The sequence below is a fragment of the Mesoplodon mirus genome (genome assembly GCF_964341445.2).
Source record: "Mesoplodon mirus genome assembly, chromosome: 17".
Classification (NCBI taxonomy): Eukaryota; Metazoa; Chordata; class Mammalia; order Artiodactyla; family Ziphiidae; genus Mesoplodon; species Mesoplodon mirus.
Genome location: NC_138993.1, coordinates 15,186,405 through 15,251,982, shown reverse-complemented (window position 1 = coordinate 15,251,982; position 65,578 = coordinate 15,186,405). Strand labels below are relative to the sequence as shown.

At 40.8% G+C, this 65,578-nt stretch overlaps 1 protein-coding gene across 2 annotated transcripts; it reads left to right on the top strand.

The window, feature by feature from the left end:
- Positions 1–19,784: 19,784 nt before the first annotated feature.
- MRPS31 (mitochondrial ribosomal protein S31) lies at positions 19,785–49,415 on the top strand. Of its 2 annotated transcripts, none has more exons than XM_082601882.1 (7): positions 19,785–20,030; positions 24,030–24,314; positions 29,938–30,096; positions 31,073–31,213; positions 35,516–35,595; positions 38,674–38,817; positions 49,120–49,415. In XM_082601882.1, exons 1-7 carry the CDS (start codon positions 19,906–19,908, stop codon positions 49,347–49,349), a joined length of 1,164 nt encoding a protein of 387 aa, XP_082458008.1. In that variant the 5' UTR covers positions 19,785–19,905; the 3' UTR covers positions 49,350–49,415. The 2 variants fall into 2 exon arrangements, with proteins under 2 accessions (XP_082458008.1, XP_082458007.1); XM_082601881.1 differs by having other exon boundaries at positions 19,788–20,030; positions 29,941–30,096.
- The last annotated feature ends 16,163 nt before the right edge of the window (positions 49,416–65,578 follow it).

The window sequence follows — 65,578 nt, the reverse complement described above, 5'->3', positions numbered from 1 at the left end:
AGCTTAACATCTCACAGGAGCTCAGGGAATGGATTGGAAAACCACCTGGTTGGCATTAAATCATGAAAGTATGCATGCAAGCTTTGTCCTAAGGGTAATTCCCCAGCAACCCAATGGCCTCTTGAGAACAGAGTTTTAGAGTCATGCATCACTGCTCTCCATAGAGGTTAGTCAACCCAATGGTATTTCAGATCCAGGTTCAAAAGAGCAAATAAGTCAATGCACTGACCTCTTTGCTTGAGGCATCTGTTTGCTGAACTTGGGATTGCACAATCCAGGAACATCAGTGAGGCTGGCTCTGGGATGAGAGGGCAGGTATGACGCAGGTCAGAGGTGAGGGGACAGACAGAGTGGTTACATGGAAAAGGGACCTTTTGCTGTTTCAACAGAATTTCACAATGTACTGGTTAATGATACTAAAAGGAGAAATCATTTCACCACTTGAAGGCTTTGGGCCCTGATACCATGTAGTTGTGTTTTAACAAAGTGTTAATTGGAGTTGCAAATAATTCAAAAATATACATTATCTCTGATTCAAGGGTACTTTTAGTTAATGAGAAAGAAGAAAAAAAATGCTTTGATTACACTATTTCAACTCCCATTGAATATTCTTGGCTGCTGATGTAACTTATTGAAAACGCCCTCAAGGTTTTTTGGAATCAGGTAGAGTTTGTATTTGAAATAAACATGGGTTTGGATTTCTGTCTTTCAATGTGGAATAAGGGGGTAATTCGTGTCCCATGAAAGGTTGTTAGGGCCATGTTTTAAAGGGGGACAATTTCTTTTGTCTTTTCCTTGTCAGCTTTTTAATGGTACAAGCAAAAATAAGAAAAAGAAAGTCAGCAGAGGTGCATGTTTTATGAGCCTTAAGTTTGAATTTGTAAAATATATGTTAAAAATAAAAGATAATTTATAACACAAAGAATTAGGAGAAGTGCCCATAAATAGTTAAACTTTAATGGGTTATCAATAAGAGGAAATACTATGCCATAATTTAAAAAATCATATTCTCATATCATGTTTTAGTACATATTTGGCTGCAAGTAAGAGAATGTCCAACTGTCAGTATATTTATTTTGAATATAAAAATATATCTAGAAGTAGGAAGTTCCAGGGTTGATTAATTTAGTAGCTCAAAAGTGTCTGGGTTCCCTTCTCTGTGATTCTCTTCGCTTTTCCTCATGACCACAAAATGGCTGCCACAGCTCTACCGATCACATTCTCACATGCGACATCCAAAGGCAGGAAGCATTCTCCCATACTAACTTTTTATCAGAGAAAAATATTTTCCTAGAAGCCCTCTGTCAAATTTCTCCTTATATTTCATTGGCCCAGAACTGGGTCTCATGCTCCCCCAAACATAAACATTGGGAAGAGAATGAAGTTAACATGATTGGTTTAGAACAGGGGTCAGCAAACTTCTTCTGAAAAGGACCAGCTAGGAAATATTTTAGGTTTTGCAGGGCATACAATCTCTTGCCTCTATTCAACTCTGCTGTTGTAAAGCAACAGCCATAGATGCTGCCAACAGATAAGTGTGGTTGTGTTCTAATAAAACTTTATGAACACCAAAATTTGAATTTCATATACTTTTTACCTGTCACAAAATATTATTCTTCTTTTAACTTCTTTCAACCATTTAAAACTGTAAAAATCAAAAACAGAAACAAGCAATAAAAACCATTTTGTATGGTTCGTGGCCATACAAAAATAAGTGGCAGTCCAGATTTGGCTACCAGGCCATGATTTGTCAACCTCTGGTTTATCCTCTTGGGAAAAAGGAGAGACCCACCTTCCCAGAGACATCACCACTGCAGACCTTAAAAATAATAAAATAAAATAAAGCAGGGTTCTATTAGGCAATCAAGAAGGTCCTCTGCCATATATTTAGGATATGGAAGAATGCTCAGGATATAAATTTTAGAAAGCAGATTACATGTCAACATGGACTGGATGATCCCAACTAATTCTGCCTGTTGAAATCCCTGCTGTTCACCAAGACCTATATTAGACATGGCTCCTCAAATGCCTTTCCTGGTCCCTGGTCCTCCTAAACAAATTAGATCACTGCTTCCTATCAAACTTTCCTAACAAATTTTTATTTAGCACGGATCATGTGCTAGGCTCTTTGTCAACCCAAACTGAGTGCTGGAAATACAGAATGAAGCAGAGGAGGAAGAAACAAATAATTATAATTCAGGGAGAGCATGCAGCAAGAGGGGTATGGGTAGTGTAGCATCTCGGAGAAGGGCATGAATAAAAGATGGAAAAGAGGGTTTCAGGGGAGGCCCCTAGGAGACCCCTGTATCAAGGTGGGTTCTGAAAGACAGAAGTGGCCCTTTCTTAAGAGGATGAAAGTCTGTTGACGTACCACCCAGGGCTCTTAGCTGCAATCAACAGAAGCTAACTCTGGCTGATGGAGCACAAAAGCAGCTGGTTAAAAGGATGCTGGGTGACTCACCACCGCTGAGTAGGGAGATGGTACTTCCTGAAGAACTTGAAACAAGTCCTCAAACCCACTGCAGAGCTGGTCATCGGTGGAACCCATGCTGCAGCTCCTTCTGAGCTCCAGATGTTATAGTTTGTACCACTGTCCCATTTGTGCCAGGGCCTCAGCCTTGTAGCTACTGCTCTTCCAAAGCCGGGCACCTTCATTCCCAGCTCTGCCTAGTAAATCACTGCCATGCCATGTTCACTGCCTTGTGTTTCTCATTCCAAATTGATGTCTCCTGTAGATGCAGCTGATGGTTGGAGCCTGGGCCACGTGCCTGGACGCTGATCTGTAAAGGGGGGTGCTGGGAGTGTGGGGTTTCTGGCTTCTGTCTTGGAGAGGAAGGACTCGCTTGTTAGGAAGTTCCCTGAATGTAGGTAGGGTTTTCAGACAATTTTAAGCAGCCAGAAAACATGACACATGCCCACTCCAGATGGGCCAAGCATTCCTGTCTGGGGAAATGGCACATCTGAAGGCACAGAGGTATGAAGCAAGACAGCGTGTTTGGGGAGCTATAGCAGTTTGGCTCTGCTGGAGTATAAAGCAGGGAGTGCTGGCAGGTGGGGCTTGGAGGTGGAAGCAGCCACCTGCAGAGTTCTCAGGGCCGCTGTTCTCTAATCTACTCAGTGTCCCCAGCTAAGGCACAGAAGCTGTGATTTACACCTTGCCTGGCCCAGGGCTTTGGCCATGGTGGGTTTTAGTCACTATCTGTTGATATGAATCATTATAATAAATCTGTAGGATTGCATCATTGTTGTAAAATTTACCAGTATGAAAGTTGCCGGTGTATACAGTTCTTTCTCGTGTGTGTGTGTGCTTGTGTACACCTGTGTCTTTGCCCACAACTGGGTCTATCTCCAACGGATACTTTTCTAAAGGCTAATTTGCTTTCAGTACGAGAAGTATTCAATTACTGACTTTTAGAGCCGCATCGGTATTCTTTGATGATGCCTTCATTTGAATGTAAGATCAAAACCATTTTTTTTTTTTTTTTTTTTTGCGGTCCGCGGCCCTCTCACTGCTGTGGCCTCTCCCTCTGCGGAGCACAGGCTCCGGACGCACAGGCTCAGCGGCCATGGCTCACGGGCCCAGCCACTCCGCGGCACGTGGGATCTTCCCAGACCGGGGCACGAACCCGTGTCCCCTGCATCGGCAGGCGGACTCTCAACCACTGCGCCACCAGGGAAGCCCCAAAACCATTTTTAAAAAGTCATAAAATATGGCTTGAGAAATAGAATGAACAATAATCCATCTCATAGTAAAATAAATGGAAAACATTATCAAACTTGCAAATCGTTTACACTTACCAAATTAATAATCCAAAGTAAGCAGTGCAAGCATTTTATTTTTTTTAAACAAAATAACTGTAAAGGCCATTTCTTTTTGCCTTTATTTTTTCTATTTCGATTATTAAAATCTGCAAAATCTACTTATCATTGGTTCTATTATCTTCAAAATACAAACATATCAAAAGTATCTGATGAATAAATTTTCTCCTGTAGGTTCCCCTTGTCCTTCCTCATCTTCACATCTACAGCAATCAGGTATATGCCTTCAAGTTTTCCGAGGCAACAAGCATTAAATTCAGCTTGAACTATCAAAGAAGTGCCGCCATCAGCTCGGGGACTTAATATATAGTATCTTCACAGTCAGATCTGGGGGAACAGTTCCTAGTTTGGTCACTATTAACCAGAGCAGGCCAGGTGACACAAATGATGGCAGGACAGTTGCCTTGGTACCCATCATGCTACGCATCAAGCCCACAGTCCTTAAATCTTTCTTCTTCTCTCACGTATTGGGTGGGCCAAAAGTTTCCTTCGTTTTTTTCCATAAGATGACTCTAGTAGCACTTAGATGTCTTTAACTTCATTCAAAACAATTTTGTTAGATTGTATGTGACAGCTGTCATATCAGTGTGTATTTAAAAAAAGACATCTAGGGCTTCCCTGGTGGCGCAGTGGTTGAGTCTGCCTGCCGATGCAGGGGACACGGGTTCGTGCCCCGGTCCGGGAAGATCCCACATGCCGCGGAGCGGCTGGGCCCGTGAGCCGTGGCCGCTGAGCCTGCGTGTCCGGAACCTGTACTCTGTAACTGGAGAGACCACAACAGTGAGAGGCCCGCGTACCGCAAAAAACAAAACAAAACAAAAGCCTCAAAATTGGTGAATTTTTGTGTAGCCATTTTTTGTGTGTGTGTAGCCATTTTAATATTGGACATAGAAAGGAAAAAAGCCACATTTTCGGCATATTATGCTTTATTATTTCAAGAAAGGTGAAAACGCAACTGAAACCCACAAAAAGATTTGCGTAGTGTATGGAGAAGTTGCTGTGACTGATCGAACGTGTCAAAAGTGGTTTGCGAAGTTTTGTGCTGGAGATTTGTCGCTAGACGATGCTCCATGGTTGGGTAGACCAATTGCAGTTAATAGCGATCAAATTGAAACAATAATTGAGAACAATCAACGTTATACCACACAGGAGATAGCTGACATACTCAAAATATCCAAATCAAGCATTGAAAATCATTTGCACCAGCTTGGTTACGTGAATCACTTTGATGTTTGGGTTCCAATAAGTTCAGCGAAAAAAACCTTCTTAATCGTATTTCTGCATGCGATTCTCTTCTCAAACGTAAGGAAAATGTTCCATTTTTAAAACAAATTGTGACTGGCGATGAAAAGTGGAAACTGTACAACAATGTGGAATGGAAGAGATCGTGGGGCAAGTGAAATGAACCACCACCAACCACACCAAAGGCTGGTCTTCATCCAAAGAAGGTGATGCTGTGTACATGGTGGGATTGGAAGGGAGTCCTCTATTATGAGCTCCTTCCAGAAAACCAAACGATTAATTCCAACAAGTACTGCTCCCAGTTAGACCAATTGAGAGCAGCACTCGACGAAAAGCATCCGGAATTAGTCAACAGAAAACACGTAAATCTTCCATCAGGATAACGCAAGAACGCATGTTTCTTTGATGAGCAGGCAAAAACTGTTACAGCTTGGCTGGCTGGGAAGTTCTGATTCATTCTCTGTATTCACCAGCCGCTGCACCTTCAGATTTCCATTTATTTCAGCCTTTACAAAATTCTCTTAATGGAAAAAATTTCAATTCCCTGGAAGACTATAAAAGGCATCTGGAACAGTTCTTTGCTCAAAAAGGTAAAAAGTTTTCAGAAGATGGAATTATGAAGTTGCCTGAAGGATGGCAGAAGGTAGTGGAACAAAAGGGTGAATACGTTGTTCAATAATGTTCTTGGTGAAAACGAAAAATGTGTCTTTTTATGTAAAAAACCGAAGGCCCTTTTTGGCCCACCCAATATTTTGTTCACTGTCATCAGTGGGAGGTTTGAAGTTTGTCTCTATTCTCTTGCGGAGAATCCCCTTCTATGGGCCAAACAAGACAACCAAAGAAGGAAAGCTGTATATTGTATGCCCAGAAGGTTGTGTATATTGATTACTTGTTTATTTATTTTCATATATCCACTCTTTTTTATTTCTTTATTTTTTATTTTTTTAAAAAATATTTATTTATTTAGCTGTGCCGGGTCTTAGTTGCAGCACGCGGGATCTTCGTTGCCTCATGCGGGATCTTTAGTTGTGGCATGTGGGATCTAGTTCCCTGACCAGGAATCAAACCTGGGCCCCCTGCATTGGGAGTGCAGAGACTTAACCACTGACCACCAGGGAAGTCCCTATCTACTCTTTTTTAGATTTCCTTCCAATTTAGGTCACCAGAGATCGTTGAGTTCCCTGTGCTAAACAGCAGGTTCTCATTAGTTACCTATTTTATACATTGTGGTGTATATATGTCAATCCCAATCTCCCAATTCATCCCACCACCAACCCCCTTGATCATTTAATACAGGGTTAAAAATTACACGTGTAATTTAACACCAAAAATATGACAGAGTGCTGGGTAGGATTTTTCTTGTCCAAACTGATGCTAAGATTCAATGCTTAGGGGAAGGGCCTTCTAGAGAGAGCCACCACAAGGGGCTAATAACGCCTCCTTGTAGGGTTAACCGCGAGGTGTCAGACCTGCTGCTTCCTCATCCATCAGCCCGACCCTCCTTGCCCAAGCTCCGCCATCCCAGCCTCCTGCTCCATCACTGGGAGAGGAATTGATTAAGTGCGTGAGGGGAGAGGTTAGTCATGAATCATAGGCCACCTGGGGGAGAGGGGGCAGGAGGGGGCAGGGCTTGTGTCGAGAAGCCTATTCCTCCCCTGCACAAAATCATCTGGGTCACCAGGACATTGAAAGGAATCCACTTAGCTCTCTCCCAGCTGGCCACTAGTGCACTTACTGTCCAAGCAGAGCTGAGCATGATGAGGAGGTCTTGGAGGAGCTTGTCTTGGGACAGCTGGTGTACAGGGGTCTCATGAACATGAGGACTCGTGTCTCTTTCTCACAGACAGATTCTGAAGGTGGGGAGGCTTGGCCAGCTGGTTTGAAGGAACAATGGCCTGGGGAAGGGTAGCAGGGTTCTCAGTGGTTCCCACGATTCCCCGTGAAGGAGAATAGTACAGGAAGGGGAGACGGAGGGCTGCCCAGGGAGCCAAAGGAGGTGATACCCCACCAGAAGAGGGCATCTGGGGGAGAGTTAACGGCAGCAGAAGGAAGCGTGGCTGCCGTTCTCTGAGGAGGTGCTTCACCATGGAGAGGGCTGCCGTGACCCTGAACACCATCCATCCCTTAGGAAGCATCCCTTTGCTTCATATACTAACCATATGTCTAAATAGTTAAATTTAAATAAAATCACAAATGAATTAGAATTAAGAACACCAACAACAAAAAAGGCAAGACTGCCGTTTCTATCCCCTTGCTGCCCCGTCCTTGCGGAGCTTGAGAGGAAAGGGAGGAGGAGAGACATTGGGGTTGAAATTGGATTGGACTGAATTTTCATAACCAAAGGATCCAAAAGTTCTGACATTAACCTGACCACCCTATTTTATTTTTTATTTTTTTAAATTTTTATTTATTTATTATTTATTTTTGGCTGCGTTGGGTCTTCGTTGGTGCGCGCGGGCTTTCTCTAGTTGCCGCGAGCGGGGGCTACTCTTCGTTGGGGTGCGCGCGCTTCTCATCGCGGTGGCTTCTCTTGTTGCGGAGCACGGGCTCTAGGCACGCAGGCTTCCGTAGTTGTGGCCCACGGGCTCAGTAGTTATGGCTCATGGGCTCTAGAGTGCAGGCTCAGTAGTTGTGGCACGTGGGCTTGGTTGCTCCGCAGCCTGTGGGATCTTCCCGGACCAGGGCTCGAACCCGTGTACTCTGCATTGGCAGGCAGGTTCTTAACCACTGCGCCACCAGGGAAGCCCTGGCCGCCGCCCCCCCCGCCATTTTAAAATGCAACTTAGGCCCTCCTTCCTCTGCTGCACATTTCATTTTCTGTAGCACATCCTGTGCGATATATTTTACTTATTTATTATGTTTTATTTACTGTGTTTCTCTTCCTCTCTCACCTCTACCTTCATCCCCAAAATGTAAACTCCTCAAGAGCAAGGATCTTTGTTTCTAACTGATGTTTTCCTAGCATGTAGAATTATACTGTCCATTTTGGTAGCCCCTCGTTACATGTGACTACTTAATTTAACTTAATTACAATGAAGTAAAATTTAAAACTCAGTGCTTCAGTTGTACTAGCCACATGGAGGTGCTCAAGAGCCCCCTGTGGCTAGTGGCTACCATATTGGTCAGGACAGGTAGAGGCTATTTCATCACCAGCAAAATTTTATTGAACATTGCTGACCTAGAACAATAGCCGGCATGCTGTAGAGCTCAATACGTATTTGTAGGACAAATGATTGAATGGCTGAGTTGTTTTAAGACAAGATAGGCCAGTGGTTAAGGGAAGAGTATCTAGAGGCAGATGGCTCTACTATTAGTCATGTCAACTTGAGGTAATTAAGGCAGTGCACCCATCATTAGGCAATTAGCTATTTATGAACATTTTTAAAGTGCTTTTAGGGAACTCCCTGGCGCTCCAGTGGTTAGGACTTCGTGCTTCCACTGCAGGGGACACAGGTTCAATCCCTGTGGGAACTAATATCCCACCAGCTGTGTGGTGCAGCCAAAAAAAAAAAATGTGCTTTTAGAAAATTGATTATTCTTTGCAACACAGACAGATATAACCACTGAAAGGGTACACAAATAAAGGGATACATCCATTCTTTGGAAGGCCCAGTATATTTGAGGCAACGTGGCCTAGAGATTAGCACAGGCTCTGGAGTCAGAGGCCTGAGGGGGAAATCCCAGTATCTGTTCTTCCACTGGGGTGAGAATAAAGAGAAAGTTTCAGTTATACCAACTGTTGCGTTAAGTACCACGCCACCCATGCCTGTGCCTCTCAGCCCCCCATTTTTACCCTCCATGTGGTCTCATCAGTGAAGACTTCCACATGCCACATTCTAACCCTCTCTTTAGCATAGGATCCTTTCCTCACTGTGTGTAAAATACTAAAGCAGGCATTCAACTAATCCCCAAATAAAAATCCATTATTCAAAGCATTATTCAACACCTCTCTTCCAAGCTTTGTGCTAAGCGCTGGAAATCCGGAGATGAAAAGCAAAGCCTCATCTCCCAAGTAGCTTCTACTGCAGGGAGGGAAGACAGTTTACTGAGAATTATAGAGGCATGTCAAAGGTGCTGGGGGGCAACAGAGAAAGGGCACATAACCCAGCCCAGGAAACCAGGAAGGGCATCTGGAGAAAGTGATAGCTGAGTTTTGAAGTATTAGTAGGAGTTATGAGTAGGGGTTTCAAAGGAGGTAACAAACCATACAATTGCAAGGAGAGGAAAGCAGCACGGAAAAGTCTGGGAGCCTTGATGCTTCAGTGCAGAGAAGGAGGTGAGGGGAACAGGAGCAGGGCTGCTCTGTAAGGGTCCCACGTGCCCAGCTAAAGTGTTGAGTTTATTCAGAGGGTGGGAGAGGGAGCCATTGAGTAAAGTAGACATTCTTCGTGTGAATGTGGATGTGTGGAGAGGTAGCACACAGAGGAGGTTGAAAGCATGGACTCTGGAACTGGACTGTCCTGTCCTCCCATTTGATGGCTTTGTGATGGTGGGCAACTTCTTTAAGCCTCAAATTCCTCATCTTAAAGAGGGGAGAATGGGGCTTCCCTAGTGGCACAGTGGTTAAGAACCTGCCTGCCAATGCAGGGGATACGGGTTCGAGCCCTGGTCCAAGAAGATCCCACATGCTACAGAGCAACTAAGTCTGTGAGCCACAACTACTGCGTCTGCGCTCTAGAGCCAGCGAACCACAACTACTGAACCCCTCGCACCTAGAGCCTGTGCTCCGCAACAAGAGAAGCCACCACAATGAGAAGCCCACGCACCGCAACCAAGAGTAGCCCCCGCTCTCTACAACTAGAGAAAGCCCGCGCGCAGCAACGAAGACCCAACGCAGCCTAAATTAAAAAAAAAAAAAAAAAAAAAAAAAACGGGGAGAATGGCCCTACCTGTGTCATGGAATTTTGTGAAGATGAGATAATACAAATAAAGCACTTAGTACAGTGACTGACACATAGTAAGTGGTCCATAAATGCTAACTATTGTTATCAATCACTGGAATAATTGATAATTAGGTATCTTGTTTGCCTCATTTTTACAGTAAATGAATTAATTTTATCACAATGATAGGAATTTAACATGCTGTTTTGTGTACCCTAATAAAAAATAGAAACGTTTGCTTATTCATTCAACAAATAGTGGTTGGCCATAAACGGTGTTCCAGGCACTGTTCTAGGCTCTGGGGATAAAGCAGTGAACAAGGCTGACCAAGGTCCCTCCTTCCATATCCTAGTCAGGGAGGCTAATGTAAATAAGTAAAAAACCGGATTGACAAGATCTGTAAACTCTACGAGGCAGGGAGCTGGTCTGTTCGTACCCTGATGTATCTCGAGTGCATGAGATAGCGCCCCCTGCAGGCATTCAGTGAATGTGGTGAGTGAATGAAACATCATTTCAGGTAGTGTTGAGTGCTAGGGCCACGTGATGGAGCCGGCAGGTTGGCTTCACTAGATGTGAAAGTGACTGACAAAGGGACTGGCGAGCTAAGTCAAGAAGATGTGAAGGAGCCAATCATGGAACACTCTTTGAGAAGGATATTCCAGGCACAAGAATATTTCATGCCAAAGCTAACAGTCCTGAAGGAAGGCTCTACAGAGAACAGGAAGAGGGCCCAAGTTACTGGGGTGCAGTGAGCAAGGGGTACAGAGAGGTAGGGAAGGAGATCAGAGCAGTAGGCTAAGGCTGGTCATTTACCACATTTATGCCTATTTCCTTGTCCTGCACAGACCCCACCTGGTAAGATTTTCTCTTCCTTACTTCACAGTGTCTGTGGAATAGATTGCTTCTTATGTTGGTCGCTCTCACTCTTGTGTAATAGAAATATCTTTTGAGTGGCACTTTATCTGCTCAGTGTTTCTGGCTGTGTTGGGTTTATTTTGTGAGATTTGATGTAGTGATAAAGTGAAATCTTGCCCTCTGGGGGAAAAAATTCCAAGTGCAAGGGGGAGACTTCAAGATTTTAAATTGGTGAAAAAAATGGCCTAAATTAAGTTGTTAAGGATCACTTTGCTGGTTGGGTAGAGAAGAAATTGTAGGAGAGTGAGAATGAGGGGAAGGGGACCAGGCAGGTGACTAGTGAAGCAGTCAAGGCCCAAGACAATGAGGATGTGGACTTGGGGTCTAGATGGTGGGAAGAGGGATGATGGGACCCCCAGCACAGGCTCTGATCACTGTAGTCTTTTGGTGGAAGTGTGCGCATGTGCGTGCACACAGACACACAGACACAGACACAGACACACACACAGACACACACACACACACACGGTATACATGTTTTATGTAACATGAGATTATTCTCGCCGCCAGAGGGCACCTGAACGTTAACAAATGTCTCCAAGGGTCAGAGCACATTAACTCAGGCAGAGAAGCAGTTTCCCCGAGGGCATCAGTTGAGAGGGCCAGGAAAGCAAAGAGAAAACACTCTCAGCTGAAGCTACAGCCTTTGCTTATTGGAGCTTAAAACGTTTTCTTTTAAAAATTATATTTTCTTGCGATAGCTTGTATAATAAGTCAGTAATTTGGGCTTTCATATATTACTGTTAGTTAGTTAAATGATACAGCCGGTCCTCCCAGTGGATGGATGGGAGAGAGGGCGTCTGACAGACAGGAGCTGGGAAGGGAAGGCTCGTTTGCAGAGGAGCCTTTGGCCAGGGTGCCAGGCCTGGCTGAGGCCCAAAACAGGGCGCCTCGGAGAAGCCCGAGGGCAGCAGACAGGAGGGCGCCTGGAGAGGATGAGTATGAAAAGGCGTGGGGATGGGGCGACCGGGGAACTTTCAGATACTTCAGAACAGGGCCCGAGGACAGTTTTGCCTGGAAACATCTCTGTCATCTCCAGAGATCACTTGCTAAGCGCTGTTTCACCATAATTCTCTGTCTTCTGCTGGGCAATACACGTTAGCATATGATCCTGGTCTTTGATAAACTTAAAAGTCCAAAGCAATTTTATATATAAATATACTGAGAATGAGTCATTTTACACAGACAGGGAAAAGGCAAGCATCTAGACGTCTAATTTGAAGGGCACAAAACCACTTCCTTTTCCATCGCATCTTGCATAAAATAAATGCTGTCACGGCCTCTCTCAAAGTCCCCTCCCCCCTTACCTTGTCCTTGGCTTTGAGCACTGAAGACCTTGTGAAAAGACTCACGTCATCGGGGAGGCTCCTCCACCTGGGCCCCCCAGGAGCCTGTGCCTGTGTCACTTTGCACCGTTGCCTTCTGTGTCTTGTCACACTACCTGCTAACCAACCTGTGACCCCGCCCAGATCACCAGCCCCTTGAAGCAGGAATGAATTCTTACTCATTTTTGTATTCCAAGGGGACTAAAACCTTATTTTCACATAACAAGTACTACATGTTTATGCTGATCCCATATATTCTCTATTTATTTTATGTAGGTACACATATATATTCATCTATTTTAGGCTGTGTTTGATACTCTAGTTTGCCCTGGTTTATAAACTAGATTAGCTGGAAATATATGTATATACAGGGAGAAAGATAAAAATTTCCCACTGTGGACGGTGCGGAGACAAAACTGCTCTTACTCCACCTCTGAAGAAAGAAGACAAATTCTCCACCTAACGCTCTGCGCCACACAGCCACGCCCCACCCAGACCAGAAAACCTCGGGACAGGCTTCACCCCAAGGTGAGCCGTCCAGCCTCATTCTCTACCTCTTGCTGTGCTGGTACGTTGCCTTTGAAAGATGCCCGTAATAATTTAACACTTTTGCGAGTGGGGTCACAAATATATTGAAATGGTTAGCTAAAAGTGCTGGATAAATGGGTTTATTCTGCAGGCTTATTTCACAAAGAACAAACCTCAGTGTCTCTGGCGACCTGGCTAGTTGGATTTTCAAATATTTCAAATTCTTGGACTCCTTGTTACATGATGTCATCATCTGCTGTGACACACAATTACCCTGCATCGGGTCATCCTGATGTTATTCAGAAATTTGAGAGACATAGAGAACAGACTTGTGGTTTTCAAGGGGGAGGTAGGGATGAGGGAGGGATGGATTGAGAGTTTGGGATTAGTAGACGCAAACTGTATACAGGATGGATAAACAACAAGGTCCTACTGTATAGCTCAGGAAACTATATTCAGTATCCTGTGATAGGGGCTTCCCTGGTGGCACAGTGGTTGGGAGTCCACCTGCCGATGCAGGGGACGCGGGTTTGTGCCCCGGTCCGGGAAGATCCCACATGCCGCGGAGCGGCTGGGCCCGTGAGCCATGGCCGCTGAGCCTGCGCGTCCGGAGCCTGTGCTCCGCAACGGGAGAGGCCCCAACAGTGAGAGGCCCGCGTACCTCAAAACAAAAACAAAAACAAACAAACAAACAAACAAAATCCTGTGACAAACCATAATGGAAGAGAATATGAAAAAGAATGTATATAAACCTGTAACTGAATCACTTTGCTGTACAGCAGAAATTAACACAACGTTGTAAATCAACTATACTTCAATAAAATAAATTTTAAAAAAAAGAAAATTAAGTGAGATAACAGATATAAATTGTTTAGTGCTCAATACGGCAGTTAATGTTATTATCATTAATTACTACACTGCAGCTATATATTGCACCTCCCAATTTTGTTGGAAAAGTTTTACTTTTTTGTACTCTTACATAGAAGCATTGCAAATTGATTTCAAGTGGATTTTAGGGAAAAAGGATTATTTTGCACATCAAATAAAGTATACTGATTCTATGAAATGGAAATATTAAATCATAAATCCTGGATATTCAACAATGTCTACCTATATATAAAATAGGTAAACAACAAAGTCCTACTTTATAGCACAGGGAACTATATTCAATATCTTGTAATATACCATAACGGAAAAAAAACAATGTCTACCAACCCTGAAAATAAAATAGAAAATTGTATAGCTAAAAATAAATATATTGGTAGCAATGTAAACTAGTATATAATAGACAGCAAAGCAACATATTTATTGAAAAAATGAAGTCACATATACAGGCGATGCTAGTGATTGAAAAGCGATTCATAATATAGATTAAATCTGATTGCATATGAAGTATATGCAAACAGAGCAAGTCTAATGTAAAGTAGAATAAGACAAGCAGCAAACGTTTTGATGGGTGCATGAGCAAGGAGTCACAGTACCTGTAACACTCACCTGTGCTGTGACATTTGTGTTCCACTCTCCTGGCACTGGGGAGAAGTGGCCTCTCTATGTGTCCTATTGTGGTTCACTAGCATGAGCAGATTGGCAGCAAATGTCCGACTAGCAGGATATTTCTAACTTTTCCTGTATCTTTCTCGGTGTATTATTCATTTAGATATTTCCCAGATGTATTATTTACTCAGATGTAGAGTGTTTCATAGAATTAGCAGAGTAATTTTTGTTTAAAACTTTTTTTTTTTTTGGCCGTGCTTTGCGGCTTGTGGGATCTTATTTCCCCTACCAGGGATCGAACCCGGGCCCCCTGCAGTGGAAGTGCGGAGTCCACTGGACCACTGGACCACCAGGGAAGTCCCTAGCATAGTAATTAAATAATGTAGGAAACGAATCTGGGGTAGATTAGATAGTATGGGAAGGAAGTTCATAAAGATGGAGTGAAATTGCTTGTACCATTACGCTAAACTGCTATTTTAATATCTTTGTTGCTCTTTTTTTTTTTTTTTTTTTTTGCGGTACGCGGGCCTCTCACTGTTGTGGCCTCTCCCGTCGCGGAGCACAGGCTCCGGACGCGCAGGCTCAGCGGCCATGGCTCACGGGCCCAGCTGCTCCGCGGCATGTGGGATCTTCCCGGACTGGGGCACGAACCCGTGTCCCCTGCATCGGCAGGTGGACTCTCAACCACTGCGCCACCAGGGAAGCCCCTTTGTTGCTCTTTTGTACCATTGTATAACTTAGCCTGTTTTCAATATTTCTATATAATTATTAATACTATGCATAACAGTTTTACAGTTCAGTGAACCACCAGTTATTGAATCCCACGTCTAACCCATTAGCTAACAAATTTCAAATGATCATTTATTCATGGAGTGCTTTGGAATTAGAGTAGTATATATCATTTGAGTGGAGTGTGTGTGTGTGTGTGTGTTACATGGCAATAAATATAACTATCACACTGGACTCTAGGTGGCTATCAGCACAGGCTTCAGCCACTGTATTCTGGCAGCTGGCCCAACCCTTTCCCTTTGTATCCGGTGACACCCGAGGGCAGGTCTAATTCTCAGAGCTGGTCCTTCCTGTCTGCCCATCCTGCTGCACAGAGCCAAGAATGCCTGTCTATGTGTCAGGATATGACCCCTCCTAAACTCTCAGGCTCGCCTCACCCAAGGATGTACTATAATCAGAACATTTGAAAAACTCTTCTCAATATCGAATGCTATGTGCACATGTTGCTTTATAACACAATTGATGCAATATCAATATTCCTTTTACTTAGATTTCCGCCTTTGAATCATAGATTCTAGAGGTCTGCCGCACCATGAATTGACTGGAATCAATATTCACCTTATTTTAAAAATTCTTTCATTTCATTTTCTTTAGCACCTGCATGGAGAAATATGTTACAGTTCTTAAAAACAACAGCAATATATTCTCCCTGGACTATCTGATAAGGGTTGACTGATGAAAGTTCACTGTTTGGTCCAGAAGTAGTAATTGCTGAAAAAAATTGGCTTTGGTGCTCTCCAGGTGTGCCCCATTTGAAATCATAAGACATTCTTATAAAGGACAGTGTTTACTAGCCTTCTCGATAACTTAGCATCAACCAAAATTGTTTTCTGCAGGAGCTTTGGAGTTGGCGAATATATCTATGTGCGGGGAGGGTGCAAAATTTTATATAAATCAAAATATGAACTTCTTAAAAGACCATCAAGATGGTTGGAAATGGAAAAAAAGAACCCTGGCAGAATAGACTAATAAAGTGAACGGGTTTAATTAAAAGTTTGCCAAGTTGTGGTGGTAGCCCTCCTTCTCCTCTTTCACCTCCACCTCTACTTCCACCTCCTTCTTCTCCTTCTTCTTCCTTCTCTTCTTCCCTCTTCCTATTACTCCTTGTTCCTGTTCTTTTTAAATATTGTTTTCATTATGAAATATAACATGTGACCAGGAGAGTCCGTGAAGCTGAAATTATGGTTTAGATAATTACTATAAACACAAATCCATGCAGTCATCACCAGCTCAAGAAAAAGAACATTACCCACTCTCCTGTGTGTCCCACCCCACTTATAACCTCTCCAACTCCCCAATTCTTTTCCTTTTTCTTTAGAATGTTACCAGTACGTGTGCATATCTAAACAGTATTATTTGATCTTACCTGTTTTTGACTTTTATGTAAGTGTAATCATACTATAGGAATTTTAGTGTCTTGCTTTTTTTCATTTACTGTAATGATTTACGTTACTGTGTATAATTGCAGTTTACTTATTCTCATTGCTATATAATACTGTATTGTGTATACCACATTTTATTTATCCATTCTACTATTGGTGGACTTTTGGGTTGTTTCCAGTTTTGGCTATTAAGAACAATGCTGCTAAGAACATTAAAGAAAAAGATGTGATGGTAGCAAGTCTCCAAAGATGGTCCCAATGAGCCACTCCTCCTGGAATTTGGTTTTTTAAAAAAGATTTATTATTTATTTATTTATTTATGGCTGCATTGGGTCTTAGTTGCAGCATGTGCAATCTTCGTTGAGGCACGTGGGATCTTTGTTGCGGTGTGAGGGCTTCTCTCTAGTTGTGTTGTGCGGTTTTTCTCTTCTCTAGTTGTGGCGCACGGGGTCCAGAGCGCATGGGCTCTTTAGCTTGCGGCACGCGGGCTCTGGGTGAGGTGCACGAGCTCAGTACTTGTGGTCCCGTGGCATGTGGGATCTTAGTTCACTGACCAGAGATCGAACCCAAGTCCCCTGCATTGTAAGGCAGATTCTTTACCACTGGACCACCAGGGAAGTTCCTACTCCTGGAATCTGAAGGGAAATGTAGTTCCCTCCCTTAGAATCTGGGCTGGCCCTGTGACTCATTTTTTTACCAATAGAATGTCATAGAAGTGATGTTATGTGACTTCCAGTGCTAGGTCATAAAAAGCTGTGCAGCTTTAGCCTGCGTCTGTGGAACCCTCACGGCAAGGCAAGCCAGCTTCCATGTAAGAAATTCAAATACCCTAAGGTGCCATGCTGTGAGGAAGCCCAAGCTAGCCATGTAGAGAGGTGAAGGGAAGGAAAAGGATCTCTTTTCCATTTACCCATTGTAGGTTCATTGGCTGGGTCTCTGTAAATTAGACTGACAAATAGAAGTTTAACACATGCGTCATGCATACACATGGGATCACTCAGAGATGAGTACTCAAATGAGTGGTTATAACTCAGGGTTATAGAGCATCTTAACAAAAAAGCAGTACATTTTTAGAGACGGATGAAACCAAAGCGAAAGACTTTGAGTTTCTAGAGCAGCAGATTGTGAAAAGGCAAATATATGGGGGAACTAACAGAAGTTAGAGGTTAGTGAGTAAAGTTGGTTATGTGGATTCCTTTTGTGTCATATCTGGGCTGACAAGCATCTAGAGTTGTTTTCGGTGATTAATTTTTGTTCTTCCTGGTAGAGGAGGGTGGGGACATCTCTACAAATTTATGTCCTGCTTTTGGGCAAACAGAGGGAAGGCAGAGAGGTTTTTTCGTGTTTGCTTCTTCTCAAATGCTTACAGCTCAAAATAATCTTTATACCAAAGGGGCATATTTTGTGCTGGCATATTCTGCTATCTCTCAGAGGCCATGTGGAAAGAGAGAGAGAGAGAGAGAGAGAGAGAGTTGCTCAGCCAGCCCTTTTCTTCCAGCTATTCCAGCTAAGCCATCAAATATGTGAATGAAAAAGCCATGTTGCACATCCAGTCCAGACTAGCTGCTATCTGATGGCAACCACATGAGAGACCCCAAGCAGGAACCACCCAGCTGAGCCCAGTCAACCAGAGAGCCATGAGAGATAATAAATCGTTGTTTTAAGCCATTTAATTAAGTTTTGGGGTGGTCTGTTATGTAGCAATCGATAACTGGGATATAGAATGATTTTGTTTTTTCATTTTCATGGCAGGCTTATCGAGTCAGTTAGTGTAGAATTTCATGAGACATTTAGGACAAAGTCACTGATGTATGTCAGGACCTATTTCAGTTGATTTGCTGCCCCTTGCCCAAGGCACATTGCTCTAGAAAGTGCACTTCAAGGGGGCACTGGGAAGAAAATGACTAGTGAATCAAGGCCAGAAGAGAAGGAGGACGAAAAACATTTTCTTTGAGGCTACGTTTTTGTCACTTTCATAAATGATTGCTCTGGACAATTGCACAAGTTATGGTTTTTCAAAGGACAGATCTTTTCTTATTTTTCTCAAAATGTACTGAAGTGCTCTTGTGGTTGAATCTGTGGCCAGTTAGAACTACTCTATTAATTATCCTTATTGTGGTCATCATTTCATGATGTATGCAAGTCAAATCATTATGCTGCACACCTTAAACTTACATAGTGCTGGTTGTCAATTATATCTCAACAAAACTGGAGGAAAAACAAACACCCCTCTCACCCCCAAATAGAGTGCATTTCTTGTAGACAGAAAAAAAAAAAAAAAAAAAAGGAAAGCATCCTTGAGTGTACTGTGTTTAGCATTGTCACAAAAGTTCTGCTAGGGCTAGTGGATATTAGCAAGATCTGTTCAATGTAACCTGTGTTTTCAGCATCACAAAAAATTCCCCACCAGGGCTTCTCTGTGGCGCAGTGGTTAAGAATCTACCTGCCAAGGCAGGGGACACGGGTTTGAGCCCTGGTCTAGGAAGATCCCACATGCCGTGGAGCAACTAAGCCCGTGCGCCACAACTACTGAGCCTGCGCTGTAGAGCCCGCGAGCCACAACTACTGCGCCTGCGCTGTAGAGCCCGAGAGCCACAGTTACTGAAGCCCGTGTTCCGCAACAAGAGAAGCCACCTCAATGAGAAGCCCCAGCACAGCAACGCCCGACGCGCAGCAATGAAGACCCAACGCAGCCAAAAATATAAAATAAATAAATTTATTTTAAAAAATTCTCCACCAATCTTGATTCTTTTTTGAAGCGGCAGGGAAAATGTTGATGCTAATATTCAGCCGACAGTATGGAATTCTAAGCTAGAGGTTGGCATGTGACCTACTAGCCGGCATTTTTCGCCCGGGTGTGTACGCTCATGCCCTTCCAGATCTGAATCCCTCATCTCTTCTGGGCCACTGTTCACTGCCTTCATATGGGGCAGGAGAAAGTCAGGTCTTTCTCTTGCATTTTTTTTTTTTAATCTCTAAGGCCATTTTAGATCAATGAAACATATATGTCTCATGTTTTGACTCTCCGTCAGAAACAGAGACTGAAAAGAAATACTAATTTATCGGACAGCATGTCCCATGTTAATTTTGTTTTTTAACCTCCTTGGTGGCCATGGATCATTTTGAGAATATGATGAACGCTGTGGATCCTCTCCCCCTAACGCTGCACAGTAGGGTCTGTTCTGCGCCTCATCTTACTGGCCCCATCAGCAGTATTTTGCACAGTTGATCGCTCCCTCCACTCTCAGTCCTCGGGTCAGGGCCGCGTCCCCAGCGCCACCCCCTTGCTGACCTCAGTTGACTCCACCTCTGGGATGGGGCCAGAATCGCCGAGGGGGGGAGGAGTCGCCTGGAGACAGCGGGCTCGGCCGCGGGCGAGACCGGAACACAGTTAGCGGCCCCTGTTGTCCGCCGGCACACGAAGCGAGAGGAGCGCGTCGGGCTGGGGAACGGAAGCGGGAGCGGGGGGGCGTGTTTGTCGGAGGACGCGTCGTCGCCCCTGTGTGCCCAATTCTGTTTGTTTCTCCGCGATGTTTCCAAGGGTCTCGGCTCTCCTCCCTCTTCGCCCCCTTTCCCGCCTCCCTTTGTGCTCCGGAGGCCCAGAGGTATCGGCGGCCGCCGTCGTGCTACTCGCTTCTCCGCATGGAACTGTCAGGTACCGCGTTGCAGCGCTGTTGGCCCGGCAGGTCTTCAGGAAACCCCTGTCCGCGCTCCTGCACATTCAGTTCTTTTTCTCCGGCTTCTTGGAGTCCGTGTTATGATCCGCGGGATCTGAGAAGCCGTCGCTTTAAATCTGAGCAAAGGGAAATCCCAGAAAGATAAAATGGCTTGCCCAAGGTCATGGTGACAGGCCTGGTCCGCTGCCCTGTGCTTTTTCTGCTACATGCCGTGCCTCATCTCTCTTGGCACTTCTCCCCTCATTTTAAACAGGTTCCAGAAAGCGAAGTTGTTTTTATTTTTAATTTTTTTTTAATTTTTTGCCTCCCAAGTCTGTGATGGTTTCATTTTTACCTTCATTACTGAAAACGCTTACCGTGTGCCAGCCCTGGGGTTAAGCCCCGAGTAACACAGTCCTGCCATCGCCGAGCTTAGAGTTCCACCACATAGGCAATTCAAGTATAGTGGAGTAATCGCTGAGATAGTGTAGGTAGCGCAGAGTGCCACAGAATTCATTGAACTGGTAATTGCTGGGTGAGCAAATCGAGACGCCTGACCATTGCAGGAGAGGTTCAGAGTATCCTTTCGGGAAAAGAAGCCTGATAAAATCTAAAGTGGGGGGGGGGGGCTTCCCTGGTGGCGCAGTGGTTGAGAGTCCGCCTGCCAATGCAGGGGACACGGGTTCGTGCCCCGGTCCGGGAAGATCCCACATGCCGCAGAGCGGCTGGGCCCGTGAACCATGGCGCTGAGCCTGCGCGTCCGGAGCCTGTGCTCCGCAACGGGAGAGGCCACAACAGTGAGAGGCCCGTGTACCTCAAAAAAAAAAAAAAAAAAAAATCTAAAGGGGGCCCAAGGGTTGGAGTTAGCCAGGCAAGAAAAAGATTTGCAGCATACTTGGTGTTGGTATTTATTCTCTGAGAACTCTCGTGATTATGAAAACTTAATTCTCCTGCGTATATATTCCATGCATATCAGTTGGGGGCCCTTTTGGTTAAGTACAGCCCTGAAGCAGGTTAGGAGCAGTGGGGATGGGAAGAAGTAGCTGGATGGAAAAGAATTCAGAGGTGAAATTGCTAGGATGTGATATATGATGAGGTAAGGGTAGGGCAGTCAGAGCAAAGATTTCAGCTGGCTGCCTGGGAGGATTAGGGTACATTAATGTTAACAGAAGAATGAGGACCAGCTTTGAGAAGGCTTTTAAAATATGTCATAGTTTTTAGAATACAAAAATAGCTACTTATGGTAAGAGGCTCCTTCAGTACAGAAGAGTGAAAAATAGAAAGTCAGTCTGAGAGGCAAGCTCTTGAATGTGGTTTTGGATGTGCTGCATTTGAAGTGCTGATGAGATGCTGTCAGTGGAAACAAGCCCAGGTGGGAGGTTAGGGCTAGAGTTTTATTATTTTAGTGTTATGGAGTTACTTCCTTATACATGATTTTCCTGGTATAAATATAGGTTACTTTCTGTAGTACTAGAGCAGTCTTGGAAGGAAACATTGAAGTATGGGTTATATGTGAGATTCTTTCTCCTGATTGCCACCTTTCTGTTATAATGCCTTTAGTATTAATTTAACTTTCACATGTAAAATAATAGAGCATTTTCCTAAATTCAGTGGTACCACATATTGAATATTATAATGTGTCCGTGTACTGATTTGTTTTTAATAAATTTATTTATTTATTTATGGCTGCGTTATTTATGGCTTTGTTGCTACACGCAGGCTTTCTCTGGTTGCGGCGAGCGGGGGCTACTCTTCGTTGCAGTGCGCAGACTTCTCATTGCCGTGGCTTCTCTTGTTGTGGAGCACAGGCTCTAGGTGCACAGGCTTCAGTAGTTGTGGCTCACGGGCTCAGTAGTTGTGGCACACAGGCTCTAGAGCGCAGGTTCAGTAGTTGTGGTGCATGAGCTTAGTTGCTCTGCAGCATGTAGGATCTTCCCGGACCAGGGCTTGAACCTGTGTCCCCTGCATTGGCAGGCGGATTCTTAACCACTGTGCCACCAGGGAAGTTCCCTGTTTACTGATTATAAGGATATTGGTTAAGCAGTTGGTTTTCATTCTGATTTTTAAGTGTCTGATGTGTTAGCCTCTGACATTTTTATGAGCAGATCAAAGTTTGTTTCAGCGTTTTTGGAAATAGCCATTTCTCTTTTCATTAAAGGGTCCCTCATCTGGCACTACCACTTACTAGCTTTGAGAACTTGAGATACTATTTAACCCAGGGTCTGATGCAGGTTCTTGAGATCAGTTGCACCAGAATCACCTGAGGTCTTGATTAAATTCAGATCTTTGGTCCTGATTCCAAATTTACCAACTGTGAATCTCAGGAATCCATGTTTTAAATAAGCTCCCTAGGTGATTCATATAACCTCTAAAGATTAAGAACCACTAATTTAACCTTTTTGAGCAGCAGTTTCTTCTATAATATGGGAATAATAAAACCTGTTCTGTAAGAGTGTAAGGATTGAATGGAATGTGTAACGTAGCTACTCAGATGTGGGCCTCTGATGGGCAGCATCAGCATTACTTGGGAACTTGTTAGAAATGCAGACTCAGGCTTCCCAGGTGGCGCAGTGGTTGAGAGTCCGCCTGCCGAGGTAGGGGACACGGGTTCGTGCCCCGGTCCGGGAAGATCCCACATGCCGCGGAGCGGCTGGGCCCGTGAGCCATGACCGCTGAGCCTGCGCGTCCGGAGCCTGTGCTCCGCAACAGGGGAGGCCACAACAGTGAGAGGCCTGCGTACCGAGGGAAAAAAAAAAAAAAAAGAAATGCAGACTCTGAGTTCCTCCTCAAAGCTACTGAATCAGAATTCCTTGGTGGAACCAAAGAATCTGTGTTTCAGCAAGTCCTTTAGTTAGTTATTATGCATATTAAAGTTTGAGAAACAGTGCTCTAGCCGGTTAGCTTCATGAAACAGGCACCATGAAATTTTTATTTACTAAGGATCATCAATGCCTAGTATAGTGCTCAGCACAGAGTAGATATTCATTATATTTAATAAATGAGTTTTTGTAGTTTATACCCTCTTACTGAAACTAACACAGTCATTAGTTTTTAAAGTTCTCCAACATTAACTATCAAAAGGTTCTTAATGCCACAAAATAAAGTTAGATATTTGGGTTCCTTAGAATTGGGAAGTCTTTTTTTGCATGAGTTCGAAATAGATGTGATTGTTTGTGTTGTTCTTTTTCACAAATCTAAAGAAGAAAGCAGAATGACAACTCTAGCCACTGAATGTTCTTTTTTTCTGTTCCAGTTTAGCTTAGTTTACAGATAGTGATCAGTTAAATGACATGGAGCTCAATGAGAAAGTTGAATAGATTAGAATCACACCCAGGAATTTGTTTGAAGAAAGTAACCTTTTTTTTTACTGATAGGAATTTCTTTATTTTCATATTGTTTAATTGTGACTTTTTATAGAGATCTTATATCATGTTAAGAGCAAGGACTTGGCAGTCTGTCAGTTTGGGGTTTGAGAATAATACGTTGAAATTTATTAACCATGTCAGTGTTTCGCAACTTTTTTAATGGAACATAGACAATGATATTTGTACCAGACCTTGAGATAAATGGGAGGCGGCAACAGACAGGTGCACCAGCGGCCCTGCTCCTCGCCCAGCCACTTCAAGGACCAGGTGGTCAGTATCTCAGCACACCTGTAACTCATTTGTGCTCACCAGCGGGTCTTAGGCCTTAGTGAGCTCTGAGCTACATGACCTTGGCTAAGTTACTCCTCTGGTTTCCAGTTTCCTTATCTGCAAAATGGGGATAATACCTACCTTTTGGAGTTGATGTGGGTATGAGAAAATGTACATAAAATGTTGCACAAGACTAGGCACATAGTATACGTTCAATAAATGTTAAATTGCTGTCCTTACAGTTGCTGATAACAGTAATATGCAAAAGGGAAGGGTTTAAGTGAAAAAATTTTAAACACATAGAAGCAGCTGTATTATTTTGCAGTGTTTTTTTGTTTTCCTTTTCTTCTTTAATCTTTTCAGGACAAAAAATAATATCCAAAGATATTTTGGCACTAACAGCGTGATCTATTGCAAGAAAGATGAGCAGTCTGTTCCAACCCGTGAGATTTCCAAGGAGACAGAGAGCCAACACAGTGTAAAGGAGAATACGAAAAAAGACCTGGTAAATATTCTTAAGGGAATGAAAGTTGAATTAAGCACAGTAAATGTACAAACAACAAAGCCACCCAACAGAAGACAACTTAAAAGTTTGGAGGCTTCAACTGTCAGACTTCAGAATGCTCCAGAAGATGCCCCCCAAAAGAGGTAAGTTGAATTGCAATTTGAATGTTTTTCTTTGAAAGTAATTTTTGAAACTCCAGTCTTTTTCTTTTAGAAAAAAAATTTTTTTAATTAGAGTACATTGGAGATACAGAGTTAATGAAGACTAAATATTGGTTTGTAAACACAGAGACTAATAATTAAATGAGAAATACTGTTATTCTGTATTTAAATAAGTGGATATCTGTATGGAGTCTAGAGAGAGGGAAAGAGTAGTGATCTAATTGAGAATTCCACATTCTCTTACATATTCATCACTTATTAACTGCATTTAATTGCTTCTTTAAGCTGTTAATTAACAAATTATTTACATCCTGATTTGAAGGTTGCTTTGTGTCTCTGAAGGACTTCTTTATTTGAAATTTCATTTAAAAAAATTCCAGCTAGGATAGAATTTTGTCATGTTAATTACAGCTGTTTTATATTACTTCCTTTGACCAGTAATTATCAGGACTCTCAGCTTACGTGGTTTCCTCAAAGTATTGTAATTACTTGTGCTTGTCAAAAGAGTATAATATTTTACTGATTCTAAGTGCAATCGGTGATATTTTAGCATTGTGTTGTAGTTTAAATGGCAGTATTTTGTTTTAGTGATATATAAATAATGATTACACCAGTGACATGGTCAGTTCAAGTAATAAGAAATGTGGCTTTAAGATCCCCATCTCTGACTTCTCTTAGCAGAATAAACAGATAGTATAGGTTTCTATTCCCAGAATGACTTAACATTTTAACAACTGCTTGGTTTCTACATTGTATCATATTGTATCTAAACTACCACTGGAAAGCATAATTGGTGGTAGAGAGAAAGCTAATTCAAACAGGAAATGCCCATGTTAAGTACCTTCTCCTCCTCCTTTTTAGAAACAATATTAAACAAATAAAAAATATATACATACGTAATTAGGTAATACTCCGACACACATTTATAATTACTTATGAAGAGTAAGGTTTTTTCCCCAGCTTCCAGACCTGTTTATGATTCATTTTGCTTTTTATTATAATTATACAATTTAATTAACTATTAATGAAATGGTTAAAATGAGTTGATTGCTTTGCAAAGACTCAGTAAAGGTAATTTTAAAAGTTGCTTTTTAGGGCTTCCCTCATGGTGCAGTGGTTGAGAGTCCGCCTGACGATGCAGGGGACACGGGTTCGTGCCCCGGTCCGGGAAGATCCCACATGCCGCGGAGCGGCTGGGCCCGTGAGCCATGGCCGCTGAGCCTGCGCGTCTGGAGCCTGTGCTCCGCAACGGGAGAGGCTGCAACAGTGAGAGGCCCGCGTACCGCAAAAAAAAAAAAAAAAAAAAAGGTGCTTTCCAATTAGGTATGAATGAGACAAGCATAAAAGTCCAGGAAAATTCTGCCCTCAGACTGCTTTGTAAGCGTTTTAAGTTCTTGCGCCATGTTTCCACATTAAAGAAACCAAAATTGGCAATGTTGGAGGATGTACTGTGGGTGTAGTATACATATAAGAGATGTATCAATACCTTGGAACTTCTATCAGTGGTCCTGTGTTCAAAGAAGAGGCTTTGATCCTATATCAAAAGATTGGTGAATGAGATACATTTATTTTGAGTTTTTAAAAATGTATCTTTTAATGATTCCCAACCCCCTCCAGTCCGCTTTTTTTTTTTAAGGAATCCCAGATGCAGAGAATTTGGTTAGTCATCATCTTTGATTCGTGATGTACTGTCATCATTGCCCCGCGCATGGCCCGCTTTTAGCTCGTTTATTTGTATTATATGTTGAACACCTCCCCCATGTTGATACAGTTACCATGGATGCATAACAATTGCCCCCAAGTTCAGCAGCATAAAACAGCCTTTCTTCATGCTCGTGGATTCTGTGGGTCAGCAGTTTGGACGGAGTACAGTAGAGAAGGCTCACCTCTGCTCCGTGATGTCTGGGGCCTCAGCTGGAAGACTTGGAAGTTTGGGAGCTGGAATCATCTGTGGGTTTGCTCACTCAGGTCTGACAGTTGATGCTGGCTGTTAGCTGACACCTTAGCCAGGACTGTTACAGAACCACCTATATGCGGCCTGGGCTTCCTCATTGCATGGTGGCTGGGTTCCAAGGGTGAGTGTCCCAAGAGAAAACGAGCCCCTAGGAATTTGTATCGTTTTATGACCTAGCCTTGGAGTCAGACTGGACACCGCCACTCTCACTCCTGTTCCATATTGATTTTTGAAGGATTCTTGCTTTTTTTTTTTTTTGGTAGTACATGGGCCTCTCACTGCTACAACTGCTGGAGAACCATCTTCACAAAGATATGGTGGCATTGAAAGGAATGCAGTAGTCTAATGTTAAAACTGAACTACCTTGAGTTAGTAGTTCACACAGTCACTGACAGACGTGGCTGATATTTCCCTATGGTACTCCAGGGTGCCTTAGGGCACAGTTTGGGAACCAGGGTCCTGGTCTACATTGAGCTCCCCGTGAGAGGCCCTGGGACCACACCTTTAAGTTTCCTAGAATTCTTGTTGTCTGAAGGGCACCCTAAGGCACCATCTTAAATCTTTCTAAGATCTTAACAGAGGGTTTTACAGTCATGCCCATGGCTTTATCTTTAGACGGTTTTCCTGATGCTGCCCTGGATTTGATCTCTGTACAGAAGCCATTTCTAAATTTTAGCATCGTTTGCTATCTGCGGGCGCTAAGAATGAGAAATGTTTTATGTTTGATCCCAGCAGGTCTTGGCTCCTTTATGTGGGACAGTTCTTTCTTCTCTCTCCTCTCCCATTTTACCATTGGCCACTAAGAAGGTAGGAGGCACCTTCAGTATTCTGTCTGGAAGTCTCCTTGCTAGGTCGTCCAATTCACTGAGCATCTCTCTCATTTGCCCTATTACTTCAAGCAATAATGTTGCTAAACAAAGGCCCCCTTTCCTCCAGCTTCCAGTAACGTTGATTTTCCTATAGTCTTCACGTGGCCGCCAGGCTCTAACAGTCTCTTTGAGGCCCTAAGCTTTCTCTGACACTTGCCTCAGGATCTCTCCGGTTTCCCCCCTCTGCCAGTACCCTAAACTCTCCCATACATTTTAGGTTTTTTTGTTTTTGTTTTATAACAGCAGCACCCAAGCTCCAGGCTCCAAAATCTGTTCCAGTTATCTATCGCTGCATAACAAACCATCCCAAGGCTTACTGGCAGCATCTCTCTGCAGTTTGGGCAAAGAGCTGCAGACAGTTGTGTCTGCTCCACTCAGCGTCAGCAAGGGCGGCTTCAAAGCTGGCATCTGGAATTCTCTGAAAGCTTGCCCACATACAGTACATTCCAGTGCTTGATGCTGCCTATTGGCTGAGACCATCTTTGGGGCTCTTGGCCAGAACACTTGCCCAGGGCCTCTCCAAGTGGCCTGGGCTTCTTCACAACCTGAGAGCTGGGGTCCATGGACACACGTCTCAAGAGAGGTCCCAACAAAAGTCGTGTCCCATTATGTGGCCTAGCCTCACAAGTCACAGGGCATCATTTCTCTCTCATTCTGTCCATTGAGGCAGTCACGACGTCTTCCCTGGTTTCGGGGGAGGGGAAATTGCCTCTCTAGATGGGCAAGGTTTTGGAAGAGCTTGTGGGACCAGAAACACTGCTGTCTCTGTTTTATGAAAACATCTGCCACAGCCGTGAACCTGAGTACTGTAGTTGTCAGCTGTATCGAAGGCAACATTATCACGATAAAATTGACCCCCTGAATAACTGATTGCATCTGGATTGGGCGAACTCTAGGTACCTTATGGTTCAGTGTACTTAGGGCTTCCCTGAGTGCAGTTACTCTGGTAACTGCATGTCCTTTGTAGGGACCACAGATACTCTGCCTGTGGCCTTGTTACAAGAGATACTGGTTCCTGTGGGGCACTAAGCTCCCGCACCTGCGCGATGTGGGTCTCGTATCCTAACTCCTGTGTGGCTGTGTGACGTGTCACCCCCGAGTGCTGCAGGGACTCCCCGAGAAGGGCACCTGAGGCTGCCCTGCCAGCCTGCTGTGGTTCTGCCCTTTACCTTTCTGAGTAGTCCGGGCCGGACATGTCAGTGGTCGTCTTGTGAGTCTGCATGTATTGTGAAACCTTACAAGACCCCTGGTGGGTGCAGTGGTAACCATAGTTTCTAGCTCCTCCTTTAAGTAACATTCTCTTAACCAAGCAGCTACCTGCTCTGATTTCAGCTACCTACTCATTAAGGTCCCCTTTCCTCCAGCTTCCAGTAACATTGATTTTCCAACAGCCGTCACTCTCAGCTTCCTTGAGCGTTTCCAGGCTCTGACAGTCTCTTTGAGGCCCAGCTTCAGGGATGTGGGAACTTCGATTTGCATGTTAGACATCATTTCCTAAGATAGAAAGCCAGGTATAGTAAAACAGTAGTTTGGATCCCACTCATTGAGATGGCAATTTTCAGTGATGTAAAAACTGTAAATAACTTTTTATATCTGGCATATTTTTCTCCTAACTTACCCTAATTTACTGAAGAACACCTTTTTTTTTTTTTTTTAGCTTATGGAACGTTTCACACATAAAGTAAACAAAATCGTATGATGTTTTGATAATTATCAGATCTTGCCATTCTTGTCACCTATACCTTCACCCACTTTCCATCTCCCACGTGATGATTTTATGGTTTTTTTTTCCAGGTAAAATTTACATACATTAAAGTGTACAAATCTTAGCTGTAGGAGTTTGGCAAACTGATGTGCCCATGTAACCCACACACTTTCCAAGATGCAGGACATTTCCCATCTTCACCTTCCCCATCAGTAACCTTCTGTCGTGAGGCAGCCACTGTTCTGATTTTTTTCACCTTAATTTGGCCTCTTCTAGAACTTGATATAAGTGGAATCATACCATATATACTTTTTCTAATCCAGCTTCTTTCATTCAGTTTCATACATGTTGTGGAGTGAGCGGAGTACTGTTCCATTGCATGGATATATCACTGTTTATCTGTTCTGATGATAGACCTTTGGGTTGTTTCCAATTTGAGGATATTACCATTAAAGCTTGTATAAACAGGTTTAACCACTTTTATATTTGCTTGCAGTCTGTATTGTTTTTGAAATAAAATGGCATCTAACTTAAAAATCCACTAATTTATCACTTTCGGGGCTGATCCCTCATTCCTCCACCTTAATCTATTGCTCTGAGTTAGTACTGTGCCTCATGAAGGATCCATGAACTTTAACTTTCAATATTGTAACATTTATATAAAACCGATACCTAATATTTAAGAATTCTTCTTTTAAAAAAAATTTTAGTGTAGTGTAGTTGATTTACAATGCTGCGTTAAGAATTCTTGATTTTGTCAGAAATTGAATTGAATGATACTTTTTTTTGTTTTTGCGGTACGCGGGTCCCTCACTGTCGTGGCCTCTCCCATTGCAGAGCGCAGGCTCAGCGGCCATGGCTCACGGGCCCAGCCGCTCCGCGGCACAGGGGATCCTCCCGGACCGGGGCACGAATCCGTGTCCCCTGCATCGGCAAGCGGAGTCTCAACCACTGCGCCACCAGGGAAGCCCGAATGATACCTTTTGAAGGACAAAAAGTTTTCTCCCAAGAAATCATTTTACTTTCCACTGAAGTAATGCCTCTTTTCTCTCATTTGTCTTCCATGTTCTCTTCCAGAAGTGAGTCCCTGAGCCCGGAGTTGGTGGCGGCTGCCTCCGCGGTTGCAGACTCTCTCCCTTTTGACAAGCAGATGACCAAGTCGGAGCTGCTCAAGCAGCTCCAGCGGCACGAGGAAGACTCGAGGGCACAGAAGGATGGAGAGAGACGTAAAATTAGGTTGGTGAATCAAATAGCTGTGTCAGTGATGCTGATACGTCAACATAGGCTGGCTTCATGTGAGTGCTGAGTTATATTACATAATACATTCATTTATATATAAAATACGCCTCATAAGTATTAGGAGTTTGATTTCTTTTAAAACTCGTGTGTAAAGTAAGATTGCAGTTTTAAAAGACCAATTGAATGATTAAACTTCTCTTGAGAAGTTACATAATTCCTTGTCCCTGAAAAAGAAGTGGTAAATTCAGTAATGTTATTTAAAATAAAGAAATAAATGATAAAATAAGACAGTTTCTCTGAGAAGTTTTGTTTTTTAGTTAAATAATATGCTGGTTTTATGCACAATATGATCACGCATTTTATTTGTCTTTGAACAAATGCAAAGCAATAAATAAATATGGCTAAATCTCAACTTTAATATAGGTTTTTAATCTTGGTGCTAGGTATACAGATACTGACATCTGCTTGTCTGGATGTTTGACAGTTTTTCATGAGGGACACTTTTAATTATGTTTTTTTTTTTTTTTTTTTTTTTTTTTTGCGGTATGCGGGCCTCTCACTGTTGTGGCCTCTCCCGTTGCGGAGCACAGGCTCCGGACGCGCAGGCTCAGCGGCCATGGCTCACGGGCCCAGCCGCTCTGCGGCATGTGGGATCTTTCCGGACCGGGGCACGAACCCGTGTCCCCTGCATCGGCAGGCGGACTCTCAACCACTGCGCCACCAGGGAAGCCCTTAATTATGTTTTAAATGAACATTTCTGAAGAATATCTTTAAAAGAGAGAAAGCCACATCAATCTTAGTGGTCTGTGGTGTTAATAGGCAACATAATTTTTTATTTAAACATGACTTTTTGTTCAGTATTAGTGCATAGAAGTGAAGTAAGAATTAAGTGATATGAATCTCATGTTTAAGAAAGTTTATTACTCTTCTGTAGCTAAAATTTCTAACACACTTGACCTTTTTCTTATTTCAGTTTCACTGACATCATATCAGATATGAAAGTTGCCAGATCTGCCACAGCGAGAGTTAGCACAAGACCAGTGCATCAGATTCAGTTTGATGAAGGGACTGATGATTTTGTTGGCCAAGAGAAGCCTGCTGATCTGAGAAGAAGGTATTCAGGCTCTGCAGTCTGTTTGGTTTTGTTTGTTAAACTGTAGATTTACTTTGTTGCTGTTGGGCGTCTGAGCATCATGAATGCATTTGTATCTGTCTCCTTACTCTCCACGTCCCATTTCCTAGAGAGGGAGAGATGTACTGGGTTTCGCAGCCCTACATTTTTCTATGTTGTAAATCAGAATGGGCCCTACCTCACATTTACCCACGGTGAATAAAGGTCTCCTGATTTAGAGTACGTGGAGCTGACTGAATTGAACAAATGAACGTTTTGCGAGGAACACTTTTTCATTCTGATGTGTGCCTAACAGTGTATATTCATGTACTCTCTATATCTCTCTATATAATCATCTTTCTTCATACCTTAGAGAAATAATCCACCATCAGAAAAAGAAAGAAGATCCATTATAATACCTTAAAGTAGTAGATTATTTGTGGCAATCTGAATTTGGTCATTTGCAGTTCTTAAAGATGCTAAGCCATGCCTTACATAGTTTTTTGGTTGTTTTTTTATACATTTATTTATTTATTTATTTTTGTCTGTGTTGGGTCTTTGTTGCTGCATGCGGGCTTTCTCTAGTTGTGGTGAGCTGGGGCAACTCTTCGTTGCGGTGCACGGGCTTCTCATCGCAGCGGCTTCTCGTTGCAGAGCACAGGCTCTAGGCGCGCGGGCTTCAGTAATTGTGGCACACGGGCTCAGTAGTTGTGGCCTGCGGGCTCTAGAGTGCGGGCTCAGTAGTTGTGGCGCATGGGCTTAGTTGCTCCGCGGCATGTGGGATCTTCCCTGACCAGGGCTCGAACCCGTGTCCCCTGCATTGGCAGGCGGATTCTTAACCACCACGCCACCAGGGAAGTCCTAGGCAGCTTTTTAATGCAGTCATTTTATGCACATAAACCCCCTCCCTACTTTTTCAGCTTCTTCCTCACCACCTTCTAATTTTTTTTTTTTTTTTTTTTTTTTTTTTTTGCTGTACGCGTGCCTCTCACTGTTGTGGCCTCTCCCGTTGCGGAGCACAGGCTCCGGACGCACAGGCTCAGCGGCCATGGCTCACGGGCCCAGCCGCTCCGCGGCATATGGGATCCTCCCAGACCGGGGCACGAACCCGTATCCCCTGCATCGGCAGGCGGACTCTCAACCACTGCGCCACTAGGGAGGCCCGACCTTCTAATTTTTGATGACAGCTCGAATCATTAAAAATCAATCAATGATATAGCATTCTGATGTAGTTGCATGGCATCATTTCAAAGAAGACTGATTTAAAGAAGAGTAAAATTAAATATTTTGGGTCAATATTTTTTGGTTTGTTTTTTGTTTTTTTTTTTTAACAAATTTAATGCCTCTTCTATCTTATTTATTTATTTATTTTTGGCTGCATTGGGTCTTCATTGCTGCACATGGGCTTTCTCTAGTTGCGGCAAGCGGGGGCTACTCTTCGTTGCGGTGCGTGGGCTTCTCATTGCAGTGGCTTCTCTTGTTGCAGAGCCCGGGCTCTGGGCGCACAGGCTTCAGTAGTTGTGGCATGCGGGCTCAGTAGTTGTGGCTTGTGGGCTCTAGAGCGCAGGCTCAGTAGTTGTGGCTCAGGGGCTTAGCTGCTCCACAGCATGTGCGATCTTCCCAGACCAGGGATGGAACCTGTGTCCCCTGCATTGGCAGGCAGATTCTTAACCACTGTGCCACCAGGGAAGTCCCAGGGCAATATTTAATAAGTTAAACTCCAAGTACACATTCTACTTTATTCAATGTCATAGATATAAATATCACTTTAAATTAGTAATTCAAATAATCTTCCAAAGTCACTATAACCCCTGAACTTCCTTTGTTAACCGCTGACCATCTTTTCCAATCTTCCTATACACATTAATAATCTAATACCCAGAAGGAGCTAACTCAGGTTGCTGAGGTTATACATAGAACAAAACCCATGGAATACACAACACACAGAAGACATTCTGTAAGCACATCCTGCTATGAAGTTCAGTTAGTGTTTGTCAGACCACGCTAAATATTTGGTTCCCCTCCCCAACTATCACTTTATAGGCTTGAAGGAGAGAAAGAACAGAAACTTTATGTAAATAAAGACAGCATTCTATTATAAAATAACTGGGGGGCTTCCCTCATGGTGCAGTGGTTGAGAATCCACCTGCCAATGCAGGGGGCACGGGTTCGAGCCCTGGTCCGGGAAGATCCCACATGCCACGGAGCAACTAAGCCTGTGAATCACAACTACTGAGCCTGCGCTCTAGAGCCCGTGTGCCACAACTACTGAAGCCCGCACGCCTAGAGCCCGTGCTTGTCAACAAGAGAAGCCACCACAATGACAAGCCTGCACACCTCAACGAAGACTGGCCCCCGCTCACTGCAACTAGAGAAAGCCCACGTGCAGCAATGAAGACCCAATGCAGCCAAAAGTAAATAAATAAAATGAATAAATTTATTTAAAAAAAAAAGAATCCACCTGCCAATGCAGGGGACACGGGTTCGAGCCCTGGTCTGGGAAGATCCCACATGCTGTGGAGCAGCTAAGCCCGTGCGCCACAGCTGCTGAGCCTGTGTGTCACAACTACTGAAGCCCGTGCGCCTAGAGCCCATGCTCTGTAACAAAGAGAAACCACCGTAATGAGAAACCTGTGCACCGCAAGGAAGAGTAGCCCCCCCTCGCCACAGCTAGAGAAAGCCTGCATGCAGCAATGAAGACCCAAAGCAGCTAAAAATAAGTAAATAAGTAAATAATTTTTTTTTTAAAGCTGCCTAAAGGACTCTTGAATAAGGGGAAGCTATGGTGAGATACCAAGTTGTTCACCTGCTCTGACTTGGGAGAGCCTGAGACATTCCAGGCCTGGACTGATTCCGTCAGTTAGAGATGGAGAGGTGTGAGTCCAAAGCACTGGCTTTGGAGTCACGCTGGCCTGCACTGTGCATCTGACTAAACTTTCATAGCCCCATCAGTCTGCTTCCCTATTTGTGAAATGCTGGAAGTGAAGCCTGCTTAAATGGCTTTCTTGAGGGATAGAAATGTGTGAACAATATATAGTAGATGCACAGCGAATAATCTTTCCCTTCCCTTCCGTTCTCTTTAGTACATTCCTCTTATAAAATTCCATACTTTGGTGAATCATTCCCTCTTGACTGTACTTTAATCCATCATCCTGTTTACCTGACACGTCATTGAGGTTGAGGGAATGCGGGGTGGGGAGAAGAGGGCAAGGCACTGAGGGTAGTTCTGTAGCCTTTGTTTACAAGTACTTGGGGACCTGCTAGAGGAAAACTGTATGATTTGAGATCACCTTATCTAATTTTAATGCAGTATTTTCAGTTAGTTTAATTTAGTAGAAAAAAGTAATTTGATCCAGAAAAGAATTCAAAATTATTTTAAAAACAAACCTTCTAGTTTATAAACTAGTGTTTAGTATGCCAGTAAATTTATTCAAGTAAGAACGTGAATTGATACACATTCTTGTTGTATGTGCTTATGTTGCTGTGCTTCCCATAAAACAGTTGATTAAAACATACAAGGAAAAGTTACCTGTTAACTCTCTGACATTAATTTCAAGTTAATTAAATAGCTATGTAAAGAAAGTTAAACATTATTTTAAAATTACAGAATGATCGCTTTGTAAGTGGGAATGTTTTGATTTTTCTGTACAATCTTTTTTTTTTTTTTTTTTGTGGTACGCGGGCCTCTCACTATTGTGGCCTCTCCCATTGCGGAGCACAGGGTCCAGATGCGCAGGCTCAGCGGCCATGGCTCACGGGCCCAGCCGCTCCACGGCATGTGGGATCTTCCCGGACCGGGGCACGAACCCGTGTCCCCTACATCGGCAGGCAGACTCTCAACCACTGCGCCACCAGGGAAGCCCCTGTGCAATCTTTTATAATTATAATTTTAATTAAGCAGGCAGTGTTTTTTACCCGTAAACTAAGACAAATGTTGACTTTAACAACTTCTAACTTAGCATATTTTAATAGCTTTCCACAATGTCAGGTTTTCTAAAACCTTAATATGAAATGGATCAAATAAAAATTGTGGCAAATTAAGCTGATCTTTTCAATTAGGTATTTTGGTAGTTAAATTGTTGTAACTTCTTTGTTGTATTATGATGCAAAAATTCAGGTGAACTTGTTCCTGTTTTTAGTTATCAGTCCTAAAGATGTGGCAGTTTAGTTAAAATGTCTGGTGTGGGGCAACAGAATTATTTTTAATTTTTACATTGAACATTTCATATAAAATTTTCTTCTCATAAACAATTTTTTGTTGACTGTGTATAAAATATTCATTAAAATAATTTTTTTCTTTTTCAGTTTTAGGAAAAATATATTCAAGGGGAAGAGGCTTAATATTTTTGAGCTTAAGGCAGTTACTGAAGAAGCACCTGAAACAGGTTTGTTAAGAAAATAACACTATTTCTCAGGTGTAGAAACATTCCATCTTTGAAAAATGTCCTTCATGTTTTGATTGCATAATAATCAGGTATTTTAATATTCCATCCTGTCATTGACCTGGATCTTGCTTATTGATGTAGTTGTTGACATTGTTAGTGTTGGTCAGATTTCTCCCTTGAAATGCTGCAGCCCATGATGCAATGGGAGGTAAGTACCATCAACCACATGAATCCAGATCTATAGATTGGCTGCTAATTTGGGTTAGAACGTTAATGATCACCTACTATTTGCAACACACCTTTGTACTATTACGTAAAGATAAATTGTGATGTCTGCCCTTAGGCAGCTTACTATCTAGAAGAGGAGATAGCACTTATAGATGCTAATTTATTGAAGTGATTTAGAGATTATTTAGGAGATGGGAAGGAGAGCATTCAGGGAATATATTTAGCAGACTTGTAGTGTTTTTTTCTTAACACACAGTTAGTGTTTGTTCTCTGTTCTTCCCCCTTTCTCCTTTCGGCAAGAAGTCAGATCCTTCACAGTCACCATTTTAAGCCTAATTAAAAGAGAAATAAGTGTCCTCTTGCTTGACATTAAATTTGTTTTACTGATAACTTAAATGAAGAAACTATACAAATGGTCTTAGCTTATAAGTGACTTTCATTTCTAAGGATTATCAGTTAACTTTTTGGACCTTGGTAGAAATAATTTTATTTTTGATATTTAAGTTTCTAGGCCATCTTCCAGTGGCTCATTTAATCTTCCAGTTACTTATTAAAACATCTGATTTTCCCACTATTCAATAAACTCCTTGATATTAGGGGCTGGGTCTCATTGATTTTTGTACACCCAATAGCCCCTAGCCAAGTGGCTTACAAATAATAGGAATCCGTTATCTTAAATTTTAAATCCTTTTTTAAACAAATTGAGCTATAAAATAAATATCCATGGAGGAAAGGCATTAATTCAGTCACTGTTCATTTAAGCTGAAGATGAAGCTAAGAGAACAACCCACCCTTCTTGTACTGTGACAACTGCATTCTGTCCTCTATGATTGAGGAAAAGGAAATGCAAAATGCACAGGCGTGGAGAATGGATCACCTCTCCCCTGTTGAAGTGGCAACTCTTTTTTGGGGGGGCGGGGGCCGCACCACCCAGCTTGCGGGGATCTTAGTTCCCGGACCAGGGATTGAACCTTGGCCACTGCCGTGAATCTTAACCACTGGACCACCAGGGAATTCCTGAAGTGGCAACTCTTAAGCTTGCCCCAGAAAGGGAATTTTTTGTCAGGGCAGCTGCTATGGTCCACCTAATGAACAGCCAGAAGAAGTGCTTGGGTTCTTGAAGGAGCCAGCTTGCTTTTTAAAAAAAATAAATGTATTTATTTATTTTTGGCTGCTTTGGGTCTTTGTTTCTGCGCGTGGGTTTCTCTAGTTGCAGCAAGCGGTGGCTACTTTTCATTGTGGTGCACAGGCTTCTCACTGCAATGGCTTCTCTTGTTGCGGAGCACGGGTTCTAGGTGTGCGTGCTTAAGTAGTTGTGGCGTGTGGCCTCAGCAGTTGTGGCTCGCAAGCTCTAGACTGCAGGCTCAGTAGCTGTGGCACATGGGCTTAGTTGCTCCACGGCATGTGGGATCTTCCTGGACTAGGGCTTGAACCCATGTCCCCTGCATTGGCTGGCAGATTCTTAACTACTGTGCCACCAGGGAAGCCCCCACCTTGCTTTTTTTAAGCAGAAATCTTATTCCTAAAACTGAAATTAGCTGGCAAGGAGGTACTGAAGTTATATGTATTTTATAAAACAATATAAAATGATTATGTTCTAATAAGGAAAATAATGCACAGGTTTATATAAATTTACTCTATTGAAGGTACTATTTTAATAAGTATACTTGCATGAATCTGAAGACTGTCCTTTGTTTCCAAATACAAGAATAGAAACAATGTGCAAACTTAAATTTAGTGTTTTTTCACTGTTGTTTCCCTACTGTGTAAAATAATGCCTGACATGTAGCTGGCATTCAGTAATTATTTATTGACTGAATGAATGAGTTCTTCCATCTCATGAGTCCCACATTTCGCTCCCCCCTAAATTCTTACCACTGCTGCAAAGGGTATTGTCTTAGATCCGACTGCTTATCCTGGAGTAAACAACAGCGGAGAGGCAGTTTAGCTTAACGGAAAGAGTTTTGGTATTGTGTAGATCTTGATTATTCAAATTCAGATTCTGGTATACTAACCTGTCTGAGTCTCCCTTTTCCCACCTATACGTACATCTCAAGGATTAAATGAGGTAATATAATTAGTGTCAGGTACAGTGCCTGGAAAGAGTTGCAGCTCTTAATAAAAATGACGATGGTGATGATGATCATGGAAAAGACATAAGTTGATCATTGCCCACTGAATAAATTTAAAAGTTGTAACCATGATAATTAAGTTATTTTCTGTTATGATTACTTTAAATGTGGCTAATTAGCCTAACTGCTGGGATTTTTTCTCTGTATCAGATGTTCAAGACCAACATACTTCATAACCAGCAGTCAGTGTGTGGTCAGGCATGGTCATACATGAACTTCCATGTACAGGTCTTTGTTTGGACATGTTTTCTTTTGGGTAAATACCTAGGAGTAAAATGGTTGTATGATAACTATATTCTTTCTTTCCTTCTCTCTCTCTCTCCCCTTCTCTCTCTCTCCCCCTCCCTCCCTCCCTTTCTTTCTTTCTCTCTCTCTCTCTCTCTCTCTCTCTTTCGTCTTCGTTGCTGCGTGCAGGCTTTCTCTAGTTGTGGCGAGCAGAGGCCACTCTCGGTTGTGGTGCGTGGGCTTCTCACTGCAGTGGCTTCTCTTGTTGTGGAGCACAGACTCTAGGCATGCGGGCTTCAGTAGTTGTGGCACATGGGCTTAGTTGCTCCGTGGCATGTGGGATCTTCCCAGACCAGGGATCAAACCCGTGTCCCCTGCATTGGCAGCTGGATTCTTAACTACTGTGCCACCAGAGAAGCCCTGATGATAACATTTTAAAGAAGAAAGATATTTACATGGAATTGTGTGTAATTTGGATGTTTTTATTCTACAGAGGCAGTACCTTCTCTTTGGGATGTAGAATTTGCTAAGCAGTTAGTGGCAGTCAATGAACAACCCTTTCAGAATGGTTTTGAAGAGATGATCCAGTTGACAAAAGAGGGGAAATTGTGGGCGTTCCCAATTAACAATGAAGCAGGTAAGTCTTAATGCCATAGGTTTATAAAACTCAGTGATTGAGATTAAATGTGGCAGATGTTCAGTTGTAGGTTTTGGATATTTACCTGAATTTCAAAACTTTGTATAAACATCTTTGTGATGTCCTAAAAGAAATCTGACAGTGTTTTTTTTAAAAAGAATGCTACGATTTCACTGAATTCTAGTTGTTGGATAAGGAAAATAAAGAAGTAAAATTATATGGCAGAAATGCATCATGAATTTCTGTGACATAGAAGTGTTAAGAACTGCAAATGATGACAGTTTTCTACTTGCTAAAAGCAGGAGATTACCTGGTAAATCTTCTAATACATTAAATACTGGGTATGAGATCATCCTTCAGTTTTGGGGAACATTACAACCTTCAAGTTTTATGCTGGTATCTTTTATTTAAAACTGTTGCATTAATGAGGCACAAGTTTCTTGTATTCAAAGCCACCCAAAACAAATATGTTAGGAGGCTTTGAAATTCTTTGGCTGCATACCTAGATGCTTTGAGCCAGTAATAAAACATTATCTAGTTTCCTGGAGATTTTTCTAGAGGTGTTACATCTTCCTCATTCAAAAGGAAAACAATATTGCTATGCTGTTTATTTTTTATGGCGCCCATGATGTCATCAGCTAAACATTTCACTGAATTTTTATTGATGTATTTTCAGTTAGAAGGGATTCATTTACTTTTATGGTAAGATTAAATGGAAATTGCAAACACCTCAGGAAGTCTTAGGAAAATGTAGTCTGTATTTTAACCTTTGTAGTATTATGCTGCACTGTAATATTTTCATTTTTGATAACCTTTCGTTTGGATTAATAAGTGGAGTGGTAGCTTAAATAGTCCTATATTTTCATAAAGTAATCTTTTGTATAGGAAAACTTTAGGGACTTACAAATCCTTTAGCAAATTCTTAATATTTTGTATATTTGTATGATATATTCAGTAATAGAGAAATTTGCATTTCATCTATTAAATAATGTGTATTTTTTAAAGTATACTTTAAATATTTTTTAAAGTATTATGGCTTCTACATTCTAGAAGGTATCAGGATAAGGTAAAAAAAAAACAAACCAAAAAACCAAGGACATTTATTTGTGTAAGCCTGAGTTCAGATTCCAGCTATGTCAATTATTAGCCATTTGCCTTTGAGGAAATTATTTAACCTTCCGAGCCTTAGTTTTCTCATCTGTAAAATTAAAGATACCTCACTGGAAGAATGTAAGAATTAAATAAGATATTGAGTTGCTCAGCACAGTTCTTGGCATATAATACATAGGAATAAATGTTAGTTCTTTTCCCCTCCTGTATGATGATAGAATTTTAAAAGTAGCAAAAAAAAAAAAAACTAACAAAATACAATCTATGATATTAAGGAAGACTTTGTTCCATATTTGGTGAAAGTTGGGTGTTCCAGGTCCTCATGGTTCAAGATATGGTTTTAAAACCCAGTATTGAGGTAGAATATGTGACTTTACTTAGGAGAGACAGTGAGTGTGGTGGTTAGAGATCAAGTTCCTGAGTGAGTCTTCATCTCTCCAAGCCTCACTTCCTCCATCTTATAAAATGATGGGAATAATAATAGGATTATTTTATGGGATTCTTCTGAGAAACAACTCATTATACAAGTAAAGCATTGTCACCATCATCATCCCTGTTTCTACAACAACGATATTGTGAGGGGATTTGCTATTATAACTATTTTCTCTTTTATACTATAACATCTTTAAATCTTAAAATATTCATGAGGATACTGTGTATTTTCTAGGAACCACCAAACAGGATAATAGAAAAGCATGAATTGGCAGTACATTGTCATCAGCAGAAAAACATTTAAGTTCATCAGAATCTTGAGTGTCCAGACTCCAAAGGAATTTATCTTAGATTTGACCTCGTTTCTGAGAAAGTGTAATTTCTGAAAAAGGAAAAAAACATGTTTTCTGGTCAGGTTGGGGAGATAAATGTGACAAGTGTCCATATACACTGTACATATTATTGATGCTTTGGGGTCGGAAAGGGAGGTATCTCATTTCCAGCTCCTGAAGGCAATTGTTATCTGAACGAAAAACAGGAAGGGAACTGTGGAAACGTTCTCACTTTGATCACTCCCCTCAGTACACACTTAGGATCTTCTGAATACTTTAAGCGGACCGGCCTTAGAACCTGGAGCCTCAGCCGTTCAGTAACATTCTTTTATATTTCTTATACTTAAATTTTAAGAGTAGTAAAACATCATGCTCTCTCTCCTAATAATTAGCTTCATGAAGATTTACTTTGATGTTTTTGGGGAAAGATGTTTTGTTGTGTATTTAGGGACTCACCATGTCAGTTTCGGAACATAATACCAAAAATGATAAAATGCATGTCTTGTGTTTAACATTTACTTCCCAGTGTTGCGTTTTTCTGTTATATAAAAAATTGCAGTTGTTTGTTTTGCCACTTAAAATGTAAAAATTGTTTTTCCAATTTGAAGTAGCTTTTTGTCAGTTTTTAAAACCTGGTTTGTCCCTTCTATGTGCTTTGCGAGCCTAGAGATTTATAAAAGCTGTTAGATGGAATTACTCCCAGTTAGATTTTGTAGTATTTGTTATATATTGGATTGATAAGAAGATCACTTGTATTTTAGCTTTGGCTTTATCTAAATTTAATCTCATTTTTACCACTACCCAGTTAACAGAGTCTTGCTCTTGAACATCCATCAGCCATGTACATGCCACCAAATTACAGGTGTTTTTGAAATACCCTCCAAGAGTAATTCTCAGTTTAGAGGCTTCAGTGGGCAAAAAAGCTCAGTCATGGATGTCAGTCACACTTCTGTTTTTATTCTTCAGTTGGTTTAAACTTGTTCACTTGTAATGTGCCATCCTTTGCTAGGGTATCTGGAATGTGTGCTGCAATATGAGCTGACAAGAATAGTGAGAAAAGTTCAGAAAAGAGGGTTCTGTTGTCATGTGGGAGGGTATAGTGTGGAGAAAATTGGGGCAAATATAAAGATGATTAAGTATGTGTTGTCTGAAACAATCTGTTGGTTGTTTGAGATGGTGGCCTTTGAACAAGAGCCTCAGAATACTAACAGGAAAAGAAATAATAGTTTTGACAAAATAGAAGTAGAAGCAAGTCAAAGTGAAAGTGACTGAATTTGCTTCAGTGCTGTAATACACTCTTGTCAAAAATAATTGGTCAGGGCTTCCCTGGTGGCGCAGTGGTTGAGAGTCCGCCTGCTGATGCAGGGGACACGGGTTTGTGCCCCAGTCTGGGAGGATCCCACATGCCGCGGAGCGGCTGGGCCCGTGAGCCATGGCCGCTGAGCCTCCGCGTCCGGAGCCTGTGCTCCACAACGGGAGAGGCCACAACAGGGGGAGACCTGCATACCACCAAAAAAAAAAAAAAAAAAAAGATTTCTCTTGCAAAATTTTCTGTCTTAAGTCTTATATTTTAAGTACATCTAAGGATATTAATAACTAACAACAACAACAAGATCTCAATCCAGAAATCACCCTTGGATTTTTGAGAGCACTTATCACCTTGATTTATTAAGTTTCCAGTGCTACGACCTTATTTTTTAGCCCTAACATACTCTTTCAAATATATTGAACATGTAAACCTGCCTTGTTTTTCACATTAGCCATATTGGGTTTTGTTTTTTTTTTTTTTAAGAATAATTGTCACAGGAAACTGTTAGCAGTGTTTGACGATATGGAAAAGACCTTTAGCAAAGCAAGGCTTTTATTTTTCATTTTTTACCTCTCTGGATTGCATTTCTCCCATTCCTATCCCCAGGTGCATATGCCTTAAAAACAAAAGGAAAAAAAGTGAAGGAGTAACAACATGCTTGCTTGGTGGTATAAACTATTGAGAACCATAGAGAATTCTGAATGGGATTCAGAGAAAGATTTTTTTAAACAATAATTTGTCTTATTTTTTAAAAATACATATGCATTTAGGGAAAGGACTAGAAGGATATACACCTTAGAAGTGATTAGTCTTGGAAGTGATTAGCCCGGGAAAATGTGAGTAGAAACTTTGGGGGGTTATAGGATAGAGAAAACTTCCATTTCAAAAATTCCTGCACAGCTTTTTCCCTGTATTTCATTGAATATGACTACTTTTGTCTTTCACCGTTTTAAATATCTCTGAAATCGTGATGCATCTGGTTATGCTAGTCAGGCATCAGTGAAGGAGCAGTTGTCATTGCCTGTTGTGGATATGCATCCAGATTTGCATTAGGGGCGTCAGAGAGGCCATAGTGGAACACTCTTAAGAAACGCTGCATCGCAAATGTTCTTAATAGAAGTTGGAAAGCACGGCCACTGACAACTCCGAGTTGAAAAGCCAGTTCAGAAGAGTTGGATTCTGAATGTGAAGTTTTGGGAATACCTCAGCCGACCATGTCAATCAGTTTTTGCTACATAACAAACCACCCCAAACTTACTAAAACAACAGCTAAGTTGTAACTGCTCATGAGCTTATGGGTTTTCTGGTTGGTTTTGGCAGGTTGGCTGGGGGTGGGTTGTTCTAGAGCAGCTTCTCTCAAATGTCTAGTTGGTGCTGGATGGTTGGTGTCTAGTTGGTTGTCAGAGAAGGCGATAAGAGGGTTATATGTCATTCATCATCTCACAGGCTAGCCTGGGCTGTTCACCTGGCTATAGAAGAGTTCCTAACACAAGGAAGAGCAGCGATTGACGTGCCAGTGCTTTTCAGGCCTTTGTTTGCATTGTGTTTGGTAATGTCCCATTGACCAAAGCAGGTCACCTGGCCAACCTCAAATTTAAGGGTTGGAGAAACAGGCTGTATCTACCTCTTTATGGGAAGAATGGCAAAGGCACATTGCAAAGGGGCATGTATACAAGCATAGGAGTGGTATGTGGCCATTTGGCAGTCTAACGCCTTAATTTATTTCTTGTGTGTTTTAGTTTTTATAAAAATGATGAATAGATCTTTAAATGTCCAAATAAAATTTTAAAAATCTCTTCCAATAAGTGTAAGATAATTGTAAGTGATTAGAGAGCATTTTTAAACTTCTTATTTTGAGGTAATTGTGGGCTCACGTGCAGCTGTAAGAAATGATAAATATCTCACATACCCTTTACCCATCTTCCCTCAGTAGTTACCGCCCATGTAACCACAGCACAGCATCACAGGCAGGCAGCCGGCAGCCGTATCTTTCAGCCATGTTCAGATGTCACCAGTTCTACATGTACTCCTTTGTGTGAGTGTGTTTGTGTGCTTAGTTCTGTGCAGTTTTGTCACATATGTAGATTCCTGTAATCACGACCACAGTCAGGGTACAGAACAGTTCTGTCGCCTCAAGGATCTCTCTTACACTCTTTCATAACGACATCCACTCACCTCCCACCGCCGTCCTTTCTTAGTCCCTGATCCTTGGCAATCTTACTAAATCCACTTTCCATTTCTATAATTTTGTCATTTCAAGAAAGACGTACAAATGGAATCACACAGTACGTAACCTTTGGGGATTGGCTTTTTTCCTTCCCACTCAGCATGATTAATTCTCTGGAGATGTATCCAAGTTGCTATGTGTGTCAATGGGGGTTTTTGCGGCTGTTGTTTTTATTGCTGAGTAATATTCCATGGTTTGAATGTGCCTTATAGTTTGTTTAACCATTCCCCTGATAAAAGACATCTAGGCTGTTACCAGTTTTTGGCTATTACAAGAAAGGTGCTGTAAATATTCATGTACAGGTTTCTGTATGAATACAAATTTCCATTCCCCTGGGATAAATACTCAGGAGTGCAGTTGCTGGGTAGTATGGTCGTTACATGTTTAGTTTTTAAAGAAACTTCCAAGTTGTTTTCCAGAATGGCGATGCCATTTTATATTTCCACCAGCATTATATGAATGATCTAGTTTCTCCTTCTCACCAGCATTTGATGTTATTATTTTTTCTTTTAGATGTGTTCATATTCTGATTGGTGTTTATTAATATTTCCTTGTGTTTTTCATCTGCATTTCCCTAATGGCTAATGAGGTTGGACATCTTTTTCACGTGTGTGTTTGCTATCTGTATCTCTTCTTGAAATGTGAAATGTCTCTTGTTTCTTGCCCATTTTCTAGTTGGATTATGTTTTTTTCTGTTGAGTTTTGAGTTTTTAAGTATATTCCATATACTTCATTGAATATATGGTTTGCAGATATTTTCTTCCAGTCTATACCTTGTCTTTGTGTCCTTGTAACAGATTCTTTCACAGACCAAAGGTCTTCCGTTTTGATGGGGTCCAGTTTTTCCTTTTATGGATTGTGCTGTTGGCGTCAAGTTCTTTGCCAGCCCTAGAACCAGAAGATTTTCCTCTGTTTTTTTTTTTTTTTTTTCTGTTCGATATATAGTTTAGACCATGATCCATTCTTTGTTAATTTGTATGAGGTTGAGGTTCTTTTTCAGTTCTTCTGGCACCATGTGTTGAAAAGGCTGTCCTTTCTCCATTGAATTGTCTATGCCTCTTTGTAAAAAGTTGGGCATATTCATGTGGATCTGTGTTAGTCTGCTAAGACTTCTATAACAAAATATCACAGACTAGGTACCTTAAACAACAGACTTTACTTTCTCAAAGTCTGCAGGCTGGAAGTCCAAGATCCACGTGTTGGCAGAGTCCATAACAGGCTCTATTTCTGGGTCCTCGATTTTTGTTCCATCAACCTCTGAGTCTTACCACCTGCCAATACCATACTCTATTTTTTAAAAAAAATTTTTATTGGCATATAGTTGATTTACAATGTTGTGTTAGTTTCAGGTGTACAGCAAAGTGAGTCAGTTATACATATATCTACTATTTTTTAGATTTTTTTTTCCATGTAGGTCATTACATAGTATTGAGTTCCCTGTGAATACCATACTCTTTTGATTACAGGCATACCTCAGATATTGCAGGTGTGTTTCCAGACCATTGCAATAAAGCAAAGATTGTAATAAAGCAAGTCACATGCATCTTTTGGTCTCCCAGTGCATATAAAAATTATGTTTACACTACACTGTATTCTATTAAGTGTGCAATAACTTATGTCTTAAAAAAGTACAGTACATACCTTAATTAAAAAATACTTTATTGCTAAAAAATGCTTACCATCATCTGAGCCTTCAGCAAAGATCACCAATCACAGATCAGCATAACAAATATAATAATAATGAAAAAAGTTTGAAACATTGTGAGAATTACCAAAATGTAATAGAGACATGGAAGTAAGCAAATGCCATTGGAAAAAATGGTGTAGATATACTTGCTTGGCAAAGGGTTGCCACAAACCTTTAATTTGTACAAAAAAAAAAAAAAAGCAATATCTGTGAAGCACAATAAAGCAGAGCATGATGAAACGAGGCATGCCTGTACTGTAGCTGTATAGTCAGCCCTAGCATTATTCCTCCTACTCTTTTCTTCTCTTTCAAGATTGTTTTAACTCTTCTAGGACTTAAGCCTTTCCATATAAATTTTAGAATAAGCTTGTCTGTGGCAAAACTTTGCTGGAATTTTGGTAGAAAGTACATTAAACCTGTAGATCAGTTTGGAGAGAAATGACATCTTTACTATGTTGAGTCTTCCAATTTAAATAGTGATTTTTATTTTTATGATCTTATATCCTGTAACCTTACTGAACTCACTAATTAGTTCTAGGAGTTTTTTGTAGATTCCTTGGAATTTTCTATGTAGACAATCATGTCGTCTACAAATAGTTTTATGTCTTCCTTTCCCATCTACGTGACTTTTCTCTCTGCCTCCCTCATCAGTGGCTGGAACTTTCAGTACTACGTTGAGTAAGAGTAGTGAGAGCTGACCTCCTTGCCTTGTTCAGGAACTTCGGGGAGAAGCCTTCAGTCTTTCACTATGATATTAGCTGTAGGTTTACCATGTTGATGTAGTTCTTCTCTTTTCCTAATTTGCTGAGACTATTTATCAAAGTGAGTGTTGGGTCATACGATTTTTCTTCTTTAACCTGTTGATATGGTAGAGTACCTTGATTTTCAGATGTTGAACCAGCCTTGCAGTAAAATCCTACTTGAGTAAATCCCACTTGATCTTGGTATATAAATCTTTTTATACATTGTTGGATTTGTCTGCTAATTTGGTTTAAAGGTTTTTCCTCTAAGTTTATCAGAGATATTGTTTTGTAGTTCTCTCTCTCTCTTGCTCCTGTTTTTGGTTGTTGTTTTGTCTTTGTTTTTTTAACAAGGTAATGCTGGTCTCATAAAATGTGTTAGGAAGTATCCTGTCTTCTAGCTTCTGGAAGAGATTGTGTAAAATTGGTGGTAGTTTTTCTTTAAATGTTTGAGAGCTTTTAAATTACATATTTCTTTTCTTTAATAGTTATAAGATTATTCAGGTTATCTTTTATTTTGGTTGAGTTTTGGTAGTTCAATGGATTTTTTTTAAGTTGTCCATTTTTTCCAAGTTGTTGAATTTGTGAGTGTAAGGTTGTTTGGAGTATTCCTTTATTACCCCTTTAATGATTTCAGGATTTAAAATGATAACCCCCTTTTCATTGCTGACATTGTTGGTGTGTGCCTTCTCTTTTTTCTTTATCAGACTTGCTAGAAATGTATCAATTTTTGTTTTTTTGTTTTGTGTGTATGTGTGCGTGTGAAGAACCAGGTATTGGTTTCATTGATTTCTCTCTATTTTCTTGTTTTCAATTTTATTGATTTCTGATGTTATCTTTATTATTTCCTTCCTTTTGTTTGCTCTGGGGTTATTTTGCTCTTCTTTTACCAGGTTCTTAAAGTGGGAGCTTCGATTATTGATTTGAGACTTCTCCTCTTATGCGTGCATTCAGTGCTATATATTTCCCTCTCAGCACTGTTTTAGCTGTGTCCCATAAATTTTGATTTGTTGTATTTTCATTCAATTCTATGTGTTTTTTAAAAATTTCTTTTGAGGGACTTCCCTTGTGTTACAGTGGTTAAGACTCCACACTCCCAATGCAGGAGGCCCAGGTTCAATCCCTGGTCAGGGAACTAGATCCCACATGCATGCCACAACTAAGGAGCCAGCCTGCCGCAACTAAAGACCCACACATCCAAATAAATAAATATTATTTCTTTTGAGATTTCCTTTATGACCATGAATTACTTACATCAATTTCCAACTGTTTGAAGATTTTCCTATTGTCTTCCTGTTACCAGTTTCTGTTTTGATTCCTTTATGATCAGAGAACATACTGTATATTATTTCAGTTATTTTAAATATGTTGACATTTGTTTTGTGACCCAGGATATGGTTAAACTAGGTGAATGTTCCATGGATACTTGAAAAGAATTTGTATTCTGCAGTAGTCTGGTAGAGTGTTCTGTAGATGTCAGTGTGATCCTGTTGGTTGATGTTGTTCAGTTCTTCTATGTCTCTGCTAATTTTCTACTTGGTAGTTCTCGCAGTTGTTGGCAGTGGAGTATTGAAACCAACTGTAATTGTGGATTTTTAAATTTCTACTTTATTTCTATCAACTTTTCTTTCATGTATTTAAAAACTCTTTGGTGCATACATAATTAAGATTGCTTTGTCTTCTTGGTGGGTTAATCCTTTTATTATGTAATGTTCCTCTTTCTCTCTAGTAATTTTCTTTGCTCTGAAGTCTACTTTGATATTCCTATAGCCACTCATGCATTCTTTTTTTAAAAATCAATGTTAGCAAGATATGTCCACCTCCATCCTTTTACTTTCAACCTACCTATGTTATAGGTAAATATTTGAAGTGAGTTTCTTGTATATAGCATATAGTTGGATCGTGTTTTTCTTTTGATGGTATATTTAGACATTTACATTTAAAGTAATTATTGATTTGTTAGGATTTCAGTCTCATTTTGTTATTTGTTTTCTGTTCATTTTCTCTGTTTCTCACTCCTCTGTCTTTTCTTGGCTTCCTGTGAGCTGCTTGAATATATCTTAGGATTCCATCTTATTTTGCTTTATGTAGTTTTTTTAGTGTAGTTTTTATAGTTTTCTTAGTGGTAGCTTTAGATATTAAAATATCCATTAGTAGTAATTGCTGCTACATTTTGAATATTTGTAGTATGCTAAGCACTGTAAAGGAGCTTTATAAGATTTATGTCTATTTAACTTTATAAAACCCCATGAAGAAGGTGCTGTCTTAATACTCATTTTATGCCTGAGGAAACTGTTGCTCAGTGAAGTTAATTTGCCCAATCACATGGCTGTTAAATTGGTGAGCAAACCTGTTTTACTCCAATGTTCATGCCTTTACTGTAATACTATACTACCTCATTAATGTTAATTTTATAGTGTAGGTTTTACATTCAAAATTGTAACGTATTTTGTCTCATTTCCTAGGTTTTGATGATGATGGTTCAGAATTTCATGAACATATATTTCTGGATAAATACCTGGAGGATTTTCCAAAACAAGGACCAATTCGCCACTTCATGGAGTTGGTGACCTGTGGCCTTTCCAAAAACCCATATCTGAGTGTTAAACAGAAGGTTGAACATATAGAGTGGTTTAGGAATTATTTTAATGAAAAACGGGACATTCTAAAAGAAAGTGGCATACAGTTCAATTGAAGATCATGGAAATTTTCATTTCAAGCTGTTGGAGATTCATATTATCATTAAATAATTTTACTAGAAGTTTTCCTATATTGTGTTCATTATTGCATCTGATTTGAATGGTATAAATGTTAAATTGTTTAGAAGTATATACAGTGGTAACTGAAAAATATTCCTGCATGGAAAAAAGTTACCAGCTTTTATGGATTCAACTAGTAATTCTAAACAAAAAGAGTATCTTAGAATTACTAATAAGTTTAAGACAACTTCCTGTAACCTTTTTCTTTTCATTCAGTGACCATACTTCTTTAAAATATAAGTCGCCATACATGTGATGTCATCAGAGGACTATAACAGTTGAGAGGATTTACAGACAAATTTATATGCATAGACTATATTTACATATACACGTAGTTTCTATATTTGCATATATACATATTTATATTTTCACACTAAATTAACTACCCTTACCTAAGTCTGGGTCACTATAGTAAAGTAACCTTATAGAAATAAAGGGCTTATACTAATCACTTCTAGAATTTTAGGTCATCATGCCAAAATCAGAACTAATTTCCTTTTTTTTTTAATTTTAATTTTAATTAATTAATTTATTTTATTTGTTTGGTATTTTTGGCTGCATTGGGTCTTCGTTGCCGTGCCCGGGCTTTCTCTATTTGTGGCGAGCGGGGGCTACTCTTCGTTGTGATGCACAGGCTTCTCACTGCGGTGGCTTCTCTTGTTGCGGAGCACAGGCTCTAGGCGTGCAGGCTCAGTAGTTGTGGCACACGGGCTTAGTTGCTCTGCAGCATGTGGGATCTTCCTGGACCAGGGCTTGAACGCGTGCCCCCTGCATTGGCAGGTGGATTCTTAACCGCTGCGCCACCAGGGAAGCCCAGAACTAATTTCTGTTATGGTGTATAGCAACGTGATTCAGATTCATACAACTGAAAGGACTGAGGATTCTTTTAAAAAAAACAAAAACAACCTCAAATTAAGAATTTAGTTTACAGTGACCTCAGGCTAGTAGTGTTCAGGCTCTGGCACAAGCAAACAAAAATTGTATGTGAAGGAACTCACCATAAACCCAGTCTTCAAATTACAAAACACATAAGGAAAGAAAGCACCATGAATGTACACCAGCAGAAACAATAGACAACAGAATCAGACTCACAGAGCCTTTAAATATTGGGCTTATCATATTCAGAATCTAAAAATATGTGTAACTTAGAATGAAGTATAGAGCAGGAGACTATAAAAGTGACCTAACAGATCTGAAAAAAAAAAATTAGTGAAGGGGTTTATTTTTTTTATTTTTATTTATTTATTTTTAAATATTATTTATTGGGCTGTGCTGGGTCTTAATTGTGGCCTGTGGGATCTAGTTCTAGTTTAATTTAACAACAGATTAGACACTGGAAAATAGATCTAAAGAAATTCTCCACATGCAGCAGAGAGAATCAAAGAGAAAAGAAATATGAAAGAGAGGTAAAGATGAGTATAAGAAAGTAACATTTGTATAATCAGATTTCCAGAAGACAAAAGAAGAAATGGGCCAGAGGCTCTCTTTGGGTAGTTTAAAAGAAAAATGATAATTTAATAACTGTTAAAAAAAAATAGGATCTCTATTTTTAAAATCTTCCAGAAAGAAAACAATAAACTCAGACCATTTCTCAGGAGAGTTTAAAATATTCAGAAAGCAAATAATCCTACAAATTATTCCAAAGCATAGAAAAAGAAGGAAAAAAATCCAACTCAGTTTCAAGAGATTAGAATAACAAAGATTAATCTCAATCATTACACATTTGAAAGATCCAAAATAGCAAACACAATCCAGCAATAAACAGGAAAGAACAGTTGATAATCTAGTTTATCCCAGGAATGCAAGAGTGGTTTGACAATGGAGAAAAAATATATATGTCACCTCAATGGATATAGAAAAAATAGTTTGATAAAATTCAAGAGTCATTTATAATTTAAAGAAACTAGAAAACTTCAAGTAGAACTTCTTTAACCTGGTAAATGGCATTTACAAAAAACTTACAGCAGACATCTTTCTGGTGAATCATTAAACCATTTCCTTTCAGATGATAAGACCACAATTTATTGTCAGTATTATACTGGAGGCCTAGACTGTGCAGTGTAGCAAGAAGAAATATAAAGCTATTAGAATGGGAAATGCTAATTACCTTACCACCCAAAGATAATCTCCAGTGAATCACATCCTCTCTTTGAGTGTAGGCAGAACCTGAGACTTGCTTCTAGCAAGTATCCATAGAATATGGCAAAGATGATGGATGTAGGCATCCCCTTGATTGGATTATGTTCTGTGGCAAAAGTGACAGAATTAGTCACTCTTATGGTTACATTGTTCTGTAGGACTCTTAGTGACTAGATGAGTACGCTGCTGGCTTTGAAATAGTAAACTGCCATGTGAGGAGGCCTGTGCATCGGCCACATGTCAAGGGACTGTGGGAGTTACTCGAAGCTGAGAACAACCCCCAGTTGACAGCAACAAAATGGGGACCTCAGTTCTACAGCCTCAAATAACTGAATTCTGCCAGCAACCATGTGATCTTGGAAGAAGGTCCTAAGCTCTAAAAAGGACCACAGCCTGGCTGACACATTAATTGAAGCCTTGTGAGACCCCAAGCAGGGGACCCAGCTAAGTGACCCACAGAAACATGTGGATAATAAGTGTATGTTCTTCTAAGCCACTAAGTTTGATATAATTTATTACGCACAGATAGATACTTAATATAAAAAGGAAGAAACAAACCATGATTAGTAAGAGCCTGTGATTATGTAGAAAACAAAAGAATCTGTAAATTACAATTAATAGACTAGTTGAGCAAGTTTGCAGTTGCATGTCTATATACCAGCAACAAACAGATAATACAATTTATAAGATACCATTTATAGTATCATTGAAAATTATAAATGAATAAGATCTTTATGAAGAAAACATTTTAAAACTTTAATAAAACAGTAATAAATTTTTTTAAATAAGTAAGCAAATGGATAAGTTCATGGGTAAGCTATTTATCTATATAGATTTAATGCAGTTTCATTCAAAATCCCAACAAGGTTTTTCACAGAACTTCACACATTTAAGCTAAACTTATAGAGGGAAGCAAATAACTAAGAAGAGTCAAAATACTCTTGAAAAAGAAGACAAGGTCAGGTAAGAAACTTGCCTTAACTTTTAAGCTATCAAGACTTTCCCTGGTGGTCCAGTGGTTAAGAATCCTCCTTCCAATGCAGGGGATGCGGGTTCGATCCCTAGTCGGGGAACTAAGATTGCACACGCCATGGGGCAACTAAGCCCTTGCGCGGCAACTACTGAGCCTGCACTCTAGAGCCCACGCTCCACAACTACTGAGCCTGCACACTCTTGAGCCCGCGCACCACAACTAGAGAGAAGCCCGCACGCTGTAACAAAGGTACCCGCGTGCCGCAACTAAGACCCGACGTGGCCAAATAAGTATTTTAAAAAAAGACTTATTATAAAGTTGTGATAATTAGACAGCAGGATATTACACACAGAGATAGTTAAATAGACTGATGGAACAGAATAGAGAACACAGAAATAGGCCCATTAGTATATGGAAACTTGATACATGACAAAGTTGGCATTGCAGATCAATGGGAAGAGTGGATATTCAATGAATGGTGTTAGAACAATTGGTTATACACATGAAGGGAAAAAAGTGGATTCTCTACTCATATTAAAAAAAATCCAATTCAACTGAATTTGATACTTAAATGAGATAAAATTATAAACATTTAAAGTGAAAATACAAAAGAATATCTTTATGGCTCTGATGTAGGCAAGGATTTAAAATACCAAAGCACAATCTCTAAGAAAAAGATTAATAAATTTGGCTATGTTAAAATTTAGAAATTTTAATCAAAAAAGATACCACCAAGAGTGAAAAGACAAGTGTCCAACATGGAGAAGATAAATGCTTCAATACAATCACCAAATGAGTAGTATGTAGAGTATACAAAGAACTCCTAAAAATCAAGTAGAAGAAAAACAACACAAAAGAATATGGTCAAAATATATAAACAGGCATTTCATAGAAGAAATAATATAAGTGACTAATATATGAAAGAATGTGAGGAAAATGCAAATGAAAACCATATTGAGAAAAACACTAATTCGAAAAGATACATGCACCCCAATGTTCATAGCAGCATTATTTACGATGGCCAAGATATGGAAGCAACCCAAGTGTCCATCAACAGATGAGTGGATAAAGATGTGGTATATATACACAATGGAATACTACTCAGCCATAAAAAAGAATGAAATTTTGCCATTTGCAGCAACATGGATGGACTTAGAGGGTATTATGCTAAGTGAAATAAGTTAGAGAAAGAAAAATGCTGTAGGATGTCACTTGTATGTGGAATCTAAAAAATACAACAAACTAATGAATAAAACAAAAAAGCAGCAGACTCACAGAGAACAAACTAGTGGTTACCAGTGGGGAGAGGGAAGGGGGAGGGGCAACATAGGGGTGGGGGGAAAGGCTATTATGGGATTACATGAAACCGTGTGTGAAACTTTTGAAAATTTTAAAGCACTATAGAATTTAAAGAACCTTTCAATTAAAAATTTTTTTTAAAAACCCATATTGAGGGCTTCTCTGGTGGCACAGTGGTTGAGAGTCCACCTGCCAATGCAGGGGACACGGGTTCATGCCCCAGTCTGGAAAGATCCCATATGCCATGGAGCGGCTGGGCCTGTGAGCCATGGCCACTGAGCCTGTGCGTCCGGAGCCTGTGCTCTGCAACGGGAGAGGCCACAACAGTGAGAGGCCTGCGTACCACAAAAAAAAACAACAACAAAAAACAAACAAAAACAAACCCATATTGAGATAACATTTGTGTATGCTTTAGAGGGGTGAAAAATCAAAAGATAGGCAATATCACTCATATGTTGAGGTTGATGGGGGTATAAATGGGTAAACACTCGGAATTACATAATTATATATAATATATATTACATACCTATATAATATGTAAATATTAATATATAACATACATGAAACATTTAGTTTCTCTTATTATATGTAAATACATAGTATAAACATCTATCGTGTGTGTGTGTGTATATATATATATTTATATAAACTGTGAACAACGCTTCTGGAGTATATACCTAAAGAAACCCTTGCAGATAAGTGCTGGGAGGCATTTACAAAAATGTTCAAAGTAGTAAAAATTGGGGAGGAAGTGCCCAGTGCCTGGAGAACTAATAAATAAACTGTGGTTTATTCAGGCAATGGAACTCTAAACAGAAGCAAAAATGATTAAAATAGAGCTGTACACATCAATACAGACGAATTTCAGACGTTGAGTGAAAAATAAGTTGCAGAAGAATACATGCAATAGACTCCCATTTACAATTCTGAATATACTGCAGAGCAACAAATGTGATTATAACAAAGATCACAGGAATGATAAACACAATACTGTAACTCAGGGAGCCAAGGGAGACGGGCTGTGGCGTTGAGGAGGGACACCCAGGGAGCCTAAACGGCACTAACATTCTATTTCCCAAGTTGGATGGTAGGTTCACAGGTGATCATTTTATTATCATGCTTTAAAAATTATATTACAGGGACTTCCCTGGTGGCGCAGTGGTTGAGAATCCGCCTGCCAATGCAGGGGACATGAGTTCAATCCCTGGTCTGGGAAGACCCCACATGCCACAGAGCAACTAAGCCCGTGCGCCACAACTACTGAGCCGGCTCTCTAGAGCTCGCAAGCCACAACTACTGAGCCCGCGAGCCACTACTGAAGCCCGTGCGCCACGGGCCCGTGCTCCACAACAGGAGAAGCCACCACAGTGAGAAGCCTGCTCACCGCAACAGAGTAGCCCCCGCTCGCCGCAACTAGAGAAAGCCTGTGCGCAGCAACAAAGATCCAATGCAGCCATAAATAAATAAATAAATAGATAGATAGATAAATAAATAATATATTACAGATATCCCTTTGTATGTAACAACATTTCATGATATTTTAAGGAATGAATGGAAGTGGGTGTATAACTGGAAAATATGCAGAATCTGGCCATAGTTTTGAAGGATTATCATACCTTCACAGTTGAGACCATGACATTAAAAACATCCTTTCTTTGTCCATATACACACTTAATTCTAAAGAATCTACTATCCTTAGATTCTAGGTCCTATGGTCTATGTGTATAATGAAGATACTCCAACCATTTGAAAAAAATGTTCTGTTCTCAAGCCAAATAGAGGACCACCTACCATTTCAGGAAGAAGCATGTGTTAGCCAAGGTGCAGGAAAGCTGGAAGGGTGTAGCTCGGTGGCTGAGGGCAGTAGAGGTGGTTGCGCCACGCGTGCCAGTCTAGAGTAATTACTGTCATCAGCATCGTGGCTGAGATGGTCACAGGCACCACTGAGGTGGTGGGTTCCTCTCAGCTGACTGGCCTGGTGCTGTGTGCTTCACACATATTACATCACTGAATTTTGGAATATTCTCTAAGGTATGTATTATTCCCATTTACAGGAATTTAATAAATTTCCCAAGGTTGCAAATAAGTGGTACAGCCAGGATTTAAACCCTGGATCAACAACTCCAAAAACCAAGTATTTTTTTTTCCAGTACCCCTCAAGAAGAGATTTGAGGGCAATTATATGGATACTCTGGAGTAAAGGGAAAAGGAATTTCTTCATTTGGGTTCAGTAAAATAGTCTAATGGGATCATCGCAAACATAGGAACTTTGAAGTGGTAGTTAATGTTTAGATGAAAAATCATTAAAGAGTGGAATAACAATGTAATAACTCAGAGTTTTGGGGGCCTAATTCAATAGGGCTATTTGGGAAAAAATTAAAGGCAGAAAGCTCAGTGGGGTAAATGTCAAAGTGGCCACAATGAAAAAAGAATTTTTAATGGGATGGTAAGTGAGAAACAGCACTGAGAAGTCATTTTTCCAGTGTCATTATGGGCAAAAAGAAAATTGTTCTTTTATCTAGCAATCCCACTCCTGGACATATATCTGGAGAAAACCATAATTCAAAAAGATACATGGGGACTTCCCTGGTGGCATAGTGGTTAAGAATCCACCTGCCAATGCAGGGAACATGGGTTCGAGCCTTGGTCTGGGAAGATCCCACATGCCGCGGAGCAACTAAGCCAGTGCACCACAACTACTGAGCCTGCACTCTAGAGCCCGCAAGCCACAACTGCTGAGCCCACGTGCCACAACTACTGAAGCCCGCATACCTAGAGCCTGTGCTCCACAACAAGACAAGCCACTGCAATGAGAAGCCTGTGTACTGCAATGAAGAGTAGCCCCTGCTTGCCACAACTAGAGAAAGCCTGCACGCAGCAACGAAGACCCAACGCAGCCAAATAAATACATAAATAAATTTATTAAAAAACAAAGATACATGCATCCCAGTGTTCATGGCAGCACTATGAACAATAGCCAAGACATGGAAGCAACCTAAATGTCCATTGACAGATGAATGGATAAAGAAGATGTGGAATATATATATATATCTCTATAAATATATACATAGATAGATAGATAGAGATATAATGGAATATTACTCAGCCATTAAAAAGAATGAAATAATGCCATTTGCAGCAACATGGATGGACCTAGACATTATCATTCTAAGCAAGGTAAGTCAGAAAGAGAAAGACAAATACCATATGATATCACTTATATGTGGAATCTAAAATACGAAACAAATGAACATATCTACAAAATAGAAACTGACTCACAGACACAGAGAACAGACTTGTGGTTGCCAAAGGGAAGGGGGGTGGGGGAGGGAAGGATTGGGAGTTTGAGATTAGCAGATGCAAACTAGTACATATAGGATGGATAAACAACAAGGTCCTACTGTATAGTACAGGGAACTATATTCAATATCCTGTGATAACTGAGTCACTTTGCCATACAGCAGAAATTAATACAACACTGTAAATCAACTATACTTCAATAAAATTAAGAAAAGAAAAGTATTCTTTTAGGCTCTAGGTCAGCTTGTAATAATCCAGAGATTGGTGGTTTAGGCCACCAATGTCTGACTTTGAGTCAAACTCTATTCCCTATACCATCAGCAAGAGGGCTCAGGAAAAGAAAGGGGAGGAAAGAGTCAGGTGTGCCATACTTGTGGCTGCCAAACGATACTTCCGTGGGAAAGGAATTTGAAATATGGTCCTAAAATGAAGGTTTCTGATTTAGATGGATTGAATTTCACCATGTGAAAATAACTCACTGCTATTATTAGTGTGTAAAATCAAGAGATTTAAATGAGATTAAGATCTTTGTTAAACTTTCTGAGATATTAAAAATTAAGAACTCAATTACCTCTGCCACATACATTAACTTTGGTTAATGCCTTGACGCATTGAGCTACAAACTGGCATTTACAGTCTTTGGTCACTTCCACACCAAAACTTTTAGCCTAACTTGGAGGTGGAGGTCAAGCTAGTAGGAGTCAGGAATTATGACTATGAAGCACAGAATTCCCCAACTGAGAAAGACAAATATCTTTTACTAATTCACTCATTTCATAGGTGTGGAAAATGGAGGCCCAGAGGGAGTAAATTGCCAGTGATTTCATAGTTCATTTATGACAGAGCTGAGAGCCCCAGATTCAGATCAGGGACCCTTCCTTCTTTTACATTAATTGGTAGCTTAAGCTGGTAAGAATTATTTTCTGAATGAACAACAGGGAGCTCCATAAACTCAAAGATGAAAGAAGAGAAAGAGAATGCAAATTGTTTTTAAAACATTTCAGCATTCTGTCAAACCACATGGTTTCAGTGAAGAGCAGTTCAGTATTAGGGGAAATTCTGAATAATATTCAAATCCTCAGCATAGCTATGACCAGGAGGATGTGGTTTTTAATGTGTGTTAGGAAAATCACACTTCAGATGAAGCTTATTTTATTTTTAATTAACGTTTTTATTTTTGAAATAATTTTAGACGTACAGAAAAGTTACAAAAATAATAAATCTATGTATACCCTTCACCCAGCACCCCCTAATGTTAACTTACACAACCATAGTTCAACGATCAAAATTCGTAAATTGACATTAATACAATCCTACCAATTAAATTACTGCTGAGGGCCCAGGTTCGATCCCTGGTCAGGGAACTGAGATCCCACAAGCCACGTGCTATGGCCAAAAAAAAAAAAAAAAAAAAATGAAATGAAACAAAAAACATAGAAACCAAGATGCGCACACAAACGGGAAGCTTATTATTTGATGATTATAAAGCTTATGTATCAGAAAATTTACCAGTATAGGACCACGCAGCATCTCCAGTACTAATTCTGAAGCAGAGCAGCCAACTATATATGGGTTAACTTTAAACATGGTTTAAAATGCTCCGTTTGCAGCAAGATGTGCGTTAGGCATTAATGGCATTTATATCAAAGCTGAGAAAGTGCTTTTCCTTCCTAAGATGTTCCTTTATTCTTTAGCAGAAATTTTAATTTTCTTTTTTTTCAGTCTCTATCCTTCTATCTATAATGTCAAACTAATTACATCTTATCTTAAATAACAGAATGATAAAATGTTCAATCTCATTAATAATCAAAGATATGCAAAGTTAGCAATGAGACTGGCCATCTTATGAAAATATTAACAAATATTGAAAAGCTTAGTAAGATCCAATATTGTTAAGAGTGTGAGAAAGCAGGTTCTCTAGGGCACCTTTTGGGGAGCTATTGGTAGTATTGATTGAAACATTAAATGTGCATTTGTCTTAGCAATTTCACTTCTAGAAATGGATCTATCAGAGATGTAGGTACAAGTATAAAAAGGTGTGTGTGTGCATATGTGTGTGTGAGACTACATTGCTGGTCATTATGAAAAACTAGAGACAACTTAAATGTCCATCAGAGATGGCTGGTTAGGTGCTCGACATTGCTAATTATTAGAGAAATGCAAACCAAAACTACAATGAGGTATCACCTCACACTGGTCAGAATGGCCATCATCAAAAAGTCTACAAATAAATGCTGGAGAGGGTGTAGAGAAAAGGGAACCCTCCTACACTGTTGGTGGGAATGTAAATTGGTACAACCACTATGGAGAACAGTATGGAGGTTCCTTAAAAGAGTAAAAATAGAACTACCATATGATCCAGCAACCCCACTCCTGGGCATACATATATCCAGAGAAAACCATAATTCAAAAAGATACATGCACCCCAATATTCATTGCAGCAGTATTTACAATAGCCAAGACATGGAAGCAACCTAAATGTCCATCGACAGATGAATGGATAAAGAAGATGTGTTGTATATATCTATCTATATATATATATATATATCAATAAATAAACACACATACACACACACAATGCAATATTACTCAGCCATAAAAAAGAATGAAATAATGCCTTTTGCAGCAAAATGGTTGGACCTAGAGATTATCATATTAAGTGAGGTAAGCCAGACAAAGACAAATATCATATGCTATCGCTTACATGTGGAATCTAAAACTATAAAAATGATACAAATAAACTTACATGTAAAACAGAAATAAACCCACAGACATAGAAAACAAACTAATGGTTACCAAAGGGGAAAGAGGGGAAAGGATAAATTAGGAGTTTGGGATTAACATATATACACTACTATATATAAAATAGACAACTAATAAGGACCTACTGTATAGCACAGGGAACTCTACTCAACATTTTGTCATAACCTACTGGGGCAAAGAATCTGAAAAAGGATATATACATATATGTATAACTGAATCACTTTGCTGAAACTAACACAACGTTGTAAATCAGCTATACTTCAATTCAAAAAATCTAAAAGAAAGAGAGAGGGCTGGTTAAATACTGTATTGTGCACATAGGGGAGAGTCACAAAGAAGTGATGTTTAAGTTGTGAACTAAAGGATGAATAGGCATAAGCTGTGTGTGTGTGTGTGTGTGTGTGGTGTTGGGAGTGAGGAGAAGAAGCTGTAGCACATAGGGTGGCCTTGAGGCAGGAAAGAAAATGGTGTGTTTAAGACTTGGAGGCTAAGAGAGAGTGATCGGGAGAGTGCCTCAAGAAGGGGCTGGAGAAGGAGGTGGGCATGGCTGGTACAGAGGCTTGACAGGCATGTTGGGCTCCGTGTGGTGGATACAGCTTATCCTGAGGTTTTTCACAGCTCAGCCTACAGATCCGCCATCGTGGAGCACAGGCTCAGATCCAAGTTCACTTTGACCTCAAGTCACTCACTTATTTCGTGCATAACTGCCTCCAGAGGCCTCCTCTGCCCCTCCTTATACACCAGGCTTTCCTCTATCATTGCACCTGCCATACTGAATAGCCATCATCTATTTGTGTGTCAGTCTTCCCATCTTCACTGTGAGCTCCCTGAAGCTTAGTTATCCTTGTATCTCCATGTCTAGCACAGATTGACATGCAATAAATAGCTGTTGAATTAATAAAGTACTTCAACTGACCACCCACCACGGGGTCTTAACCTGGAGTCTAGGGTCTCACTGTGGGAGGAGGTATATATGTAGATAGAATTCAGGGTTGGGGAGTGTCTGTGAACTTAGGGGAAAAAACATTACTTCCTTATTCCCATTCGCCTCTAACTGAAAATTAGCATTTCCTTCAATTATGAATGTACACAACAACACACAGGAGTAATAGTAGTATTAAGACTCTGTCACCCATAGAAGTCACAGCTATTTTCATATCACATTAGAGTTGTTGCAGATATCTCAAAATATAATTTACGCTCATTACCACTTCAAAGTTACAGTAATTATTAGACCTGCCACTAGATCTTGTTATTTAATGTGTCGAAAAAGAGTAACTCATTATATCACATTAAAAATATTTTGATAACTGTATTTCAACATAACCGTCTTCCTTCATAGTCCTATATATTTTATTTTATGCATTTAAAAACATTACTCGGAGAGGAAGTCCACAGGTTTCCTTTTTTTTGGGGGGGGGCCACCCTAAGAGGCTTGTTGGGGATCTTAGTTCCCCGACTGGGGATCGAACCCGGGGCCCTGACAGTGAGAGCACCGAGTCCTAACCACTGGACCTCCAGGGAATTCCCCACAGGTTTCTTCAAGAGTTCACAACCAGGGAATTCCCTGCCAGTCCAGTGGTTAGGACTCTACTCTCACTGCTGAGGGCCCAAATTCAATCCCTGATTAGGGAACTAAAATCCCACAAGCTGTGTGGTGAAGCCAAAAAAGAAGAGTTCACAACCAGGTGGTTAAGAGCCCTGCCCCTAGAGTACAGCACATACAAACGTGTATACCACACTCTCTGTGATGAAGTATTGTAAATTGAAAGTGTCACCACCCAACTCCCTTTCTGTCAAACAGGTTATCACCTTTTCCTCTCCCATCCCCAACTCAGGCCATTCTGGTCTCTTTCTGCCCTCTCATTTGAACAAACCACTTGTGCTCCTGCTCTCAATTCTCATTTCTGTAAGAACAACTATTAAACATGAATACCTAGCCTGACCTCTCTCTGGGCCCTAATCATATGTAAACAATGCCTCTATTTATTTTTCTTTCTTTTTTTTTTTTTTTTTTTGCGGTACGCGGGCCTCTCACTGCTGTGGCCTCTCCTGTTGCGGAGCACAGGCTCCGGACGCGCAAGCTCAGCAGCCATGGCTCACGGGCCCAGCCGCTCCGCGGCATGTGGGATCTTCCCGGACCGGGGCACGAACTCGGGTCCCCTGCATCGGCAGGTGGACTCTCAGCCACTGCGCCACCAGGGAAGCCCCAGTGTCTCTATTTCTTGTTGTGTGTCCAACATTATCTCAAGTTCTCCATCCTTCTCCACGAATAACCTCTATTTTCTAATATTGTATCTCCCCTCTGGTCAGATAACAAAACCCATGAATTGAGTTCCACAGCGTTAGCTTGTCTGTAGGGTGATTTACTTTAAAATACTTTAGTATTAACAGTGTGATGTAGTATAACTGAGACAAACACAACATTGTAAATCAACTAAACTCCAATAAAAATTTAAAACAAAACAAGTGTGATGTATGTGTGTATAAATTAACTTTAATCCATATCCCAGAGGCTGTTCACATTTGAAGTACACTAATTAGGAACCCACACTCCAGAGGGGATTAGTTAACATTTGAAGCACCCTCATCAGAAATTCATTCTCTAGAGGCAGTTACTCAAGCACTTCAAATCCATTATTGATTTACAAACGAAATGATAGGATGTCAGGGATTTGCTTCCAAAGAATCCAGGAGGAGGGGCAAATAGGAAGGGATATGGATGAAACAATGTTGACCACAAATTGCTAACTGTTGAAACTGGGTGATGAGTAATATGAGGGGTTTATTAACATCCTCTGTATTTTGTATACATTCGAAGCTTTCCATAATAAAAAGTTTTGACACTTGTCATAATTGCAATCTACACCAGAGTTTCTGTCTAAAGATAACAGATTGAACGCTTGCCATCTACCTTCCCTCCTGAAACCTCACTAAAGTGACAGGAAAGGGATTTCTTTTTTTAAGTCATAAGCATGTAACATTGGAAAGAATAGAGAAAAGGTGAAAAGATTTTGGAGGCTGGAAAGACAATGGGTGAGTGATAAGGGATTAGCAGACCAAGAAAATGGGAACAACCTGTTTTACTCTATAGAACTCCCCCACCCCCGCAAGATCAGTAATTGATTACACCACATTCCTCTGCAAGTGTAGGCAGAAGGTGGTAGGTATAACAAAAAAGACTGATTGAAAATCTATTAGGAAGCAGCTAGGTACAATGTATGAAATAAATAAGCAACAAGATATATTATACAGCACAGAGAAATATTCCCATTGTTCTGTAATAACTTTAAATGGAGCACAATGTATAAGATTGACTCACTATGCTACACACCTGAAACTAATATAATATTGCTAATCAACTATACTTCAATTAAAAAAAAGCAGCAGCTAGGTGCCTATATCACTTGCCCCTACTCTGGCAAAAGACTGGAGATTTGTTCCACAGAAGGTAAAACAGAAGTTTTGAACTGAAGATAAGATGTACTGGTAAGAGGTATGGAATATTACTCAGCCATAAAAAGAAAAGAAATTGAGTTATTTGTAGTGAGGTGGATGGACCTAGAGTCTGTCATACAGAGTGAAGTCAGAAAGGGAAAAACAAATACCCTATGCTAACACATATATATGGAATCTAAAAAAAAAAAAAAAAAAAAAAAAAACAGTCATGAAGAACCTAGGGGCAAAACAGGAATAAAGACGCAGACCTACTAGAGAATGGACTTGAGGACACGGGGAGGGGGAAGGGTAAGCTGGGGTGAAGTGAGAGAGTGGCACTGACATATATACACTACCAAATGTAAAACAGATAGCTAGTGGGAAGCAGCCGCATAGCTGCTTAGGGAGATCAGCTTGGTGATTTGTGACCACCTAGAGGGGTGGGATAGGGAGGGTGGGAGGGAGGGAGACGCAAGAGGGAAGAGCTATGGGAACATATGTATATGTATAGCTGATTCACTGTTATAAAGCAGAAACTAACACACCATTGTAAAGCAATTATACTCCAATAAAGATGTTAAAAAAAAAGAGGTACTGTACTTCCAATAGAAGGGTTAAATAAAAACCTTCTAAATATCTAAATCCCTTTTTTTTAAACATCTTTATTGGAGTATAATTGCTTTACAATGGTGTGTTCGTTTCTGCTGTACAACAAAGTGAATCAGCTATACGTAAACATACATCCCCTTATCTCCTCCCTCCTGCGTCTCCCTCCCACCCTCCCAGCTGATCTCCCTGTGCTGTGCGGCTGCTTCCTCTCCACTCAAGATACTGACGTGCATCGGCGCCATCAATTTCACCTTCTTTTTTTTTTTTTTTTTGCGGTATGCGGGCCTCCCACTGCTGTGGCCTCTCCCATTGTGGAGCACAGGCTCCGGACGCGCAGGCTCAGTGGCCATGTGTCACGGGCCCAGCTGCTCTGCGGCATGTGGGATCCTCCCAGACCGGGGCACGAAACCGTGTCCCCTGCATCGGCAGGCGGACTCTCAACCACTGCGCCACCAGGGAAGCCCTATTTCACCTTCTTGAAGAAGTCTTACCTGGGAGCTTTTTGCCTGCTCTGGACTGGTTGCCCTCTGCACATAGTGAACAGCTATCATCCTGGGGTCTCTTGTTACGTCTTCTTAAGGATAACTCTCTCCTAGGTTGGTTATATTACTTCTTGTAGGCCAAGTCTTCCTCTTTCTTAGTTTACTTAACCTTTTGGTAAGCACATCCTCCAACAGCTCCTGCTATAATATGCTGCATAGCAACCAACCACAAAACCTCAAGTGGGCATCTAGCCTTCAGCCTGGGTTCTAGGTTCAGCGGGCCTTCCTTTAACTAGTAATGCTGATTGGTTATAAGAATCACCTGGGATGCTTATTAAACACACACACTCCTGGGACCCACCCCAGACTTTCTGATCAGGGTCTCCAAGGCAGGGACCTGGACATTTGTATAACAAATTCTGTCATCTTGCAAGTATGAGAAACACTGCTGTAGATGTTGGTTCTGTAAACCCAGGTCTTCAAAATTGGCCCCAGGCAGGCATATTGGAGCCAGCTGGGGAGACTGATAAAAATACAAATGCTGCTAATTCAGTCCTAAGATTCTGATTTCAGAGACTCTGGGGTGGGTCTTGGGAATCTGAGGTTTTAACAATCCTCCCTCCCCAAGTTGATTCTGAAAGACAGCCAGGAGCCAGGAGACCAACGCTTCAGTAGATAGTGTGTCCACTTATACCTTTCATCATATTCCACTGATTTTGACCTTTACTATGTTCAAGATATTCCCTGCTATTTACCAAACCACTGCAGGAGAGAAAGGTAAATCAGTTATGATCCCTAGCTATAGCAGCTTCAGTCTTGAGTGAGAGACAGGTCTACAAACAGTTAGCTATAAGACAGTGCTAATCAGTGATCAGTATATTTGAACCCAATCGGATTAGGTATCCTTCCAATTGTCCCACACATTTATTGAGTGCCTATTTTGTGCTACGTACTGTGTAGGTTGAACACTTGACACTCCTCCAAATCTATACATGAATTTTGGAAACATGGGCTGATTTTTTGGTGGTTTAATTGCAAAGCAATCTGAATCTGATGGTTTCTGGTTCTGATATTGTGTCCTCGGCTTTTGGAAAATCACTTTACCATCTGTCATCTCTCTCTCTTTTACTTGCTGGTGATATATGAAAATCTCAAGACATTT

What these genes read in the sequence shown, in the direction of transcription:
- MRPS31 (XM_082601882.1), top strand. Translation starts at nt 19,906, where the DNA reads ATGTTTCCAAGGGTCTCGGCTCTCCTCCCTCTTCGCCCCCTTTCCCGC. An exon ending in GGAGAGAGACGTAAAATTAG is followed by an intron (nt 30,097 to 31,072) that starts GTTGGTGAATCA and finishes TTCTTATTTCAG; the next exon opens with TTTCACTGACATCATATCAG. An exon ending in TGAAGAAGCACCTGAAACAG is followed by an intron (nt 35,596 to 38,673) that starts GTTTGTTAAGAA and finishes TTTATTCTACAG; the next exon opens with AGGCAGTACCTTCTCTTTGG.